Source organism: Mastigoproctus giganteus, chromosome 3, assembly GCF_048544385.1.
Source record: "Mastigoproctus giganteus isolate SK-2022 chromosome 3, ASM4854438v1, whole genome shotgun sequence".
Lineage (NCBI taxonomy): Eukaryota > Metazoa > Arthropoda > Arachnida > Uropygi > Thelyphonidae > Mastigoproctus > Mastigoproctus giganteus.
The window spans coordinates 44,640,357-44,712,445 of record NC_143577.1 but is presented as its reverse complement, the minus strand read 5'-3'; the positions used below and the strand labels follow the sequence as shown (position 1 = coordinate 44,712,445).

General features: G+C 38.0%; 1 protein-coding gene across 1 annotated transcript; it reads right to left on the bottom strand.

Annotated features, from left to right (window-relative positions):
- Positions 1-35,711: 35,711 nt before the first annotated feature.
- On the bottom strand, positions 35,712-70,293 carry LOC150087919 (barH-like 1 homeobox protein). The gene is made up of 3 exons (XM_090369964.1): positions 70,202-70,293; positions 69,478-69,593; positions 35,712-36,012 (listed from the first exon to the last, which is right to left on the bottom strand). The coding sequence occupies exons 2-3, from the start codon at positions 69,540-69,542 to the stop codon at positions 35,712-35,714; spliced, it is 366 nt and encodes a 121-aa protein (XP_090226090.1). The 5' UTR covers positions 69,543-69,593; positions 70,202-70,293.
- Between the last annotated feature and the right edge of the window lie 1,796 nt (positions 70,294-72,089).

Here is a 72,089-nt window from a genome sequence, read left to right as displayed (position 1 = left end):
TTTATTTAATTTTTAATTTCATTTTATTATTTTTATTTATTTATTAATTATTATTATTTATTTATTTAATTTTTGTTTTTATCATTGTTTTGTTCGGATTTTTTTTTTTTTTTTTTTTTTTTTTTTTTTGGCTGGTGCAGCATAAGCCATAGGCTTTCTTGCACCATACGGCCGTTACTAATACTAATACTAATACTAATATATATATATATATATATATATATACACACACACACAGACACACAGAGAATCGGATCTAACGGGGAGAAAATTGAGTAGGGGTGTCGCAAAATAAAATAAATTACTTAGTGGTGCCGTTATTAAAAAAGGTTGAAAACCACTGGATTAGACAGATATCTGCTGCAAACAGTCCTTAATGCTTCCGGTTTATATCGTGGTAACGGGTTCCATAAGTCATTGGCCAGCTCAGTCTCTGGATTCCGATTGAGCATTCGTAGAATAAGGCTGAATGAGTTATTTGCAGCAGATATTTGTCTAATATGTGACAACTACGCAATACAATCGAATGTGTATGGGCCAGTCTTCACTCTTTATGGAACGCTTTCAGTACCTCATACAGTCAATATCTCAGTGACTTGAAGGCCAAATGAGGTGCTATTCTTTATTAGGTCAGTGTAGTTAATAAACTGGCCAATCAGTATATAGTCAAATAAAATTTTAATGAATCAATATCCACTTTGGATATACAGATTGCGTGTGGTCGTCAACAAGTGTTCAAGTAGGCTTGGGCATTGAGACGTTGATCTATCGATATGAAGGACCTCACGTGTGCCATGAACACACTTCCATCACCAGCCTGGTGTGACGGATCCATTGATTCATGCTGCTGTCACCATGCTCTAGTCTTGCCATCAACAAGGATTCGTCAAACCAAGAGGCCTTTTTTCAATCCTAAAATGTTCAGTATCGGTGTTTCTGTGCCCACTGTACCCGTAGCTGCTTGTTTTTAGCTGACAAGAGTGAAATCCAGTGAGAAGATCTCACTGGATCTGCACCTATGACTGGGTCAGACGCACTGTGCATTCCGATATACTCCTCTGCACACCGCTGTTGTTTTTCGCTGCCATTTTACCCACTGTGGCCTTGCTGTTGGACTGCACGATTCTTTTCGCCTTCCTTCGGACTACAGTCATGAGGCCGGGGGCAGCGTGTTAATGTGAGAGGTAGATGGAAGACAGTTATGTGTGAGTGAACACAACAGCTTCTGAGTGACCTGAGATATTTTTGACCAACGATTATATTGCGGGACCTATATAATCAAATATTTATGTTGTGGGCCTAAAATTATAGGAGTGCCAAGGACCTGCAAATCCTTTAATCTGGTCCACTCTCTCACTGAGTGGTCGATTTCTTCGATGCCGCAGGGTGGAGGAACGTACCTAACAAACTGACCACTTAGTGTCAGTAATAATTTTTGAGATAATTTACCTACATGGGACTTCGTCCATCGCTTGTTTGTCCTCTGGATTTGAGTATTCGAAACAACAAACAAACATTTTTTTAAGAGAGTTAAAGATGGACATTAATTCACATTACCATCAGTAGGTTGCATTGTCTAAATATAATCTACTGCGGTCCAAACAAGCGAAGATTAACTTTCTTAGCTTTATCACCCTTACGAAATTAGCCTCCATTGGTTGTGATGAAGAGCAACAACAGAACAGCATTAACATCTGCAACTCCGACCAGTATTAAAACAGCCTGCCCTCTACCGGACATTTTTCCCTTAGCTGCTGTATACCAAAAAGCACAGAATTGCTGACGGCAGTAATACTGTGTATCGGTGCCACCGAGATCTTATTTGACGGCATCGTGTGTCATTATGCTAATCTTTGCGTTCTGTGTCAGTCACAAAGAAGAGTCCCCGAGGTACTGCAAGATTTTTTCTTTTATTGCTGCATGATATCAGAGTAAAATAAGCCTCCACCATTAACGGACTTCAAATACGTCCTTATATATTTACAACGTTGTTTTACTGGGACAACGGGGCTGTTCCGTATACACATACAAGGACTTTAGAGGTCAGGCGGTGTAAAAGCGTCCATTTAAAGCGAATCAAATAAAATATTACGCGCAGCGAAGAGCTTTACCGATGGCTCATAAAAATAAATTTCATTACGTCATGGACGAACCCGCACTGCTACGTTTCCGACTTGATTTGTTATATTTTCTTGAGAGCTTTACCATTGTTCTCCTGATCTCCAGGTCCGGGAAACGGCACGCGCGCGCTGGGAACGTGTCACGTGTACCCGTTTTGGGCCACTGCTTCCCGCTATTCATGACTGCAGTGCACTTTAAGAAGTAAATGTTAATTTTCAGCGTCGCTACGACTATAATCACCGCTATATCCGGCCTTCTCATTCGTTCTCCCATTAGCTTCCCTCCCCCAGAGTCGATCCCCTCCTTCGTCTCTTCGAAAGGGAAGTGCGGCCGGCCAAGCGTGAGCGCTGTCCACAATTCTTCGAATAAAGCGGAGCCCTCATGAATATTACGCACTGTTTGCTGCTAATTGATCGTGGCATACAGAACGTATCTGCCGACAGGGGGAGCGCTGGAAGAGAACAGAGAGAGAGAGAGAGAGAGAGAGAGAGAGAGAGACTGTGTCCGAGGGCTTGATAAAGTGGTAGCAGAGATGACGTTGCCAAGAGCGGTGAGAGAAAAGGGGAAGATGATTATTGTCGGTCCGTATTCACAAGTAACGTAGCGGAAGGATTTAAACCCATACATTTCAACGTCATCTGCTTGTAGGGTGGTTGGATGAGACTTCGGTTGCACGGAGTGATGGTTAAAAGCGAACCTTTTACTTGCTAAAAATCAGAAATCTCGCTAAGGAAGCAATGAGGCTACAAAACATTACGAGGTGCGGAGAATGACCCATAGTCTCATAAGTTACGGTTAATGCAAATTAAGAGGGCGTACGGGTTTTTGAGACTACGCGATGCCTTATTGAACTAGTGTTTCATCTTGTTTAATGAAGTACTAGTTCGTTTCTAATAGTGGAACTTCGATTATCTAATTAATTGATATCTACCAATCGTGCGTTAATTCGAATAAAAGAATCCGTATTAGGGTTACCCTAGAGAACAAACTCGCCCATCCATGTGTATATGTCTATAAATTGCGTGCGTTCTATGGTCGGTTTGCCTGTTTTTGCTGGATGAAAAAAAAAAAACAAAAAAACCCGAGATTCCGGGAGAAAAAACTTTAGAACTTTTCCACAAGGTGTGTGAGAGGACGGTGATTTAACGACTGTACTACATTAATTCGGATAACCAACATTTCAGATAATCGACGTCCTACCGGGTATTTTATGTTTACAATGAAAAAGGTTTATATAAACGTGTGTGTGTATTCTGAACGGTTACAGATAGTTGTTTGATTTTTTAAAAAAATGGCTATAGAGATTTCAGTGGTAAAAAAATAAATAAGAATAAGCAGACATATATCTTCTTCAGTTGATCGTCTCATACAAAATCTAGGATTCATCTGTCCACAGTACGTTTTTCCACTCTTCAGTTGTCCAATGTTGATGGCTCTTGTCCAATCCAACAGTTTCTTTTGATCTTCCGGTTTTAATAAGAGTTTCCCGACCGTGAAGTACTCCTTATTTAAGACAAAATTTTACAGCGAATGTAGACACGAGAGTTTCTCTGTTCCTGTTGAACTTAGCTTTGATTTCTGGTGCAGTAACAGTAAATCGTCGTTTACTGTTTGGAATTTACTGTTTACTGATTGTGTTTAGAAATCAGTGTTATGGTCTTATCTTGTGTTTACGCGCTGATGACCTGATCGTAGTTTATCCTTTAAACCGCCAGCCAGTCTCCTTGAATCGTCGAATGGTAATTTGTACTCCTTTAAATGAAACACCTAGTTTTTTGCCCATATTTCTCGTGGAACTTTCTTTACATATTAGCACTTCTTTTTTCGACACTCAGCTCCTTATTTCCTGTCATGTTTAACACGAAACACACAAAACTTACACCAAATACTCTTTCTGAATGACGGCTGTTCGATTTTAAAAGTTACAGCTCTTACTCCCCAATAATATATTATTGTAAAACACTCTAGAATCATCAACAATCTTCTATAATATTGAAATTATACTCACATTTTCTACAATATTCTAGAATCATCTACAGCGTTCAAGAATCTTCTTACAGCGTTCAGGAATCTTCTACAATGTTCTACCATATCCAGGAGTCTTCTACACTTTTCTGGAACATTCTCGAATATTCTTGAAATTAAATATTATTTAAGTTTTTTTTAATATAAGTTTTAACATTTTTATACATGATAGAAAATATTTTAATAAAATTGGTCCTATTTTAATAAACACTTCGAAAATTAAGAAAAATGAATCGTGATTCCAAACTTTTAGGCGAAGTGTACATGTTTGCTTATTCTAATTTACTTTTCATTTTATTATTATTGTTTTTCCCATTGAAACGGTCATTTTAAAAATTCAAACATCCACAGCTCCAATCAGAATCCGTCACATGTTTATATAAACGTTTTTCATTGTTTTCAAGTCCTTGAACCGACCATGAAGTGCAGCCCACATATTATGAAAAACCCTATACATCTGTATCAAATGGGATTTTAACAAAGATAAATAATAATCGCGTAATTCCTTAAGTCCACTTAACAGATAACCCAACCTCGTGATTTCGTAATAATTTTGAAAAGTAAGTCTGAACAGATTATCTGCAGTGCAGTTCTGCTTGCTATTACTTTTTATTAGAACTTGGTTGAATCAATATGAAGATATCATTTTATCCTGGAACAAATTATTCAGTTATAAGATAATTCTGTGGAAATTACAGTTTATTGGTATCGGCTAGCCCTTTACAATGACAATTCTACTGAGTCAGCGGGATGGAGAAGAATAAAAAAAAAAAAGTCACTCTTTTACAATTCCCCACCTGGTATTGAGTTCTTAAAATGTTGTTTCCATGGACACAATAATTGCGCGGGCTGTTATTGGCGACCAGATGTTGAAGTCTCACCACAGCAACGATGCACCTTTATTTTCATGCGATGTATTTCTGATCGTAAATCAGAGACATCGTAAGAACTTAATAAAAGAACAGAGTGCGCCACAACTGCATTACGAATCTACGACTCCATGCGGGAAATATATATAAAAAGGTCATCAGAAAGGACTGGATATATATTTTTTTGGGTAATAAGCTTCACTGTATATAAATCACAGCAAAAATCTTTATCTGAAAACATGTTCAATAATTAGGCTACTAAAAACACTTTAATAGCAGTGCAAAGGCCATACTCAAACATCTTTAATAGCGGATATTTCAATTTTCAGGTCCTCAAAGATTCGTAGGCAATGTCTATAAATTCATTCTTTTAGATGGCTTTATTAGAGGTAATCACTGACAGATGAGGTGAGCACAGTATGGTGATCAAAATGACCTTAGTTTAAACGCCCGATACAGAATTAAGTAAGTGGCGTATTCCATCTATTTGCAAGAAGGAAGGGGAATGGGAGATTTTTAACAAAATCTCAATCTCAACGTACTCCTTAATCCACGCATCTACACATTCATGTGTAGATGCGAATATACAAAATATACTCCATCAAAGAACAGAACTTATTGCTGTGCCTACAAAAAGAGTTTTTCCTGGTAAAATCGGAGTCCAGTGATAAAACATTCTGCCCGCTATTGGATGGACTGATGTTCTAGATAAAGTTAGAAATTAAATTAAAAGTAAAGTATTTGGTAGAACAGAATAAATCGTTGGGAATTCTCTTAGTCTCCTAGATGTCGCTGCTATCGAGTCTTCACTTTTGAGATAAGCAGAAAAGGCCAACAGTACTCTACCAAACTGTAGTAAGCTCACAAAGGTCAGCGCATGACCTCTTACAGGAATCACTATAAAAGGATGCCGCACTACTAAGAGGTGTGAAGCACCACAGAAAGAAGGGTCCCTTCACTTTCTGCACGGATATTAGGGAATTTGTGTTCATTACGCTTGATTTCTGGCGAGTACTCCAAATGGCGAGAGTGACCCGATAGCGCACTAATTCATTGTGACCCAAGTTACGCCATCACCGCGGACGCCACGAGGGAGTATGAAAAAAATGACCTGGCAAAGAGATGCGTGTTGCTGGGAACCCTCGGGTCTCGTGTTTATCGAGGGGATTTAGTGCGGCATGTAAAAGTGATGCTACAATTATCGCAATGTACGGGGTAGCTGAGCGTAAGGCCTCAATGGGACAATCGGATTAGACAGCCACGGGGTGGTCTGGGGAGGATACTAACCATGGATTAACCAAGCGCTTGTTGAAAGAGGTGTTCCCTTGACAACGACCAGCGTCCAACGCCATTACTAATCTCTCCATTATCTGTCAGCAGCCACTAGAGTACAGCATGACGTAATGGCGGGAAGTATTAACCGCCACGTGCAGCGAACGAGACCCCTAATTAGCCGTGACAGCCAAGGGGACTGCCGAACACTTGGCGACAGCTGCTCCGACACGTGCGCCTTACGCCCACTGTCATGCAGTGTAGCTGATGACAATAGGCGACCGACCAACTTGGCCATTGTAGTAGGTGCTTGAGGGTTACAATGACAGGATAAGCAACGGAAGTGTAACCTTTACGTTACACTGTGGATCTGGGTGTTGTTCACTCTCGGTGGAAACCACACACCATTCCCAATACATCGCAACACTCTCCACCAGGCATTCGTATATTAACTTAAACACAGACAGAAACCAAAACTAACTTTTTGTGTGGTAGTGTAGGCTACATAAACACTACAGTGGATTAACTGGGAGACCTCGTAAGGTTAGTGACAGAATGAGCCTTTAGAATCAGTTGTGATCATACATTTATGACCTCGATTTTTCAGGGTCTTTCAGAGATTTAAATCTTTTAGGACCAGTCAAGATCCAACAGAATTTTTATGCGTTGAAATCCTAGAAGTCCTAATTTATGGGACCTGAAAAGATAAACTTTCTAATGAAACTTCTTTTAGATCCCATAAATTTATTTTTCTCTTTTGAGAAATTTATATTTATTTTTCTCTATTGTTTCATAAAGTTTTGTTTTCTTTCATATCAATATTGGACATTGGAGATTTGGTTTTGTTGAAAAATTATATTTGATAGTTTTAAATGTTTCACTAAAATTTTCACAATACTAATCTAGGATTAAAACTAGAATTTCAAAATATGAATCAGTTATAAAAACATCGATGTTGTATTTTAATTTTAAGTTTATAATTAACTACTCTAGACTGAAAATAGAAATTGGAATAAGTTCTTTACTAGGTTTACTAATATTTTACATCATAGCAATCCGTTCATTTTGCAACCATTGCTGGAATAAGAATAATAATAAAAAAAAAATCCTTCACTGGAATAGTCTAAAATCGGGGATTGGGCACACTTCCCCTTCAAATTTTAGATAATATTCCTTCCTTTATATGTTCGGTAGAATGCTAAACCTGTGATGTCTAGAATCTCTATTTATATGTTTCTACGAGACCAATACTAGGCTAAAATTATTCAACATAAAACTTCGAAATTATAAAATAATTAATATTATTTTGGCTTATTCAAAAATGAAAGTAATGCAATACCAAAGCAACTCCTGCTGAAGGAAACGTTCGTTCTATTAATTTAGTTGTAGTATAAATGATAAAAATCATTAAAAGTGCATAGTATAAATGATAAAAATCATTTATGCTGTGCAGGTTAAACGCTTCTGTCCAACAGAAACATAAGGCTGGGCGATAAACCCATAGTTTCATAATTATTCACATACCTCTCGGCGCCATCTGTCGGTGGTTTAAATCACTTTGGACGATTTAAAACAAAAATCTTAGATTAAATATTTTCATACTGCTAGAGAATTATTTATCTTGAATGTCTTTAGCCCTGACAGCTTGACAAAGAGACTTAGTCATGTAATTTGTGAGAACGTTTGGACGAAATCACACAATCACTGCAGAAATTAAGCGCTCTTTTAGGAGTTCCTGGCAAAAAAATCGACCTTGGAAGAGGGGGAAAGTGTGAGAAGCACAAACAGATATTTTAATGTGTCACCGGAAGAGATGTTATCTTGAGGATGACAGGAAAAAGATGGACACCAAAGCACCGAAGCAGAAATAATGCTGCAGCGAAGAATCACACCGATGCCATCTACCCACAGTCGTCGCCAACCAACTCACCGAGCAAGTGCACGCTTGTTGTAAACGCCTGATTAGCGTTCGACCAAGGCACGGACTCCTGTAGAAACGCGAGAAAAGCGTTCCGCACTCTCGATTTCCAATCCCCCTTGGTCTGAGAGAGAGAGAGAGAGAGAGAGAGAGAGAGAGAGAGAGAGAGAGAGAGAGAGAGAGAGAGAGCATCCGCTCGGCTTGCGGCCCGAATCGTCTTCGGTGAGCGGAAACGTGTGAAGAGAGCGTACACAGAAATCGTCATTGGACTGTTAGTGCACTGATGGTGTCTGTGTTGCACGTCTCATTCGCTCTGTCTCTCGGGAGAGACAGCAAAGGGGTGATGTAAGTAGTTATGGATCTATATTCGCTGGAAGAGAGTTCTGTTTCTCCTTTGCTCCCACGGTTACTCATAAATAGCATCCACCAGGGGAATTCTGACCGTCCTCTTGCTTGGTCGGTGTGTTCGAAATGCTGGCATCTACTCAGTAAAACGTGGCTAGTAGCTACACACCTCTGGCATTCAATGCATCTGTGAAATTTTACACAAAAGATAATTGATTCGATGATTTATCACTGATTACCAATTAAATTCCTCCCTACCTGAACACTTATATATATATAATATATATATTATACTTTTATATATATTATATATGTAGTCTCCAGAGCTAAGTTCCGGTCAACCTTTCCCCATCTCTTCCATCATGCAGTATGATTGATGACTTTTTAGGTTATGATGGACATCATGGCGAGATCCAATCTTCCTTACATTTCGAGGGTACAGCTCTAAAACGATGTTCGCAGGCCGGACTCTTGTTAGTACACCGGCATTCAATGCATCTGTGAAATTTTACACAAAAGATAATTGATTCGATGATTTATCACTGATTACCAATTAAATTCCTCCCTACCTGAACACTTATATATATATAATATATATATTATACTTTTATATATATTATATATGTAGTCTCCAGAGCTAAGTTCCGGTCAACCTTTCCCCATCTCTTCCATCATGCAGTATGATTGATGACTTTTTAGGTTATGATGGACATCATGGCGAGATCCAATCTTCCTTACATTTCGAGGGTACAGCTCTAAAACGGTGTTCGCAGGCCGGACTCTTGTTAGTACACCGGACCGAACATATTGGTAACTCTTTAGGTGACTTCCGAATCAGCTAGTGTATAATCTTGCTACCTCTACTCTGCAAGATAGCGACCGGAAGGAGTCCGAGTAGTGTGTATGCGTGGGGGACATTGTAGAGGCCACGTTGTCAAGGATCTGGGTATATTCTTACCATGTGTACGCCATATCCAAAAATTTCATTACTTCATTCAGCATGTCCCTCCCACTTTTTCTTACTATTGAATACACCCTGAATTGTCAAACTAATAAACCAAGCTTATCTCCGAAAAGATCTAAACCTCTCAAACACTTCCTAGTTCATTTTACAAATATAAGTGGTCTCAATTCTAATCTCAACGATGTCCATTTCCACTTGCAGTCTTCCAAACCCATGTACTTTTTCTGACAGAATCTCAGTTATTGGTTGATTCAACTACTGCTCATCTCACTTGTCCAAATTATTTTCTTTATGATTCCTTTCGCCTCAAAGGTGGTACTTGTGCATAAGTCCGTTCCGATATTCCCTGTCAGAGACTTGGTAATTTGGAATCTCCTCTTTTCGATCTTCTCTGGCTTAAAATCTCTCTGCTTCATGCTATCAAATTCATCTGTTGTCTCTACGGTTCTCCCAACTCCACTAATCACTTGGAGCTCTTTGACTTCCTCTCTTTGCAACTTAACTTTCTCCGGCCCAACTTTCCTAACAATGAGGTAATTTTCCTTGGAAATGTTAATGTTCACAACTCCAGCTGGCTTCCGTTTTATAGTCACACCGACCTAGCTGGTCGAGATGCTGAGGCTTTTGCAATTACTAATGACCTTGCACAGATTGTTCATTTACCTACAAGAAAACCGGACAATCCTAACCATACAGCCAATACGCTTGATCTTTTTCTCACAAACAACCCTTCTAAGTATACGGTCGAAGTGAGTGGTCCTTTAGGCACCTCAGATCACAACTTGGTGATTGTCTCTTCTCCAATGTAGCCGTTATCTCATGGCTATTCCCAACCTCGTGTTGTTTGGCATTACAATAATGCAAAACGGGATGAAGTGCGAGATTTCTTTTCTTCTTTTCCTTGGTCGGATTACTGTTTCAAAACTTCTGATGTCAACGTTTGCTCAGATCTTGTCAGTGAAATTATTCTTTTAGGAATGGAATCCTTTATCCCACACTCCACTTTAAAATCTCGTCCTTTATCTAAACCTTGGTTTACCGATAAATGTGCTAAGGCTGTTCAAGAGAAGAATGTTGCATATCGTAATTGGCTTGTTTCCAATTCTTCAGTTTCATTTTCTGCCTACAGCAAAGCTCGCAACAATTGTAAAGCAGTTATTAACCAGTCCAAAATAGAGTTTGAACAGGCTAAGAGAAGAAAACTTGCTTCTTGCCCTAATGGCAGCCTAGCATTCTGGTCTCTTGCCAAAGCTATTGGCCTCAACTTTTGTCCATCTCTGCTCCCACTTCTGTCAAAATCAGATGGTTCTGTTCTCACTTTAGCTAAGGATAAAGCTGACCTACTAGCATCCCATTTTTCTTCCAACTCGTGTATTAATGATGTTGGTAAAACATCTCCCACCATTCCCAACACGCTCCATTCAATGCCTCCTGTGGTCTTCCGCCAAAAGGATGTCAGAAGGATTTTGACGAATTATGATGTTAAGAGAGCTCCAGTTCCTGATGGTATTTCTCCACTTGTGCTCAAATCCTGTGCTCTTGAATTTACTCCTATTCTTTGCCGCCTCTTTCACTTTCTTATTCCAAAAGTGTATTTCCTTCCGCTTGGAAATTTGCTCATATCCAACCAGTTCCTAAAAAGGGTTACAAATCCCTCACATCCTATTATTTTCCCATTGCAATTACTTCTACTCTTTCTAACGTAATCGAGTAATCATTTAACCGCCAACTCTTAAGCTACCTAAAAAACTCCCGTCTGATCAGCGATCGCCAGTATGGATTCCGTCAGCGTCGATCCACTGGTGGTATTCTGGCTTATGTTACTCATTTATGGACAAATTCAATGGAAAAGTTCGGTGAAACACAAGCAGTTGCTCTTGACATCTCAAAAGCTTTCGATCATGTTTGGCATAAAGGTCTTCTAAACAAGCTTCCATATTATGATTTGCCAACTGTTTTTGTAATTGGTTATCCAGTTTTCTCTCTGATTGCTAGCTGAGGGTGATGGTATAATGGCTCTCTGTCTTCTACCTTCTCCATTAATGCGGGTGTCCCCCAAGGTTCAGTTCTTTCCCCCACTCTTTTCCTCTTGTATATTAATGACCTTCTTCCATTGACTGGAAATCCTATCCATAGTTTTGCCGATGATAGCACATTGAATTCCACTTTCCATTTTGAAAAACCTTGCCCTGCCCAATCAGCTTCAACTTCTCGAATATCCGCTTCCAATTCCTTAAATGCCGATCTCCAGGCAATTCTCCAGTGGGGCAAAGACAACTTAATTGATCCTTCTAAAACCCAGTCTTCTCTTATATCTCGCAAAAAGATTCTTTTGCTCCTATGCTTATCTTTGGTGACACTCCGATTTCTAGGCAAAATGATATATCTCTGTTGGGGATTACCCTGACTTCTAATCTCTCTTTTAATTGGAAGAAAGGTAACGCCGAGAGCGTTACCTTTCTTCCAATTAGCTGTTCACTCTGTACACTCAGACTTCTAGATTCCATTCAGAAGAGGGCAGTTAATTAATGACTCATTAATTAACGAGCCATTAATTAGGTTAATTAATGCCTCATCTCTAACAGAGTCTCTCCACACGCTGTCTCATAGACGTACTGTTTCTGCTGCATGCCTTTTCTACAGATACTTCCATGGGCACTGTTCTTCTGAATTGGCTTCTATAATTCCCGCTCTCTCTCTCTCTTTCAAAACAGTCCGAACACGTGCCGCCACCAGTCAACATCAATTTACTGTCCAACTTCAAACTCAGAGAACCAACTTTTCATCTTCCTCGTTTATTCATTAAACTGCCGTTTTTTGGAACAACCTTCCTTCATACGCATTTCCTGAAAATTACAGTCTACAGAAGTTCAAGTCTAATGTCAACAAATATCTTCTTTCATCTTCTCAACCTCGAAACCAAGCACGGTACTAAGTACTATAGGTTCTAATACTCAACAAATATCTTCTTTCATCTTCTCAACCTCGAATCCAAGCACGGCACTAAGTACTATAGGTTCTAATACCTCTCGTGTTTGGGGTTTTCATAAAAAAAAAATAATAATAATAAGAAACTCCAACGTTAAAGTCCCAATTCGAAATTGGGCGAAAATAACGTATCTGTTACTCTGTCACTTGTGTCACCGTTAACGATATTTTTGAAAAGTATCTGCTACTAAATCACCGTTTACTTGTAGCAAACACCATTATCAGCGGTATCTCCTACGAGAATCGGAATATGAGTATGTGCAAGTAGCTACCAGTATTATCATTTATAATCAATGGTGGTGATTAATAATTGAAGATAGATTTTCCCCCCTTTATGGCTTCGATAATTGTAGGTAATTGTAGTATCTATAAACATTACTTCAAAGCAAGCTACATGCATTCTTATATAATTGATAACATAACGCGTAAAACCAGCATAAGGTGATTTTGTGACCAATAAAAGTAACTGATACTTTTAACGAGCACTCACAGTTGTCACAGATAAATAGAAATCACCATCACTTGCACAATTAATCTTATGATTATAACTAATAAAATTGAAAACAAGCTTTAGATTTCATTATTTTCAATTTATTTAAAGAAATGCAAACAATGTTATATGACAATATCATATAATGAAAGTAGCAGCAATACTTTTATATTTAAAACGAACTTACACTATTTACAGAGCACTATTTATTGAATAAATAAGTATTTTTTTCCTGTGTATTGTTCATTACATTTGTTTTATTTTATTTAAACTACAGCGTACATAAATTTGTACACTGTAGTTTTAATAAAATAAATCTGTAGATAAAAAAGCAATAGCAATGGAATTAACATAAGTATGAAAAAATACTAGTTTTCTTTTTTTTATAAACTTGATAAGTAATATTATTGGTGTGGCGCTAGTGGCGACTTGAGGACTGAAAGAATGTGTGTTAGTGGTCTTGTGCTACTTATTTCTTTAATTTTTAAGTCTATTTTATAGGTATCATTCTTTCTATTCAGTGCATATGGAAAGATAAAGTTGTCATCTTATCCCGTATTAACATGAGGTTCGTAATAATTTTAATTTTCTCTTATTTCTAAGTGATTTTCTCTTGTTAGGCCTAGCGTAGTGAAATTGCTACTTTAGCACAGCTTAATACAGTTGTTTTATTTTTATTTTTCTATTACAAGAAAATACGTACTGCAGAATACAAAACAAATTCACAATGTAAAATCTATAAAAACAGTATTAAAATGCTAACAGAACAGTTTGCTTATTGTTTTTATGACCTGATTTGTATAACGTACTTTTAAATACAAGTCGATAGTGCAATGCAAATACTGTGAAGGTTTCAATATGAAAGAACTGAAATGACTGATGTATCAATCCGCCAGAGAAGACTACTGTATTTAATTGTGATTTTTAATATCAGTATATAATTTTATTATATTTAATATATAATTTAAGATTACATGATAACAGAATAAAAATTCTTAGTTTTTTTATGACACAGTGCTATTCGTCCATAGGACGAATTTGCTCAGCGTAGCGAATCAATTTTTAGATATTTTTAAAAATTACTTTTCATTTGAACACATTATGATCTAATTTTAATAATAAAATATGTATCATAAAAATTATATTACAACTTTTTTTAAATTTTAGCAATAAAATAATATGACCTAAATTTTTTTATATATGTGGTCATTAAAAATTTCTGAAAATTTTTTTTGTGAAAATTTTCATAAATGTAAAGTGGGGGAGGCCATGAGCCTCGAGTGCTTAAGTGATGGTGCAGGTCTTCATTTGTATTAGCAATTCATAAATAATTTTCGATCACCATTTTTCTTCAAATATTTTCTGTTTCATTTGATTGTTTTCAGTAATGCATCCTTCCTTCTATAAAACAAGACCAAATTTTCCAAGGCAGTCGATTTTTTACGATCTCTGTAGTTCACAATCGTATTTCTTTTGGTTATTGCTAAGTAATTATTGTAAATTTTTATGCTGTTTAAAATAAGGAATATTTCTCGAAACTTTGTGCAGTTTAATAGGCTATTCGGTTAGTTGTAATTTGTAGGTTAACTTCGTCATCCACTCTAGCATTTGCTAGGCAGCGCCCATAATTTAAATTATTTTTTACAGTTTTTAAGTGGGAAGAACATCCACTTCACAGATGCAGCGATTTCGTCGGTGAAACATCAATTCAGTCTCGTTTCTCTGATTATCACGTCAGTCCATAAAGACACCGGAGACCCCTATAGGCATATTGGATCACCGATAGTACCGATCGCAGCGACAGAAACTAGACAAACTTACATCTTCGACACGTGAGTCACCTTACACATTCGCGTTGGAAAAGTGGTGACGCTGCTCTACTTAACCCCAGTGGAGAGCGGTCGGCGATGATCAAAGAAATGTGATATCGAACTACGGATCGAAAGCGGCCGCGTATACAGAAGTACTGATGGAAGCTGCAATTCGCTGTCCAGTAACGAAGTTGACGAATATCTGCAAATTTGTCCTTCAGAGAGTGTGTGTCAGTAATAATGTGTAGCGCATTAGGCCTACTCTGATGCTTTTTCCTGATCGCACATCACGTAATGGATAGCAATGACCATTACAGGCAGTCAACATCTGTCCGTTAAGGCTTTTTTTTTTTTTTTTTTTCGTTAATTGACCACCTCTCTTTAGAATTTACGATCTGTTTGTTGCTGTAATACCAAAAGGCGCATTTCTTTAGCGAGTACCTATACTTTTTACCGAGCGGTGTAGTTTATCGTTTGTGGGTTTTTGTGAGTTATTTCCAGAGGCGTGAAACCTCGGTGATACTACGTTTCCTACTCCGAAAAGGAAAAGAAGATTTAAAAATTCCTTTTACCAGAATGTGTGACTCAAATGATAAACATCAAAATAACTTGAATCCTGCACACCCAGCAACTGAATTCGTATTTCTGTTTCTTAAAGCTGTGAGTGAAAGGAGATTACTAAGAGTGCTACCCTGTCTATTGTCCCCAGTTGAAAGAACATGTCACGCGCCTTCAGCTAAGCCTGTCAAAGGGAACTTCTGTACAGGAGATGGAGTGTGGTGGTCCGAAATATCTTCTGTACACAGCAAATGCACTTTCGAGTGCCAGAACTGCTGATTATAAACATTCTGAATAAATGAATGAAAGGATTATAAAGTGTAATATTGCAGTGCATACATCTTGCTGTGATGTTTATTTTAGGTTTTTATAGTTGGCCTATTTCGGTGGGGGAGAAGGAAAAAATGCGATCGACTTTAAAGTAGAAATGTTTCGAATAGAAGTCGCTTATCTTTGAAATCTCTCTTGGTTTTTAAATAATTACTTAAATATCTTGGTATCTTTTGCTAAGGCCATCCATATATTACATTACATTACAACAAATATCTGGAATATTTTACTCTTCACACATCGCACCAAAATTTCGGCTTTCTTCTATAAAATTACATCACAAATTAAAGATCTCCTTCCCCATTATATCAGTCCTCCGTGTCATTGTGGTGGTTTCATCACTTCACTCATTTGTAAAGAGAGAGAGAGAGAGAGAGTTCGAATGCAAACCCAGACGTCTTCAAAATATCATGATAAAAATTTGAAAAAATAAATTGTATAAAAAAAATTGAAAAATATGTTTGCTAATTTTGGGATTAGAACCAGAGCTACAAATTTCTCTAGGAAAAATGAGAGATAACAAAAATATTCGTATAAGGAAGTAGTTCGAAATCAGGCATACAAGTTAAAGTAGAATGCAGAGATTACAATATTATTACAATTAAGAATGAATTTAAAACAGTCCTCTTAGCCCCTTTCACCGACTAAATTTATCAGCCCTTGTGGGAGGATTACCACCCCTACCATGGGGAGGTGGGTCTTCTACTATCTAAACAATCATCTCACTTTGAACATTACTTGCATTTTTCTCAAACAACACATAATTTAAACACAACACAATATACCTATTTACAAATTGTACACTGATTACGCCTAAAATACAAAAAATGACTATTTACATGTATAATTGTATACGCTATACAACTTAAAATCACTATGTACAATAAAATAACATATTTACACTGTATACATTATTACGAATCTTAAAAACTTTCTTTTCAAAATCAATAAATGCCATATACATTACGTAATATATGAATGGCGTTTCACAATGTTCCTATTGGTCTAATATACAACAAATATAACCCACCTCAGAAAATGGGACAGCATATTCAGCCAGAGTCATATCCTACGAATTCACTTCTAGCTTTATGAGTAAGATCCAAAACAGTCTGGATGGAGAGTACATATTTTGATATCTTAATAAATATTACAATAAACAGCGTAAACTATAGTCAGTTATTTATTATTTATTTTATTTTATTTTCGTTTCTTACTTATTTTTAATGATTAATGCTTCTCTGGTCAATATCCAGCAATAGATTGACCGCATAATTCCACCTTGATTAGCAACTTTTCTCCATGGTAGCAATATCTTTAAGAAATGTTGATCATTATGTCCAGCGTTATTTGGGGAAAAGTCTAAATGGGACTGGAAGAAGCATATTTTAGAGACATAGTGCAACCGAGATTTTGATAGGCTTGTAGTAAATTCTCAATCAAGATTTTATAGTTGTCTGCTGTGTTGTTTCCAAAAAATGTTCATAAATTGACATTATGTCCATATTTCTATTGAAAAATATTTTCTTTATTGTCCAATTTAATAAGCAGATTCATACTAATTACTAGACGCACAAATCAAGCATGAAGGGTCCTGATTCAGAGGGATTTCAACTCTAAAATTATTCATTTAAATGCATCTTATTTTTTTGCAGCATAAGATATCGTATTGCAACACAAGTCTGTCACGATTTTGTAAGGTGACATCAAGAAAAAACTTATTTTAATTGTAAATATAGTACTTCATACGAATAAGATTTCTGGTATTTACACAAAACAAAAAGCATAAATGAAACACAATAATTATAATTAATGACGTAATTTTCACATCCCTAACTGTACCTTTGAACCTGTACCTTTGCTCTGCTCTGTTCATATGCTCTTTTGCATATATTATCATGCGTAGTTTCATCCCTATAGTAGAGAAAACAATTCTTCTATTTTGTATCATTCCAAGTCACTACTGTTTACATGGAATTTCATAATTCCATGATTCTCATTATTCCGGATAGGTTGACTTCGAATAAAATTCCGACTACAACAAACTACTAAACAAATTTCCAAAGCACATGTAAGTTCTTTCCGATATCCTAAACTATTGGTGTATCGACCAATTAAAGGGATAGAAAATTGGAAAAAAATCTGTTCTTTCTGCTGAGATTGTTTCCGAAAAGCCAGAATAATTTTCGGTGCCTGTAGGAACCCGATGTTTCAAATTGCCCTGTAGATTGAATATTGAGAAAATATGAAAAATCATTTCTACGTTTGATATTAAGGACAGCTCTTGTGTCCTTAATATCAAACGTAGAAATGCAGAGAGAAAAAAAAAAACGTAGAAAAACGTATGAGATGCTGGGCAATTTATGACACTTGTTTTCAGAAAAAAAAAAAGGGTCTTATGTTCCAAAAGAGTTAAGTTCTAAAAAAATTAAAAATTTTGAAAAATTTGAGCGACCCTGCGGGACAGATATTTTCAGGCCTCAGTAGTTTCTGAAGAAAAAGAAAAAAAAAATGTAAAACTTCCTTTTGACTTTTTTTTTTTCTCACGCTATATTTACTTACATGTTCCTAGGGAGACGTTGGGCCTCCTGTGAATTTGTATTTAAACAAAAGAAACGGAATATTTTCTTTACGACGATAGCCAGACCCTTTACGAGATTCTCATCCCACAGGAAGATTTTATTGTCTCATTATTCCAGATAGGGTGACTTCGAATAAATAAATGCCGGAAACCAGTTGGATCCTTTTGTAGTAATTTGCATTCGCCTTCTTTCTCTCCGTTATTAGTGCGGGCTGTTAGCCTTATTTTAGTCGCAGGTAGGAGGTCACTGCGGACCGGACTTCAGAAACGCTGTTCCCGGTTCAGCTAGGAATCGTCAGTTCTGACCGACTAGCGTCCACCGGAAATTCTCACGAGATTTAATTTAGGTTTCCTTGGCACTCCAACAGGAAAACGAGTTCTGCTGTCTTTCTAGTTTTATTGCGAAAATACTTGGAGCACACTCGCACAAGTTCTCAGTAATGTTTGGCTATTTCATACAATAGAGGAAGCACCACTGGGAAGAGGATGGGGGAGTGTTAGTAAGGAATTCTCCTAGCATTAATGCTGTGCTGCATTTACGAGAATATCTCTACGAAATTTAAAGCTGAAAGGTTTCCAAAGGAGAAGCTTCCTGCCTCGTAAGTTTTGGTAGAATCACTGGATGTACAAAACCGAATAACTTAAAGAGTCCCTTATTTGTTTGTCTTTGAAGGAGAGGCACTATGATAGTGCCTTGACTCTTTGGGAATTAACAGTCAATACTGTTGACATATAGTCATTGCGGGAAGTGTATGCGATTATATATGGATTATGACTTCCAGGATCGCTTGAATTGTGTGCCCAAGTGCAACAGTAGTTTGCATCTCTTATAAATGATAGTTTTGAAAAAGAAAATTGATGGATTTATAATATAGTTTGCAATTGCAATCAGCATTAAAGTATTATTTAAATAAAAACACAAATTTGTGGCACTCTTGTTTGAATCCCAAAATTAATATTTTATTATTATTTATTATTATTTTTCCCCCCAAATTCTGTATGTAGCTTCCTCTTTTTTGATGACTTCTTAGAATTGGAAATAAGGGATTGTAATCTTTAATTGTAACTCAAGTTTATAGGTTTTATATGAAAGGAAAAATGGGGGGGGGGGATTAGTAATCTCAAGAAATAGTGTACTCTAACATATGATAGGCTCGTAATATTTAAGTTGCTGGAACGGGATTGTAGCAGTTAATCTATCAAACATTCCCAAGCCAGCCGTAACTGTGAGAATGTTATGTATGATGGGTTATTAGTTTTTATGGTTCTATCAAATACAAAAGGTCTGAAATCTTACCACAGACCTCCTACCTCTATGGTTGCATCAGGGAGTTTGTATTAAACTAATTAAATAAAATAAATAAAAATATTTGCAAATTGGTTGTTGTATAATAAACAACCTTGTCATTATCAGCCTTCCTGACGTCCATTCCGGGATTGTCCATGGAGTATACAATACATTTCAGAATACAGTTAAATCCCTTTATGGCGAACTTCTGGAGGGCCCAAGAATTACTAAATTGTACCGAAATTTCATTACAATGAATAAAATTACTTTAAAAGAACCTTTATTTTTACTTAACTATTAACGTTAAAACAATAATAACCAAATAAAATGGCAAAATACGTATTTTGCCATTTTATTTGTTTAAAATAGCAAATAGCAAAAATATTTGTTTAAAGATCATCGTTTTGAAAGATTGTGCTTATTTGTAATAAATATCGTATAGTATGTAAAATTTTAATAACCCATGCTTATAGAAATACACACAGTAAATGTAGTTTATCTTTACTGTGCATATTTTAATATACGATTTTTTGGTTTTTTGTTTGTAATATTTAATTTTTTTCATGTATTACTACGAAAATTCAACTTTTTTTAACAAACAAGTGAACTGTCTTCTTCCTTCTTTTTCTTTTCTTCTTCCTCCTCTTCTTTCGCGAATTCGCATAGATCGCATCGTTTCACATAATCCGTCTGATTTTCTTTTACGCCAGTATGGCCGTAGCAAATTGGATTGAAGCATAGCAATTCAAAAATGTAGAAAACTTAAAAGGGTTTGAAACTGAATTCTTTTGCCGCATCTTTTAAAACATCCATTTTTTTTCTTTAATAGAATCTTCCCATAGTCGTATTTATAATACGAGGATCGTTCATAATTTTTACTTATGCAACCAATACATTTTAGGAATAGGTGAACTTCAAAAATAATTCCTTAAACTGAATTTTTTCTCAAGCATTTTTAATTTAACAATGCTTTATAAGAGAAATCTGCCTTGTGTGTAAGAAGCCTAAGTCTGTGAGGTGTGTGCATATTCTTCGTGTGTATTCTTCGTTTGCTTTGTTGTTTACTGGATATAAAACAGTTTCTAGTAGGTCAAAACATGCAAATCTCGCCCGAGACCGACTAATTCAGCCATGTGTAAAATATTTCCCATGACAATTCCTCGTTATTGATGAGATTCGAACTCAGATCATTTCTTCTACCAGTATAGGAGGATAGTGGTACGTGCTACCTGCGAGGATCTTCATTTACGTGTGAATCCTAATCAGTCAAGACTCCTTGGCCGGACTGGGATTAACACTTCCTTCACAGGTTAAATACCTGTGAAGGAAGTGTCAGAATTTTAATTTTAAAATTGGTTGTCACAAAAAATCCGAGGTTCCAGGAGAAAAAAAAAACCACGTGGCCCTCGATTGAGACCGACTAACTCATCCACATAGTTAATTCCGATGAATATTTGCTATCTTTTAAAGATTTTCCTTCCGTATGTCCTGTTAACTTCTTCCGTTATTAATTATTGAGAATTTACTACAAGCCTACCAAAATCTCGGTTGCAATATGTCTCTAAAAATATGCTTCTTCCAGTCCCATTTAGACTTTTCCTAAATAACGCTGGACATAATGATGAACATGGGGACATTTTCTTAAAGATATTGCGCGATTCGATCAGTTCGTTTTGGTGAAAATGTTACAAAAAGTACTGTATTGCAAAATGTAAAGGTTTGTGATGTTTTTGGTACAGCTCTGAGAGTAACTTACCTAGAAGGACATTGATGTAACCAGCTCTATTCAGTTGACCCCCTTGGATCTTCTCTAGGCTAGGCTCATTCAGACGAGAAAAAGCCTTTATCCATTTCATCATGATTTATAGGAAACATGTGACATTTTAATATCCCTGACGACTAATGCGAATTATTCAAATACTGTATTTGAAGATATTTTGATGGCTACAGAAATTGCTTAGAGATGCAACGTCTCCAATATGACATACAGTATTTGTTTTTATAAGGTAATTGTATTGTGTCTGTAAATTGCATGTATTCTATGTTCGATTCGCCCATTTTCGGAATGAAAAACCTCTCCTAGTCTAGTTAACTCGGCCGTAGAACAAAATAATAATAATAAAATGCATAAAATTTTGTCTCCACAAAGTGGGAATCAACCAGATAATATTTACTTGATGACAATGAAGCTGACGCATCTTTTCCAATCCATTGTCCTAGAAACTAACTTTAAAATCATCATGTGGACTACTGGTGCGTGCATGCGCCATGAGTTTGCACGTTTATTTATTTATCGGAATTTACAGCGGGAGTTGCCAATATTCCCACAGTTGCAACAAGTATGTACGGTATACTGGTATACAAATCCTAAACAACACGCCTACCTTCTAACATGTTTTCATGTTTTCCGAGATACGTATGTAAACATAATGAACTAATCATTACATACCCAAAAGACGGTGCCGATTTCATGCCACGTGCAAATTAGAGTGACTAAGCACCATTTTGAAGAAGTAGTCACTAACATTACAACTATCCAGTAACTGTACCTTATAGGGTAAATGCGTGGGAGATGCCACGGCAGGAGAGAGGCTGAAGAAATTATTTTTCTGAGGACGTTAGGCAGTGCAGGATATTAGCTATTGTTTCTTTGTTTCAGTTAGACCTAGAAAAGTGTACTTTTGGTTATTTTTATTTAAGTTTTCAAAAAAGGGGTGCTTTACAGACCTCCGATTTCTCGTTAGGTAGTCAAGTTTTACTGTTAAAATTTGTATTATTTAATTTTTATTTGTTATAGATCGATTACTATCATGTTTTACCTAAATTATTCAGTATCAGCTTATTATTAGGTGTTTTCTAGTAAGTAAGGATGGTTTAATATATAAGAGATATTTTAGACCACTTGGTGGTATGCGGCGTCTCTCATACAGTTTTAGAAGAGATTTTCATATTAATTTCTTTTTTGAATGAAATGAATAATATTGAATTGAATCTTAAACCTGCTGCTTGTAAAACTTTCCTAATTTGAGGTGGCTATAATATGTCTGTAAATTGCATGTTTTCTGTGGTCGGTTTGCTGGACGAAAAACCAGATTTCTTTGGAGAGAAATCCATGATACCCTCCCCTGAGACCGACTAACACAGCCGTGTTGTGAAAAATGCCCATAAAAACCGCGTTATTGACGGGATTCGAACTCAGGTCTTATCCACCCTGTGTGGGGAGGACGGTGATTATACCAAGTGTGCTTTGTATTCCCAAAATATCTGTATTCCCGCACTGGCTTTCACCAGGACTACTAACCACATACTTACTCACCGGCCACGGTGCCATCAGACAGAAGCTATCAGATTTTTCACTGAGCGACACACCTTTCTGCCACTGTGGACAGACAGAAACGTGGGAGCAGCTGATGCACCACTGTTAATTACACGACGACGACTTACGCTGCCGTCTAATTACAGAGACCCAATATATATTACTAACTCAGGAGGACCGTGTACTGGAAGAGGAATACAACTACAAAGCTTTGACCAAATACGCCCAAGACTTCTTTGGCAGAAGAAGGACCTTCCCTGTGCCACAACCAAGGCAACCGCGAACACCGTAATCTCTGTCCTCACCAGACTCAGAGAGAAGCTCGATCACACGGATACCCGCCTATTAAGACTCATCTATCTGGAAGAAACCCCACCCCAGGAATGGCTAAAACATAGAAGAGACAAAACCTAAAGAGACTTTCTTTCCCGAACTTGAAATCCACGGACCGGACAACTGGAAAAGACACTGTCCATATGGACATTTAGATATGACAACTACCCAAGACGGAGCTGCTTTCTAGAAATTACTAAAACGCTGGCCTCACACAGTGGCACCGTAAGTGAAAATCTGCACCTGACAGACAACTAGCAAGCATTGAGCTCAGCTGGAATCCTAGCTAACCAAAATTACCCTCGATGAGACTCGATCCTGAGAATGACATATGCACTGAATGGACAGCCAGCCCTGGCGCTGGAACCTGCCTGGACATTTCTACCCATGATATAACAAATAGCAGAAATGCTACTGCAGAGCCATACTGGCGATCTGAGTCAGCTCCCTTGCTTGGCTCACTGTCTCTCCCTTCCCGACGGAAAGGGGAGCATGACAGTCCTCCTGTCTCCCCCCCTGCTCGCCACCCCTCTCCTTCCCTCTAGTGGGACATGGGCATGCCCCACTGACATCTGATTGGTGTCGCCTTCACTATCGACCCCATACTTCTGTCTTTCTCCCCCCCAGCCTTCAGTCTCCCCACCTCTATCTGCAAGCTAGCCTACGCCCACACGTCAAAATCTAACTTTATCCAAATCACTTTCGCCCACTTTTTCGGCCTTTCATACTTCAAGCGCTCTCCCTTCGCAATCGAACGAATTAAATTTTTTTTTTTTTTTTTTAGGTCCTTGCCACTGAAATCTTAGGAAACTAGGTGGCAGGACCTGCCAGAGTAAACTAACTACTGGGTACCTAGTCTACCTCCACGGGGCGAAGTGTGGGCAACGTCGGGCCTCAGCAGAGGTCTGGCGGCTAAATGACCAGAAGAACAACGGTACATGACATTACACACCCCAAGATCCATACACTTTTAAATCTCTGGCCTTTACGGTGTACTGTATCACCTGACAATGTAAACTACGCGGAGATGGGGGAAACCCCTGGTGCCGCTTGACCCTAAACACACTTCTTTACACTTTATACCAAGTGTGCTACCCACAAGGGAAGATCAAGAAGCAAATACATGGCTACGAAATCATAAAAATAGGAAAGTTACAAGATGTCATGAGGACCTTTTGGGAAAGCTTGGCAAAGGACTATCAGTAGTATGTTGCACAGTCTAGATTTAAGGCGACAGGAATCTATCCAGTTCGTCTTAGATATTACTGACCACTTTTTTTCAATCGTGGAATTATCGTACGAACACTATACATACACTGTGCTCCCACTTTATTAGGTACACTCCTGCTGTGCACACAAATGGTTTGTCCCACAACTTTTCAAGTCACATGACCACAGTTGTGGATATAACTGCAGCAGAACAACCTTTCTAGTATCAGTTAAGCGTACAAACCGTAGCAAGAATGGGGGGAAAAGAGTGATCTAACGGACTTCGAACGTGGCATAGTAGTAGGTGCAAGACGTGCTGGACAAAGCATCTCTGAAACGGCAGTACTCCTGAACTTTTCACGCACCACAGTTTCAAGGGTGTATCGAGAATGGTGCAACGAACAGAAAACATCCTCTCAACGGCATTCTTGTGGAAGAAAATCTATTTTAAATTTATTTGCTGATGAGAGAGGTCAGAGGAGGATGGCTAGAATTGTGCAAGCAAACAGACAGGCCACAATGTCGCACATCAGAATACAACCTTGGTGCGCAGAACAAAATATCGCAACGGACCACTAGTCGCACTTTGTCGCGGATGGACTACAACAGCCGACGGCCACATCGCGTACCTTTGTTATCAATGAAGAACAAGAGAGCACGCCTCTTGTGGGCACAGCAACACCTTGATTGACTTGAAAGACTATCGAGGATTGGAAAACAGTTGCTTGGTCTGACGAGTCGAATTTCCTGGTGCATCAGGTTGATGGAAGGCTGAGAATTTGGCGAAGTGCATCCGTTCATGTTAACAGTTTATCCTCAGTCAGATGGTTACTTCCAGCAGGATAATGCGCCGGTGCACAAAGCCCGAATCACTATGGAATTGTTCCAGGAACATGGCAATGACTTTTCTTGGCAGCAGTGGCCCGCTCAGTCCCTTGGATCTCAATCCTATTGAACATCTTTGGGATGAGCTGGAAAGGGCTGTTCGCTGCAGGCCTACACCTCCATCGAATCTGAAGAAACTGCGTGACACACTCATGTCTGCATGGTACTCCATTCCTGCACACGTTTTCAGCATCTTGTTCAATCCATGCCTAGACGAATTCAGGCTGTTTTGAAGGCTAAAGGAATCTCAACACGCTAATAGGTAGGCGTATCTAATAAAGTGGCAGCACAGTGTATATATCATCAGTTTTTTTCTAGTACTTTATCAAAGCCACTGTCCGATTCTAATCAAAATTCATTAATATCTAAGTGGTCATTATTCATTAACTATAATGAAATAGATAAGTTATTGATCTTACTATATTATTATAATTAATAATTACTGTTTTTCTTAATCTATATATATAAAACGCTTAGGTATGCTGTCCAAATTTTCCAACTGCTAATTGTTGCCAGCACTGGTTCACACGGTTCACCTCGCATGACCACCATACCGGGCATTCTGTATTAATTTTTTTACTAACGTTTTTCGACTGAAGAAAGGAAACCTATTCCTGAAAGCTATCGATGTATGTTTATTTTATCTGTCTTCAATTTTAATAAACCGTTCTAAGTTTTAAGAAGTGTAAAAATGACTGATCAGTGTGTAAAAACTTTGAGAAAATGTAGAAGAAATGCTAATGAAACGTTAGAGGAGAAATCTAATAGACTAAGAGACCGAAACGAGACTCTACGACTGCGAAGACGGACAGAAAACATTGAAGAAGAGAAGCAAGATTGGAAATGAGAAGACGCCGTAGGAATAATAAAATAGAAATATCGGATGCGAATAATCAACAAGCTGTAATTAATATGAAATAGCATGACATAGGAAATATGTGTTACAGCTGGGAGTATTGCAATGCAAGATATTGGGGACACGAGTTAAACTTATCGTATAAATACACTAAATGCTGTCATGATGGAAAGGTTTCACTTGATATCGGTGGCGTTCGTGTCAATGGGTGCAGAGATTAAACCACTGCCTGGAAATGGTCCATACTGTTTTAGAATACACGGCCAGATTTACCATTTGGTCTCACCGCTATATCCAAACGAGGCAAATAAGTCGGGATATGGACAACTTTTATATTTTCGATTCTGCTGAAGCAACAACAAAACAGCTTGAAAAACATTCAAATCAAGGGTGTATGGCCGAAGTAATGCAACAATTGGACGAGATGGTTAAGAGACGATATAATGCATCTACATCCAAAACAGAGGTTGCAACAATATTTGTTGTAGAAGACGGGGAACCACCTGCAAATAGAGACATATGCATATATCCCACAGATGACTGCTATAGAATTATATTGCCGCTAAACAAGAATGGTGAAGACCGAAGGATCTAGAATAGATCCTTCGGTATATAAACTGTTTACGCCATAATCAGAAAGATGGCGTATGTTACGCTGGTTACATCTAGTAGGTATTCATTTATTTAAAAAGTGCTGCAACTGTTCCGCATTTATCCTAAGGTAGCTGGCAGGAAAGCGAGCTTATTTTCTCCTTCTGTGAATCAACTAGTCACATGAACTAGGGTTGTCATTGTGCTGAGAATTTCTGAAAGGAACTACCTGTCCGAATATTTGCGCTGGACAGTTACTGGAATGTGGCTGGTCTTTCTCTATCTGTAGATGAACTCTATTATCCGTATGATCTATCTGTAGATAGATCTTCATCTATCTACAATTTTCATCTTCGGAGACACATCGTACAAATAATGATGTTCATCGAGACGCGTTTGATTAAACGTTTGATCGCATTGACCAAATACTTGATTTGGTCAATGCGATCAAGAATAACGAGTCTAAATCTGTCCTGTGTGGAACTCTTATCTTTGCAATTGATGAAAGATGATGATTCATTATCATCATCTTTCATTTTGTGAAACAGACATATGGACCATCACCTTCATCTTTCTTTAGAAAAATATGTGAACCTGTGCGGAAATCGCTCCAAAAGTAACAATTCCAACTTTTATTTTGGATAACAGTTGCCGCTAATGCTTTATAATCTATAAAAAAGAATATTTGCTTGTGGGAAATCACTTTACAAGCTTACAACGATTACGACCATTTAGTTAGACATGAAATTCCTCATGGGGTGTAAACAAGCGGCTAGAAAGGCACATAGTCACCTTTCTATAATATTTAGGATTTTCACTAGTAGGAAAAGGATGTCGTTGTCCCTCTGTGTAAGACAATGGCGAGACCGCATTTAGAACATTGCGTTCAGGTCTGCAGGCCATACTTGAAGAAAGACAGAGCTTTTAGAAGGGGTTCAAAGGACAACCAGATTGATGACCCGGGGGGGTGCTAATTGGTGTCCATATGAAAAATGGCTTAGAAGCTGCCGCTTGCAAAGTTTGGCAACTATACTAGGCCGCCGTAGCCTAGTGGTCAGGCGCGCGGGTGCAGAAGTACACGTGCCTTGAGTGACTGGGGTCCAAGTCCGTGACTGCTGAATACGGTGCTGTTTCTTGTATTCTCCCTATCTTGTGAACTCCTCTGACCGTTTGGTCGTCCCGGAGTATAAACAGAAAATTTATTTATTTATTTATTTACACATTTCAGGAGAGATCTGATAGAGGTATATAAGGCACTGAAGGGAATCAATCAGTAAATTGAAGGGTGAAGGTATATTTTCACTGGCAGAAAAGAGAAAATCCAGGGGACACAAATACCAAATTTTGGGGAATAACAGGTTGGTTCTGATAAAGCTTACTTTCAGGCAGCTTGTAGATCACTAGAATGAATTGCCTGTTACAGCGTCAAGGTTGGTAGTTTAGCAGTGTTCAAAGACGAATTGGATAGGCGCTTTTTTTGGAGATTTTTTTTTTGGCGGATACAGAAAAAGCCCTCTTTCTTGAATCATTTAACCATTGTAATATTAATATTAATATGGTGTTTTATCATGCGTGTGCTGCTAAACAGTGTTAAATTTGTGTCCTGTAGTGTGTCCTGGAGTATAAACACTAATTACTGAAAGGAAATATTTGTATTTAGAGCCACTGCTGATGTAGGTTTTGACCACCCTTGTAGTTGATTTAAGTAGTTGATAAGAGGTGTTTGGAAATCCATCGACAAAATTGTACTTTTAATTCCTACAACTATGCTTTTTACATAAATTAATCTTTAATTATTAATAAACATACTGTTATTTTTCCACAACGTCACCATCCTTTTTTATGCAATTCCGCCATCTCTGAATCAAATGCAGTATTCCAATCCTGTAAAAGCGAACACTGTGCTTGAGCTGGTCGTCGACCACAAAATCGGTTTCACGGAGTGCATCCTTCAGCCGGCCGAAGGGGTGATAGTCGGAAGGTGCAAGATTCGGGCTGTGAGAGGGGTGAGGAAGAACAGTGCACATTTGCAGTGACCTCCATCGTGCGCAGAGTGGTGTGGGGTTGTACGTTGTCATGGAGAAGAAGAACCTCATTAAGGTTATTGTCCGGTCGAACTCTACAGATGCAGGCTTTCAACTTTTTCAATGTTTCTACATATCGATCTGAGTTGATTGTGGTGCCACACTCCAAAAAGTCTACAATCAAGACCCCATCTTTGTCCCAAAACACTGTCACCACGACTTTAGACTTTGAGTACAGTTAGACCCAACATAAATATTTTTGAGACGAGTATGGATTTCGATAGGCGTCACTTCTTCCTTTGTAAAAAATTCAATCGCCAGTCTTTGCTTGATACGTATATCGTGTAACATCCACCATTTTGAACTATCCGTGTGCTGCACTCATGAGACCGATCACAGCGCCACTCAGTATAGCGAAGCTAGAGACCTCTTGTGACCACTCAGTGACACGCGAAATAATCTACGGCGCCACATTTGAAAACAAAAAATTATGAGGCATTACTTTCGTACCAGTCCTGGTATGTTTGTAAATTGCTTGTGTTCTCCGGTTGATTTGTCTGTTTCCTACAAGAAAAATCCGAGTTTTTGGGAGAGAGGAAAAAAAAAAAAAAGCCTGCGCTAAACCATGAAGAAGACCTAAAAAAAATTCCCTGCGTTATTGAGAGAGAGGAAAAAAAAAAAAAGCCTGCGCTAAACCATGAAGAAGACCTAAAAAAAATTCCCTGCGTTATTGAGAGGAATCGAACTCAGGTCTTTTCCACCGGTGTGCGGAGGATGGTGATTATACTAATATTGCTACTTTCGAGAGCTGGAAGAAGTTGGAGTTACTGGTAAGATCCTACGTTGGATTGCAGGCTGGCTAAGAAATAGGGCACAGGATTGTAATAAATGGTCATTCTTCAGGCTGGACTAATGTAACAAGTTTCTAATTTTCATAAACAAGTTTCTTTTTCTAATTTGCATAAATGATATTGGCAAGAGTATCCAAGGTAAGTTGTCAGAGTTTTCTGATGATCTGAAGATGGGAAAGGTGGTAACAATTCGAGCCAGGCCAATTTTTCAGAAGTACTTGGATTCATTGTATATGCGGTCCAAAAAATGACAACTAAAAGTTTGGTAATACCTCTAAATGTAGGGTATCTAATGTTGTGCATTTGGATATAGAAATCCTGGCTTGGTGGGAGAGGAGCTAAAAGTGGTTCAAGATGAAAAAGACTTAAGTGTTATAATTCAGTCTGACAAAATTTTCCATGCAGTGTATGCAGGCGGCAGGAGGGCACATGGTATCTGTACATGATTTACAGGCTTTGATAGTAGGGAGAAGAACACAATTATCCCTTTATACAAAACAATGGTTGCACCGCATTTGGAATATTGTATTCAGGCGTGGAGACCGCAATTAAAAAAATTGAAATAACTTCTAGAGGGTTCAAAGAAGCGCTACCAGATTAGTAATGAGCGCAGATCGATGCGTATGAGGTGTGGACTGCAAAGTTTGATAATTAGACATACTATATAAGGGGAGATCTGATATAGGTGTATCAGGCATTGAAGGGGATTGAGTAAACTGAATGAGAAAAATCTGTTTTTCCTCGTAGGTGAGACACGAACCAGGGTTCATTGATTGTTGTAAGGTTTTAGGCTCATCAGCAACTTAAGCCATATTGCGCTGTATAGAATATATCTGTAAATTGCGTGTGTTCTGTGGTCGATTTGTTGTTTGCTGGGCGAAATACTCGAGTTTCTGGGAGAGAAAGCCACACTACCCTCGTTTGAGACCAACCAACTCAGCCACATACGAACCGGGGGACACAAACATGAATCTCAAAGAATAATATGATTGTATCTGATGAAGCTCAACTAATGGGCAATGGGTTGTCGAATACTGTGATAAGTTGCGCCTCTTAATGTGACGTTGACGTTCAACAAGTCATTATCTAACCTAAACAACCAGGATTGTGCTGCGGACAATGAAATCCTTCGTTGGGCATACGTACTAGAATGGCTGAATCTCTGACTTCTAAACATTGTTAAACGTCATGCAATCGTTTTTAGTGCCGTTTCAAATATGGTGTCATCGAGAGAATCAAAATGCAGTTTCTGGAGAATGTCTGTTATTTATTAGGGCGCGTAAGCTATCCCTTACCATGGCCATACTCCAGGTCAAAGGTCATGTTTTCCACTACCTTTCTTGCACTAGCGCCACACGCGCCGATAATAAACAATGCTACAAAACAAGCCACTTAGAGTCCAATCTGCAGATCGCACGTTCCAGTAGTCCACCCCAGCGTTCTTGTTCATGTAGCAGGGGCGGTAATCGGCTGCGCTTCTCTGCACTCGCTGTCTTAATTCCGCCGTTAGTGCAGTGAAGTGGGCACGGCAAGGCGAAGTGCTAACGGTTGCTACACGCATTAATAATTTTCACGCGCTCGTATGTGCGTGTGTGTGTGTGTGTGTGTGTGTGTGTGTGGCCTCCTATACAGCTTCCCGCCCGGAGGTGCATGGCCGCGAACACCACACTAATGGAGTTCCCTATCAATCGATAAAACAGAACGCATCTGCGCGCCTAATTCCGCCCGAGTCGATCGACTCCTTCGGTTTGCTCAATAGAAGGACGGACCGACCGGCCGGCCAATATTTCCTCTATTAGAAGGTACTTTCTTCCCCATTAGGGATAATTAATTTGATATCCGTGTTTAAAATGATCTCATCGACTACCATTACCTCCCAAGCGCGTTTGGAACGTGCTTTGCACACGGCCCAGTAAGGCCGTAGATTGGTGGCGTTGTTGTGGCACGCATGCAGTCACTTAAAGTGGTTTACACCGAGAGATCTGCAGCCCTGTGATTTGGAGAGGCAGCTCGTTCGCTCTCTCTCTCTCTCTAATGCACTAATCAAAGATGAATCGAGCCGGGGAGACACCGAAAAGAAATTCTCGCTAGCCTTGTTAGCGAGGGGAAGAATAGTTCGCAGTGAGTGCGAACCCTGATGAGAAAGCATTAAAATAAAACCTATTCGCCGAGTACATCCTCCAGATCCCTTGACGATGTTGACAACGTTAAAACCGACGGGCGGGATTTTTGTAACGGACCGAAAGAAACAGATTGATCAGGTTCCATAACCCCTCATCCTCACTTGTTTACACTTTGTCGTAGTGGTTCGCTCCTTCCCCCTCCACCCCTACACCGTACGCGCAGACACACACACACGTAGCTCGAGGACACAAAGTTGCCCTCGCTTTTCATTTCCAACAGTCTGTAACGTACTGAAACACAAATAGAAGCTGTAAGAGTGAAGAAGGCTAAAGAAAATGTGAGAAGAATGATTGATGAACGCGTTTCTTGAGAGGCCTTAATTTTCTTAGTTCTGTATTTACTTAGAACGATTGCTTTTCTTTAAAATACTGGAAGACTTTTTTTTTTGTGTGTGTCTTTTAAGGGCGTAGTAGAAAATTTAACACGTCTTGAGTGTTTTGTCAAGAAAAAGAAATGCGTTCTTTGGTTAATTCTTGCGTTATGTACACTCACTGTCCAAAGTATTAAGCGACACTAATCCAAAAGATGTACTTGTATTGTAAAAAAAACTTAAAATGACTATGATTTCTTCGTTACGTCCATAAATCATAAAGAAGCGAAGCCCCAACTCCGAATGCATCAAACCGAATGCAAAGCAAACGCGATAGGACAACAAAGAAGAGTTTTCCCATAAAATTAATGTCTTTCTCATGCACAATTAGAAAGAACTTAATTTTATTTTCGTGGAAAACGAAATTAATTTTTTTTTTTTTTTTTTTTTCCATGTATCCAGTGGTGGTCACTTTGCCCAACTCAGGCAAACTGACCACCACCGGCTACACGCAAGTTACAGACATCATGCAGTGACATCTGATAGCCATAGTTGCTTTGGCGCAAGAGTAATTAATGACTGGAATGTTGTTGAGTATTTTTGGCCGGACAAAGAGACTCACCATCAGCGAGACAATCACATTTTTTTTCCCCATCAGACTAATCCCCTTTTTTTTAAACAACTTGGATGAGTTACTCTGAGATTTTCGTTTCCTTTAATGATTACGGGAGTTTGTTCCTTTTGAAATATCAACTTATGCATCTCGACATAATGGTGGAGAATTTAAATATTCAAACCTTTCTTTTTTGAATAAGAAAAGACAGCAACTCACGTTCTTTAATGTCCTCCCTTAATGTACGCAGATGCTAAAATCCTTCAAGCTACTGCACTGCTTTGACAAAAATAGAAAGGAAAAAAAAAAAAAAAAAAAAAAAAGAGGGAAGCCACTCGAATACTCAACAAAGCACACTTTTTCCAAGAGAATAACAACAAAAAATTCTTAATCGAATCTCTGACAGCTGCGATCTTAACTTTTACTAAATGCATTCCATCTGAGTTCTATTCTCCTCTTTAATATGGATTTTGCCTCTCAGAGCACCAAACCGTTTTTCACCCACTTCATCTTTCCTTTATAGTTAACTTTACATGTTTAGATATAGCTACGAAATTTTTTCCGACTCCTTGAGCATGAAATCTGTTGCCATGACAACTCTTCCCCCGTTGTATCTTGGTGTTAGCCCCATCTCTGCGGAGAGTGGACACGGCATTGTACGGTGGCTTTTTAAAACCGTGCCATTTACATAATTACTCCTTCTATCGAGACAAGAAGACGTCAAAAGCACGATTAGATTTGTAAATGTACCTACTGAGAAACGCGCATTGTGTTGGCCTTTGTAATAGTACGCATATTCTTTCAAAAGACTACTTATAAATGAGGACGGTTTTAAATTTTATTATTATGCCCGGTGCCCTTTATTATTCGGCTATTGATACTACCGCCATCTACCGCCAGTAGCATCGTTATTGTTGGATTCAGTTAATTTTTGTTTTGGCTCTTTGGTAACGATGAAAAGTTAAAAAAAAAAAATAATGATAAAATAAATCAATAAGAAACAGTGGCGAGTTATTTGATTTGCTTTAACTGGTTTATGGCTAACATGTAGATATTCCCAAAAAAGAAGCAAAGAGCTTTGAACAGATTTCAGAAGTAACTGTAGTATTTTTCTAATGTACGAGTATTTCTCCATCTGTATCGTCCATCTCCCCCTAGTCTATTTGTTATTTGATTTCAGTTTCTAACTAGTAATGCAGGAGACATAATCATTAACTCCCTGCTATACTCTGCATAGCTGATTCACTCTATTATAGAGCTGTCGTAAAGAGGAAGCTTGAAGTTCTTATTGGTTCCACTGAGAGTTGGAATTTTCAGAAGAGTATTACAGATTTAGTGAACAGACTACGGATGGACAGAATGGTGATTACAACTCCGGGTACACTATCCATATGCTACAACTTTAATTACGGTATGCTCGGCAAAGAATTAACATTTTGGAAAACATTTTTGGTTAGTTTAACAACCATAATGTTTCAAATTTAATTTTAAAACAACAAACTCATCAAACAAAATGTAGTTCCTGTGCGTTCTGGCCAGATTAGGATCCTGATTTCCACTAATAAAGAGTATTAGAGCCGCCAACGTTAGTTCATTAATCCCTATTTGGGTTCAACTTGGGAGCCATCCTTGCAATTTTTGTTTTGGAGCTGAGAATTGTTAATTATTCTAATATAAGAGATATTTCGATGAAAAGTGGGTCACACGTTTGGTGCAAATATTCTATGAGATGAAAAACCCGTTTCAAAAAAAAAATTACGATCCCTTCCTGAGATCTACTAATTCGGCTACAGCCTTTAAAAGGGATAAACGGAATGGAGCAGAAATGATTTTTACAATTTCGGATTCTGTATCCATGTATAAGGATTCAGTACCCGGAATTGTAACCTATAAACCTCCCGGGAAAGATATAATTTCAGCATGTCACAGGAATCGAATCTACGTATTTTATTCGGTGTATACCTAATTACTGCCGATTTCTTCCCCTTTTCATATGAACAACCTTCATGTTTGACATTCAGACTGACCACTGATCCAGTTTACCTGTACTTCTGTAAGTCTCTTCTGTATCATATGTTGTACCAGCATTATTGCTCCATATCAAAGCATTTTTTGTATAATTTTTTTATTGTTTATATGGAATTGCCCCCTTACAAATATAAAGACTTCACAGGAAACCATGTTAACAACAAATCATTTATTATACAGTAATTTTACAGTTGTGCGCAACTCCAAATCTGAATTTAGACTGGAGAGGCAGCAAAAAAAGAGTTATTTTGTGTTCTCAACTTCTCTGGTCTTCAACTTTCTTTCTTCTATAAGTGTGGCCTTCAAGTGTAAATCTTCTTTCGGAAAAATAAAATAAAATAAAATACACTTATAAAAGTTTGACAAAGAAACTTCTTAAAATAAGGAGGATAAACTTGCACTCTTGTACACATATCGATTGTTCAGCGTCGTTAGAAAACTAATTACCATGATTATGCCAGTTTTAGTTATTTAATTGAACTGTTAAAGACTGACAACTTCCTATTGGTCAAAACAAGTTTAGAATCGTTGTTAGGAACTGTGGTATCGGACATGATCGTCCACCTCATGAAAATATTTTCGCTGACCGTTTCTCCTGTCTGCCATTAGATGTCGCTGGTATTGTTTTGTTAGTGTATGAAGTTAAACAATATCTTTCATTAGTTCTTGGCATCCCGAAATACCTTTTGGAATTTAAAAAAGGTCATTTTTTTTCTTGTTGAAATAAAGTGCTAGTCATTAAAACCCTTGACTTCCAGCGACCACGTAAACAGCCACTAGGTGTCGCCACCTGCATTATTTCCATGTAATTAAGGGTATCATTCACATTACACACACATATATACAAAATTTGGTCACGTCACCAAAGTTCAGTCTGCATGGCACTGTGACCTCGTAACATTTCGGAAAAATCCTTCGAAACAGAAGTCATAAATTAGAAATGGGTCACATTTATGCTCGAGGTTGAACACTGCCAAAGAAATCCGGCGAAGACAGCACCCCGCCATGTTGGGCGACGGAAGAATTAAAAAGAGAATTGGGAAACATGGGCCTTTGCATGGCCCCTGTCGCCGCATTCTGACGATAGTAAAGATCAAGTCCCGTGACGGAGCCCAACGACGCATGTGCCGACACACTGGCATAATGACTGAGCCAGTACGGGGAAGACTGAATCATACGTTGCACCGCCGCGTAATTCCCTGCTTCGGCGAGAAGTTCTAGTCCAACCGCAGTCTGCCTCTTCCACTTCGTCCTGGAACACAAAAGATTGTCACGGATTAGTGCCGTCAAAGTGGGCGACAGCAGTCAAATACTACCATGTTACTAACGTACACCGTTGCTTAAGCATATAAATAAAACAGTAACCACTAATCAAAGATAATACTGAATGCACATAAACAACATATTGCTACTGTTATCGTGGTCAAGTTGTAGCAGATTCATTTGAACCAACTCTGGTATAAATAAAATAAAAGCACAAATATACCAGAAAAGATACTAGTCACAAATAAAAGCACGATGTGCTTTTATTTGTGACTAGTATCCGATGATGTTCATTCGATACTAGTCTCAAATAAATAGCTTCCAGTCGTATTTCGGATAGAAAGATTTGAGTCGTTCTTCAGGATTGTAAAGATCTCTGTGTGGAATTCAATTACTACTGGATTATCTACTACTATAGATTATTAGAGGATTATCTATCCTAAGACGTAGATGAGCTGAACCTAAAGTTTAACTTATCCTAAATTAGGGTGACCAAATGCTGATAGCCACAGCCGGGACAAAAATGAGTTTGAAGTCGGAACAATTTACAAAAGGACCGGAATTAATAAATAAAAAAAAAGGTTCAGTTTACATTAAAAAAACTTGGGTCAATGAGAACTTTCCCATGTTTATACACAGCAAATATTAACTCTTTAAGTTACTTCATTCATTCATTCTGAATAGTGTGATCAAGACAGATTTTGAAACCACTTTTTACCGGGACATTTGGTCATTTTTTTCCTAAAGTATTAATAGTTATAGATATTAGATTACCTTTGATATTTGGCTGATTATTGTCAATGATCAAAGATAATCAGTGATAATCGATAGCTTATTAATACTTCCGGAGTACTCCGATTTAGTACTTTAAGTGAACCACAAAAACATATTCAAACTTTTATTTCATTTAAAGTATAAGTCCATATTATTGCCATCTGCAAGAAAGAGTTAAATCAGTATAGTACACAGTTATTTTTATTTATTTTTTTAACCAGTTCAGGAGAATGCCAGAGTGATACATCTACTTTTTTTGCATAAAGCATAATGGAAGCGTATTTTCAATAAATTTATTAATTTAAAAGCACTGCAAGAGTTGGAATGGGAGGAATTTTTATGGGTCTTTTTCACAACGTGGCTGGGTTGGTCGGTCTCAGGCGAGGGTAGCAGGGTTTTTTCCTCCCGGAAACTCGAGTCTTTCGTCCAGCAAAATAGAAAATCAACCTCAGAACACAAGCAATTTACAGACAATATACACGGAGAAACATGGCCTTAGTTGCCGATATTCCTAAAACCCAATAATAACAACAACGCAACCTTCATACTTTGGAGTTTTACATTCTTTATACATTTTATCCAGTTAAATAAGGACATTTCGATAATGGCAAGACAAAGTGACGTATGGATATTTGTGCAACCAAAATTTGGTCGTAGCATTTGTGCTTTATAAGGAAAAGGATCACACCCAGAACCAGATTTTGCTGCTAGAAACAGAATGTATATGATACTTTGCTTAATGTATGGCCGGTATTGATTGACTGGTTGACGTACTTTCTCCGAATTAAGACCACCAAAACCTGAACCTCCGAGGTTTATGAGCTGGCTGTCCACAGTGCATTGAGCAAGAGCTATCGTTTTCCTTTCTTCAAGGCTCCTATGGAATATCTATCTATCTATACATTAAAAAAATTTTCCTCCTAGTGATATTTATTCGAGCCAATGGGTAAAGAGGTTGAGGCAATTACGTCACTACAAATGCAATTAATTATTGACAACTGCCTTCATAACGTTCGTCAACCTCGTGCACGTGATTCACTGTCTAACATTTGATGTTCCATTGTAACGTTTTTTGTATACAATATTAATGAATATTATATATTTGTAAATACCGTAGTTTAGTATTTTGTAAATATTTTAAATGTTTGTATAGTTTGTAAATATTCCAGTTAAATATTTTAGTCCTGCTCTTTCGGATGCAACAATATTCCTCTATATTATGGAACCCGAAGCAAAAGGCCTTTTCCTAAGTAACCTATGTAAACGCAAGTAAATAATTACATAATGATATTGGCTGAAGTCCAGGATAGTATATAACGGCAGGTACTTCGATGAAAGCGAGGAAGACGGCAATAATTAACAGGTGAAGGCAACTACCTCTTCTGATTGTTTTGTGTCGTCGAGGAGGGGGGCTTAGCTTAGGAGAGTGTTTATCCCTCTATTCCGCTGTTAAAAATGGGAAAACGAGTTCTCGATTTCAAAACAGCGGTAAATGTGGGGGAAAACGCCCTCGGCATATCAACCTAGGAAGACAGTGGGCGGGGAAAGTAGTGGCATCTGCCAATCACTGCTTTGTTACTGTCCGTTTGTCGAAATATGGGAGGAGTCACAACTTTTCAATCACTGCTTTCCCTGTTTTGCTTGCCGCCATGTTGGAAGATGTACACCGTTCTAGAGTTTTACCGTGATATTTATTTGACCTTGAGAATGCCGCGCACTACAAATGCACAGGTTAATAATTACATAGGTCATTTCCTGATTAGATATCGACCAGTGCGTTTCGACAGGTGTGTCTTTTACGTAGAAAAGATTTGACTTACTCCGTATATCTCTACATTTTACGTAGAAAAGCGTACGCTGGGGTGGGCGAGCAGGGCGCGAAGCCCCCTAGTTTTTATTATTTATGTTTTTCAAGTACATTCACAAAAGCAGCTCTAGATTAGAGTCACAAATATGGATATTTTCTCATGATGTCTGGCCAGAACAGATACCTCCGTTGCTGCTAGAAAGAAGAAGAAACGAGTTCGAAACTTATATCGGCATAGTTATTTCGAGATGTATGTTTCGATCTCTTATAGTCATAATAATTATAATGCAGACTGGTAGGTCGATAACCCGTCAATCTAGTCTTTCTAGAGAAAGAAAAGTTAGCGATAGTTGTGAAGGAATCTTTCAAGGCTATTTTAATTCCTTGAATTGCATTAAGCTAGATCAGATAAGAACTAAGCACAGTATGAAGACAAGCAGTAACGACCTAAATATTTTTCTAACGTGAGACTAAAATTTGCTGTCGCGGGTCTTTGTCAGAGAGAAAAGAGAAGTACGAGTTCATAATGCACGCTATTTTTAAGATGAATCACATGATTATAATACATTGGAGGAAACAGGATTTTAAGGAGGTAAGATTTGAGGAGGCGCCTTACTTACATATACTTTACGTTCAACAATGTGCAACGTACGTGCGTACCGACGAACAGTTCAAAGATAATTGGTGCATCGTTGCTTAGGGATTAAGCTTAAAATGTGAATGCGGATGTAACAGAGAATTATGAAAATATAGGGGTGCTAACGATTCTTTGAATGAGTGACAAAGGCAACTAAAGCTAAGAGTCGAGTTGTGTCAGCTAATTTCTGTAATTGTTTTACGATTGGTTACAGTCTAGTCAGGCATACATTTCTTTGTAAAAAGATGGCAAGGGCAACTTGGATATAATTATTCTCAGTTGAAGTTCATTTTGACATCAACGGAGAGCCAACAAAAATAGAATTCGTACAATACCACCGTACAACCTTATAACACAGAACTCCAAACCGACTTTCTGTGCTTTACTTATTTCTTCACGCTTAAATTCCAGCTACTCTTCTTGTAGCTCGAAACTAATTTAAAGTTTATCGGCAATTCCAAGAAAATCACATTGTCTTCGTAATGGGCTCTTTTTATTATTGACCTTGCTTCAACCTGTTTTCCATCAGAAGGCGAGCTACGCTGTCAAAATGTTTCACTGGCGAAGTTCCGTCCAGTTTAAGTTTGTAACCGAGGACTGTTTTCCCTCTAATGGCTTCCGATATGAATCGGAAGCCATTGGAGGAAAAATTGCAGCGGTTATAATCACTGCCCTCCTCACATCGGATGGAAAGGGCCCGGGTTTGAATGCCCTCAATGACCCAAGAACTTTTATGGGCTTTTGTCACTTCGTGGCTGAGTTACTCGGTCTCAGGCGAGGATTGCAAGGTTTCTCCTCCGGTTTTTCGCCCAACAAAACGGGCAAACCGAACAGAGAACACGTAGTGTATGGACACAATACACATAGACGGATGTGTGGTTGTTCTGAGGTAACCCATTACAAGTTTTTTTTTTTTTTTTTTTTTTTGCTGGCATATATGAAATATAAGATGAATCAACTGAATTTTCCAAATCCTGATCTTGGAAAGCAAAGCTGAAAGTGAAGAGCTTACACTTCCTGGGATGCTGAATCTCGTGTTGCAATTCGAAATTTCTTAATCCGATAATATCGTAGGTTGTAATCGGATAATATCGTCATTACAACCGTATATTGCTAAGAGCGCATATGTCGCCTTGGCAGTTAGAGCAGTGGTTGCGCTCTTTGTTTATCCACACGGAAAAAATCAAAACTGAATTCCTGTAGAGATGGGATGAATTTTTTTGGCTTTTGTTTTTACAACGTAGCCGAATTAATCAGCCTAAATTAGAATAAAAACAGTTTACTGGCACAATACACTAACTCCTCATAGCTTTAGTTGCTTTGGCGAAAAAAAAAAAAAAAAAAAAAAAAGAATAGTGTTTAAATCAGTATCAGCGAAATCCACACGTGATGTCTTTATGCAATTTCCATCTAGCCACGATATAGTGAATATAGTGTTTGACATTATCAAACACTATGTCCACAATATCAAACTCATACCAGAACAATGTCACTAAATTACTCAAGTTTTCAACCTTATGTTATTGACCTTTACTTTGAGACCACATTTACGGTCTTTTGTTTATGGTGTACAACGTCAGCTGCATTTCCCTAATTGAGACTTTAGACGAGTTTAACGTTACCTTCGCGTCTTAATTCCATTAAGATATAGCTACAATTAATGAACACTGTTACTCCGCGATATGTACCTGTATGAAGAGCATCACGTTCCTGGATCTATACCGTATCCAGGAACGTGATGGTCACGTGCAAACTCGGTGGTCAGGATGTCCAAGCAAGTAAGAAAAGGAAGAAATGAGTTACATGCTCTAAACAAATCTTGGTGTTTAGTAAGCATGAATATAAGATGTGTTCGAATAAAAAGTGGAGGATCTAGATATTTCCAATGTGAATAAAGTGAGGTGGTTGTAGTGTCATCGCATCATACGTATTTTTAAGAAGAACACAGAACGATTGCAATTAGTCTCTAACGGGGTTCCTAGACACATACTATAACAAACACATACTGGACAAAATATTTGTTTAAATAAACTCATTTATATCGATCCTTCGGCTTTTCTGTTCTTTGTAACGGTGGAGTAGCAATAACAACAATTACTAATGAAGTGGAAAAAACGTACTCCAATTTAAAAGATCTTATGGAAACACAACTAGATTACTTTTATAACATTATTATTTTAAAAGTTAAACTTCTAAGCAAGTTTTATTTCCAATTTCATTTAGTCCTGAACAGACGTTCACCGTCTTCAGGGAAGGTTTCACATTTATGGTGGTTCTCTTAACTCTAAAACTTCTAGGGATAAGAACTGGTGGAGGTCTAAAATTCTATTTTTTTGTAAGTTTCTGTCATCACTGTGATTATATACTTCTTATCACTACACAGTTTTCTGTACTCGAAGTTCAGTGTATTCCACAGTTTTAAGATGTTTGTGGAAACATTCCTTGCAGGAAACTCAGTTTTGGCGGGTACAGATTGGAGAACATGATGTTGCCCGTTTTTGATAGCTCTTCTCGGTTGAGCTTAGTGTACAAACGGTATATTTGATGCTTTCATTCGACTGGAAAAGAATTGAACAAGGTGGCAATGTTTCTTTCTGCTAGATTCTGTTTTCATGGGATAGGTATGATGTTGAGTGTTGCAACGAGGACTGACTTTGGGATGATAAAGGGATTCTTGGTTACTCTATTAATCCATCTAAGGTTTGTTATTTTTTTTTTTATTTTTTTTTAAGAGCATTAGCAACTAAGGCCATATTGCTCCTAGAATATGCGGTGGTCATTCCCTGACCTTTCCGCATCCTCCGTATTTGCTGGTGACGGGCTCGAACCCCGGTCTAATCAAGAAGCGTGTGCTACGCACTGCTGCTCCTTCCCACCTGGCTACGGAGGCGCCTATTCCATCTAAGGACCATTTCAAGAACTTTCCTAATGTACGACATTAGTAAAGTACGACAGTGTAGCGGGTGACCATATAGCAGATGCATACAAAAAAATGGTGTAAGGTATCTTTGTACATACTGGACCACCAGTTTTGTGTATGCTATACCCAGAAGCTCTTTTCGAATGTTCCGTAATGCAGCAAAGGCTTTTGCTTTTTTTGGCAAATGGAAATAAACAAGTATTTAGATCCCACGTAGGTTGAAAGTACAGTACAGTACTTAGTTCCTTCTTTTAATAAACCTTAAGCTAGCTTCAATGAGAAGCACTGAGAGATCCTTCCTTTGGTCCTGACCTGTCTCCTTATTACTTTCAAATCGTCCAATCAGATGATGATAAGAAGCAGATAGTCGATGAATTCATTAACTCACGACTGTGCATCTTTAGATCTTTAAAGAATTAGCCAGCTATAGAGACCACACTAATAATTCCACACGTGTTGGGGATCGCTCGGTAAAGCAATCTGTTTACACGTGCGCTACAAATCGCTAGTATCAGATTCGTGCAAACTTTAAAATAAATTCTGCATCTCTCGGTGTACGGATTTGGTCAATATCAAACTATTGCACCGAACCTTAGTGAACAACAAAGTTCCCAAAAGGCTTTCTGTTTTCATGATTCGATGGTTGCCAGTTAAAATGGTGTTGTAAACACTTACACTATGTTCCACTTCAACACTGTCGTTCAAATCCTGACAGTTCACCGCTTTCGCTTAACAAATTACTTTTGTTATTGTAGCTCGCATTAGCCCAGTGTAGAATTTTAACTGTCGGACAAAACTGGTCTTTCAAGTTCACACAACGTTCAATACCTGCCACTAATTCTCCTTAACACCACTAGAAGTGCGAGAAATATTTTAAAATAGTCCTTGAAGTTGACGAGAGGTTGTATCTCGCTCAATCACGATGGGATTAAGTCAGAGGTTCCCAAACCTTCTCGGTTCCTTAGTGTCCCAGTAATTTTTTCACGGCACCCCTAGGCCAAAAGAATTACCTAACACAGTGGTTTTCGACCTTATTATATATACCTATATAATAATTTTATTCTTTTTTATAGAGGTACTAAATAAAGACCAATTATAGATCACCACAAAATTAAAAAGATACGGTACAATGGATACCGTACACCTTTTTATAATGAAATAAATGTATAAATTAAAAAATAATAATAATAACTTTAAGTAACTTAAATCGAAATTACACGGCACCCCAAGAATGTTGTTGCGGCACCCGTTGTTGAACACCACTGGATTAAGTTTTATTAAATCCCATAGCAACTTACTGACAGTGCGAGTATCTCCATAAACACGGTCAGAGTGAACAGTTTCTTCTTTAACGAACTTTTATTTTTTCAATAGCGTACATGTAAGAACATGTTTTTAATACAATCCACAAAGAAACAACAAAGCATGGAATGGCGATCAACATGTTTTCCTAGACAAAACATTTCTTCTTTAAAAATTCAAAACCAAAGTGATTAATGACTTTTTTCGATAGCAAGTGAATCCATTCACAAGGAATTTGTTCCACCATTAAGACAATGAATGAAAAGTACTATGCAGAAATTTTGGGTTGCTTGGTTAAAATAATTCACAGAGTAAGGCCTCAGTTTCAAGAAAAAGGAAGTTGGGTCTTTTTGCATAACAACGCTACGCCGCATATTGCTTTGAACACACCCTTATTCTCTGATTTATCCCTCCCCGGGACTACTGCTTGTTTCCTAAATCCAATCCATGCCGAAAAGACGACGATTTGATTGTGCAGAGGGCATTAGAAGAAAGGTGACAAAGGAATTGGTGGCAGTCAATTTAAATGAGTTTAAAAATGTTTTAAACCAATTTAAACTGACCGCCACCGATTCTTGCCAAAATTCTTGTAGACGAAATCAAAGTCACGGGAGCCATATCCGAATACTGTGGTAGGAGGGAGTTCGTGGTTTTTTGCGATTGTTTTCGCGGGAGCATCATCTATATCAGGAGTGGCCTACTTAATTTGTGATGTGATCTACTTTTTTCCTTCAAAATGTGCCGCGATCTACCATCTCAAAAATTACATTGCACAAGGTGCACAAATCGAGGGATGACTGTATATTTAAAATTCGTCGTGATCGACCGAAATTAAATCCGCTATCGACTCGTTGGCCAACCCTGATCTATATGACACCTTGCGGTGTCAGGCAAGGTGATTGGCACCATCAGCAGGCAGCGCAACCATCCCAGCTCTACACAATATTTAACACTTTCAGGTTTCCTGGTTCTTGTTCGAAAATTTTGGATAAAGAGAACCTGAGTAGTCCCATTCATTTAACAGTCGTTTGGACTCCGGTTCTTATTGATCAAGTCCAGGTTTCATCTAGTGCAGAGTGCGTTTCAGAGTAACATCTATAGTGCGGCGCACCTGCAGCACGCACTTATTCATTACCTTCTGTAGAAACACTTAGCGTATTTCCTGTGTATGTGAACTATTTTATGAATATCCCTCTAATTATGTATCACGTTGATGTATATAGTAAGTACCAAAAGTTAGGGCACGTTAGTCAGACTGAACAGTTTCTTCTTTTACGAACTGCTATTTCTTTAATAGCGTGCATGTAAGAACATAGCAACCGATTTCGCCTTATTTTTTTCTTTCACAAACATTGATAAATTCTGTTTCGGTTTTTTTTCTTTGGACTGTTTTATTGTGTTTTAAGTTTTTTTTTTTTTTTTTTATGAAAACCCCAAACACGAAAGGTATCAAAACCTATAGTACTTAGTACCGTGCATGGGTTGAAGGAGAAGTATGGGGGGAGGGGTGTGCCGGAAACTTTGCTCTAGAGACTAAACATTTGATTTGCAAAGGCAATCCACTGAGAAGCAGACTTATGTGGGAGGAACTGTAAATGATTTGTTTTTTGCTTTCCTCTATACACGATTCATTTATTGAATTGTTCTATCTTTCTCACACTTTAGTAACTGCAAGTTTAGAAAATAGTTCTTGTAATAACATTTTTTTTTTTTCTGAAAATAACGCTTCTGATCAGATCCCTGCGATCTTTACCTTTTCAAAATGAATTGCTGGTGGAAGGAACGTAATGCATAACTATTTAAACGCAAGGGCTATCGCCTGCTCGCCCCTTTTGCACATAATACAAGCGGGGAAATCAAAGATAGGAACACAAGGAGTTATTATTATTTGGCCATTCACTTTGTCAGTTATATCCTCGAGACATACCCCCGCCGTGTCAAAGTTCCCAGAATCAAGTGTCGCAGACTTCATACAACTGTATTGAACAGATGGCACCATCAGGCTAGGGAGGTCACGCCTACGAAATTAGGCTAAACCTTTTCAATGGCATACCACTAGACATGAGAGGGGTTGAAAGCGACTACAGTAAATGAGATTTTTTTTTTTTTTTTTTTTTTGTTCTGCGCAGCTAAGAAGCACTCAATGGCAACTATACAAAGTTCAATTGTAATTTTGTTGGACGGATTCAAATATATGAAACTAAGATGGCTTTGTCTATTTATTTATTTGTATTTTTCTCAGGAAATTATTAAATCTTACGTATACTCTACGTTTCTGCAGTTTACTCCAAAATATTACTTATGATTACTTAATTACTTAAAAGATTACCTAATGATCTCTTTCTACAGAGTGTTTCAAAAGTATGTGGAAAAAAATTGAGACAATGTATTGTCCAAAATAGAACAGAATTTTATAAACAAGTGTGGCTATATTTCGGAGTTATTGCGTGTGAAAGTAATTTGCAAGTTTGAATTCGTGTTCGTAACTCGGGATGAAAGGACTGGAGCTGTGAATGTGTCAAAACAGTAGTAAATAAAATACAGTACTGAAATTGTTGCTTTGGTCAAAGAATGCGATCTTAAATTTTCCCTCATGCTCTAGATCTTGGTTTTGCAAGTTTGTTAGTGTTTACTGATGAAGTGGTTTTGCTTAGGATATATCATCAACTCGCCCAACTTGCACGAGTGGATGGCAGAAAACCTGCATGATGTAATGGTAAGATGCTCATCAAAATCAATTTTCTGTTAATATCTGGTGCGGTAATGTTGAATTGATCAGTTAATTGGGCTGCAAGTTCTTCTACGGCGAATGACCGGTCAAGCTTACTGAAACTTTTTTTTTTTTTTTTTAGAAAATATTTTTCCAGGATTGCTAGACGATGTACCTCTTCGGACAATACGTGGCATGTGGTTCATATATAATGTGCAATTATTGCAAAATCAATAGGTATACAAACATAACGTTTCTTAAAAATAAAAAACGCTATGTTTGTATACCTTTTTGAAAGTTTAATGTAATAATTGCAAAATAAATCTTTCCGGACACATTATAATATGTGTGCCCTAGAATAGGTCCCAGATTATTTATTTATTATTATTATTATTTTTTTTGTTTTAACTTTATAAACAGCAAATGAGCAGTTATATATTGGATGAGTTTTGTTTGAGTCCTTAAGTCTTGACGAAAATAAATAGTCAGAACAGGAACAAGCAAATAAATTTTTAAGGTGAACTTCGAAAATTGAGAGTAAGCTGGTAATTTCACCTTTTGTTATCATCATCGTTATCGTAGTTCCGGATTTCTCAGCCCACACAACATACGAATCGGCCCGTGAACACAAGTTTCAAGTCGTCTTCTTTCATAGAAATAAAATATGATAAAGATCGCATTTGAGCTGGCGCGCTATAACCAGACCACAATATCATCTCCAAGCAAACTCCAAAACAACAACCGACTTGTCATTGCCTTTTAAGCATCATTCAGTGTACATAAAAAAAAAAAAAAAAAAAAGTCTTATGGGAATGCCAACTCCTGAGAACAGGGTGATGGAGAGAACTGAACTGGAAGTTACTCGCACTGTTCTGGCACACTAGCCCTCGTCTAAGCTATGACTGCCAAAAACATTCAACGATAGTGTCATTGGCCGAATGGTTTCTTAATAAAGCAAGCGACTTATTTCCTCTGTCATGATCAAGAGAAAAATCCTATATCCCTTACTTTGCAAGGGATATACGATTCACCACTGATAAGTACAGGGTGTACGTGATTGATGATCCTGGGGATCACTCTAGGTTATGATGTAAATAAATGTTTTAAAGGAAAATGAAGGGAGAATTAAAAAGTTTCAAATGTCACCACCAAGGAGCAAAAGGGACACCGATGGTGACTTTAGAACAAATATGTAAATAAATGAATTTTCCTAGTATTTGAAGGCTGATTTTTAGTTAAAACACTCGTCTGCGAATTTAAAAAAAAATTTAATGGTTACTCATTTCAGTGTACGATAGTTTATAGAATTTTTTTACGCTGAATACAAAACAGCACAGCCTGTTCTATCACAGGGTTTTTCTATATAATAAAAAAAAAAAAAATGAAAAGGAATTTTCCAATACTTGGTTATACGAAAAGATTTTTGAAACGTAAGGCCACAGATCTTTTTGGGGAGAAGACATTTTTCCCATGTTGTGAAGAACATATTTGAAGCCAATTAAATTCGTAGTTGAAATAGAAGCCAATCCGAACAACAACTACGAAGTTGAAAAATTAATTTAATGGATTTTTTAGATATTTTTTATTTCCCTCTCGCAACGTTGGGTTATGACCTGTCTAGCTTAGCTAAGGATAACAGAAAATAGTGCGGATTAGGAGATGAACAATAGAAAATAATAACACTGAAATAGTACGGCCAAGAAAACATTAATGAAAATGATGGCTTAGGGCAGGGGTGGCGAATCCATGGCACACGTGCCCAAAGTGGCACGAGTACAATTTTTTTGGGCCTACAGAATTCAGAGCGTCCCAAAAATTTTTCAAATTTCATGCAGTGATTTGTTTGAAGTTAAGGTGGAGTGACGAGACGTACTGACGAAATGTGGAACGAAATTAAAAAAAAAAATTCGCATATTTCACACATTTATTCAGAACAGTTATTAGTAAAGTCATGTGAGATATATTATCCACATTCAGTATTCAGTGTAGCCTCTTTCATTGTCAATTACGGTTTTGTATGTGGTGTGGAGATTATTCTTAATTAATTCCCATAAATTCTCATAAATATTTTAATTGCTATTTGCCCTTTACAGATTGTTTGTTTAGAATGTCAGCTCAACCAGCAAAGAAACAAAACGTTCAAATGAAGAGGGGAGTAGCAGAGAATTTAAAGAATCTTGGAGTGAAAGATTTGGTATGATTAAGAAGGATAATAAAGCATTATGCATTTTGTGTTCTGAAATGCGAGGGTAGTTTTTTAAAATATTTAGCCAATTTTGGCACACGATTTAGCCAATCTTTTGTTTTGGGCACGCGAGGGTAGTTTTTTAAAAGATTTAGCCAATTTTGGCACGTACCCTTAAAAACGTTCGCCACCCCTGGCTTAGAGTATACTGGTAACCAAAAACAGCGAATAAAATGTTATCAATAATTTCATGACGAATAACCTCAAATAAGCAATGCCATAGTACATGACCTGTATGTATTGGTTCTCAAAAAGTTAAGGAACAACCACAAAATCCCGACTACATCTTGAAATACAAATAAAAATACTGTAGAAAACAACTGCTGTTTTATGAACAAGTAGTTCCCGTCTGGTCGCCGTAAACAACCTCTTACAGATTAAAAAAAAAAAAAAGTATTTTTTTTAAACTTCTGTATTTCCCGTTTCTTGCTATCGATTTCAAGATACATTATGAAAATATACTTGTTTATACACCGGCACGACCATCAGGTCAGAGGAGTTTACAATAAATCGTGAATGAAATCGTTAATCATATTTAGTAGTCTCTCTCTCTCTCTCAAAGAGAGAGAGAGAGAATTAAACGCCAAAGCAACTAAGGCTATGAGGCTTAGATATATTTATTGTGAATTGCGTGTATTCTGTGGTCGATTTTCTTGTAGTCCGATTCGCTCGTAGTCTGGCATCATGTAAACAACAACGACCAACTCCGCCACTGGTCCTCTGCGGCAGACCTTGGAGTGTGCCCACCTTTGCAAATGGGTCACATAGTGCTCTCCTTCTGATGGATCAGGCGATTTTCAGGTCCTCTCGGACGTTGTAGGCCAGTCTCTCTCTGTCGGGTGCACTTGTGTTCTCGATCCAAACGCGACAAACACCATTTCATAATACCTCATCGTGGCTATCTTGTGTGGCAGTGGCTCGCATGGGCAGTCGAACTGCAGGCTGTCCCGCGATCCATCCTGTCCCTTCACTGTACTGTATTCATCATATAGTTTAATTGACTGAGTGCGGAATTTTTTTTTTTTTTTTCGTTTTATGTTAATCTATTCAAGCTATTCTTTTCTCCAAGTGTATAAAGGCCAAGTTCATTACTTAATAGTAATATAGTACTATTAAATTTCTGCGTGTGAACATAAGTGCATAATCTACATTAATATTTCTTTTATCTATCGCGCATTGAGTGCAATTTATATGAGGGTTTTCGGACAGCATACGGCGAATAGCAAGTCGCTCCCTCGCCAAACTTCATCAAAATCAACTGCGATTGATAACAGAAATCGGGGGATGCGATTCCTTTCAGTACTTTTTGAACACTCGTACAAGGAAAATTTCATTAAAATTACTAGTAGACCTGTCAGCAAAAGTGAAATTGTTAAGATATTTGCAGTAGCAAATCACACAAAACTGTTTTACACGGTATTAACATGATTTTGTTGCAAGATATTTTACTATCTTTCGCATCAATCAATTGTTTACTATCTTCATAAAGATAGTAAACAATCAATAAAGATAGTAAAATCTTGATGCGAAAGATAGAAAGATAGTCAATGAACGACTTTCGCATCAATGACCAAGAGGTCTAGTTAATAACCCACTACCACAATTCGACTTGACTCCCTAATTCAATGCCCAAAAGAATTAACTTCAAATTTTATTTTTAAATTTCGGCTATCAAATATGAAAATACTTTAAAAATAGTATACGGAAGGCTATTATTAATCAACTTACATGAAATTTATATAAGGAAAAGTTATAAGGAATCTCTAAAGCTATTACTGGAATTAATATTTCGAATTTCTTGAATTTAGGGGAAATAGAAGAAATGGAACTGTTTGTTTGTTTGTTTGTTTGTTTGTCTATTTGTGTGTGTGTGTTAAGTGACAAAGCAACTAAGGTTATGAGGCATTGGTATATTGTGTGTATTCCTTGGTTGGTTTGCTGTTTTCTGGGCGAAAAACCCGATTTTCCTGAAGGGAAACCATGCAACCTTCGCTGAGATCAACTCAGCAGCGTTGTGTAAAGCCCATAACACTTCCTCGCGTCATTGACAGGATTCGAACTTAGGCCTTTACCACCCGGTGTTGGAGACTGACATCAGAAAATTCAGAGTCACGAGTTCGAATGAAAACTAAAATATCCAACAAACGTATCATTGCAACCACTGATACGTTTAAAGAACCAATCAAAGCAAATCAACAAGGAAATCGTTAAAATTCGGTACAGATATTTGGACCTATTTAAATGAGTATATAAGGCAAATCGGAAAGTAGGGTCTCCAGAGTTTTAATTTACAAAGTAGATGTAGCATAGAAATGTAAGTTGAACATCTAAAGATTGCTGTGTGATAAATTAGATGAATTGGATTTTATTCACTTTGTTTCAGATTAGAACAGAGGTTACTTTTATGCCTTGCGCCCACTTAAACCTTATCGCACATTTCACGCTCCCCCATCTTCCAGAACAAGTGCAAATAAATTTTAGAAGCCCTGGATTAGAAATAGCCAATCGCATAGGCACATGCACAAAGAAGTGCAAGGAGTCATCCGTGTCTTTTTAGACCAAAGGCAAAATACCAATAGAAACCCACAAAGAAATTATAGTTTTGTGGAGTCCTAATCTTAACCCAGTGGTTTTCAACCAGGGTGCCGCAACAACATTTTGGGGTGCCGTGTAATTTCGGTTTAAGTTACTTAAAGTCATTATTATTATTATTTTATTTTATATTTTTTAAATTTATACAGTTTTTTCATTAGAAAATGGTGTACCGTATCTTTTTAATTTTGTGGTAATCTATAATTGATCTTTATTTAGTATTAAAATTATATAATAATTTTATTTAGAATAAAATTATTATATAGGTATATATTAAAAGGTCGAAAACACTGTGTTAGGTATTTCTTTTGGCCTATGGGGTGCCGTGAAAAAATTACTGGGACACTAAGGGCACCGTGAACCGAGAAAGTTTGGGAACCTCTGTCTTAACCTGTTGCCCACGACCGCTTAAAGGGCTGTACGTGAATTGATCAAATATTTTGTTGCTTAAATATTAGAAAACCAGTTTCATTTATTTTTACTTCAGACTTCTTTCCACATCTCAATATCTGTCCGAACATAGTTCTATTTGAATTTTAGTTCCAAATGTTATCTCGATCACTGGATGGAAACAGTTTTAAGTTTTGCATCGTTCTTAGAGTATTAACCAAATGTATTTCTTCTTTATATTCCATGAAGATAAACTGCTTCTACTTATAAATTAGGCATTTCTAAATGTTTTCAGTTTAAATCGTGTCACCGCTCCATGTCCAAATTCGGAGTGCAGAGACAGCATTCTATCGTGAATACGGCCACGGATGGCTGAATGTTGTATATTCAGACTGTAGATATATTTTATTGGACTGTGGCGTGTTTTAGTAGCATAAATTTGAATAACTACAAGACGAGTTACTTGTGAGAGTTTATCATTTTCTATGTACTTTTTATTTTCCAAGTTATAATGTCAAACATTTGAAATATTTGGTTGATTTGATTCATTTAAAAACATTTTTTTTGCGAACCGTTTTTTTTTTTTTTTTTTTCTGTCCCCATTCCAGAAAACAGTTTTTTGAGTTAAAATATAGTTTTCTAAAAATAAACACAAAACACGAGGTGGGAACTAGGTTTTAATTAGTGTAATGTTACAAATATTTGTTATTTTAAATTAATATGCTAACTCGATGCAGCTTATATTTAATTATGAAATATCAGATAACAAAATATTTTTATTGAAATATTTAACTCTTTTGTTGACATAAAATAAAATAGTTTACCATACCCCCGAAAGTCTCTTATTTTTCAACGTTTGTTGATGAGTTATAGTTAATTTTACTTACACTGTTACTGGCTAAAAAATTAGAAACCTTTGCTCAATGTGTGTGTGTGTGTGTGTGTGTGTGTGTGTGTGTGTGTGTGTGTGTGTGTGTGTGTGTGTGTGTGTGTGTGTGTGTGTGTAGTAGGGCCACTTTTTGCCCGAATTTCAGCCCTTACACGTCGTGACATGGATTCCACTAGGTTTCTGAAGGAGACTAGCTGCAGATTTTTGGCCACTCTTCCATCAGGATATTTGTCAGCTGCTGTTTGGTCTGTAGAGAACTGTAAAGCCGAACTGCCTTTTTCAACATATCCCAGATGTTGGAAATCAGATACTGAATTGAGATCTGGAGAACTAGGCCGGCCAGGGTAGATTTTGGAAATCTTGGGAGTGTTTCACAACGCAACTATCCACACTTTTTGCATGGTGGATAATTTTATTGTCGTCTCGAAAGAATCCATCGCAGTCTGGATAAAAATGAAGCATTACAGGGTGAAGTTTGTCTGATACAACAGAAAGGTATTCATTGGAGATAACATGATCTTCTGAGTGTGAGCGGACCCAGTCCGTTCCAACAAGACATATGACCTCCAATTTTCCACCGTTACACAGTCCAATCTTGCCGTTGGCGGCTCAACTCCAGTCGAATCTTTCCATTGTTCACTGAAAGGAGAGGCTTTTGTAAAGGCTCACTACAACCAGATCTCAGATTCTTCAACTTCCGCCGTATAATTCGGTTGAAAATGGGTCTTCTTTGCCTAAATTGAATTTTCTTGCTTTTAGAGCTGCATTCACCTTTCGTCTTCCACCCATTGTATACTTTTAAGATGGTTGCTTTCGACACGCCAATGATTTCCTTTTTTTTCTCAATCGTGTCTCCTGCTTTTCCGACAACACCTTTCTGAAAATCGGAAAGATCACCTGTCTTCCTAATGACTGGATCGACTAAAAAGCACCGGAAAAGCGTAAAGTATTTTATCTGATACCACAAAACTTGCGATCATGCCATGTGACAACTTACAACTTACATTTGGATACAGTGCATTTAATTATCTGTTGGCACCACTTTCAAAAGTCTGTAACATTTTGGCCAGTGAGTGTAGTAAAGTGCGAACATGAACAGATCCGAATCGCATCAGATATAAAAATTGGATAATACGCAACGTTTTTTCTACTTGGTCACTAGAAAAGGTGTGTTGTTCTGATAAATCGTGTTTCTTTTTGTGCTATATCGAATGGGAGGAAATGCGTGTCATCCAGCAAAACAAACAGACCCACCATAGAGTATACGCAGCTTACAGATAAATACGTGAATGCCTCACATCCTTGGTTACTTTTGTGCAAAAATAAACAACAAAATAACAACAGATATTGCGTTTGGTGAAAGTGTTTACATACATTGGACTTCAGACAATACAGGCTAGTGGCATCGGCGTCATCTCTGGAATAAGTTTAGTTGGGAGATTTTAGGTCTTTTGATACAGTGCATTCACTCCGTCAATGTGGACTATCTGAACATTGTTCCCGATCAATCGAATTTAATAAGAAAAAAGAAATACGAACAGAGCGTTTTAGTTTAAATTATACCAGACTCTTCGATAATGTACCAGTATTTAAGGGGAACACGAACAGAAAAAGGTTGACCACCGAGCGAAATTTATACTTGTTTTTAACTCTTACGAGTCCTAACTTTTTCATAACTTAAATACCATATACACAACATTGTCATTAAAAATCCGTAATAAACTTTATATTGTCAGCATCCGTATAATTAAATAAACTTTTAACCCTTAAGGCCATCAATCTTGGCAGGGTCTGGTCTGCTGGGATCAGCATTATACTAGAGCTAATTTGAACGATCGCTAGAGAGCCAAAGATGAAAAAGAACCTGACATTTGTCTTTGGTATGCCGAAAGTTTACAGAATATATTCATTGTAGGACCGAAATTTAAAAACATTGTGACACTAGCTAGAATTATTCATCTAAAACGAGATCAGTCCAGAATGTACGACGAGACCGTTCCAGACTCGTGTACAGTTGCAAGTATAGAAAACTTAATGGAGCAGAAGGATGGAAGGTACGGGAAAAGTGTACCATCTGCCATCTCAACCAAGCTTAGAAAACTGATTTTAGCATTAGACTTTTATCAATGAAATTATCTCAATGTATAGCTTTTAATTTAACTAAATGTACCGAAATGTTTTAATTTATCGGATGTTCGAATGTCGTTTTGGCTCTTTTATTAGCGTTAACGTTGCAGTACCAGTTCTCTGTTGCTAATGTGGGTAGGAATGAATGCATTGCTACACGACTGTGGCTAGGATTTGATACGATTTCTGCGGAATAATTTGAAATTGTAATACCGCATCACTCCAATATTTCTCGTCCGTGTGGTATTCTAAAAGATATTTTCCAATATCGTGCGACAAACAGCAGTGAATTCATTACCATTCGCTCGACAGTGTGTACCCCCGAAACAATTCCAAGAGTGTGTCTAATTTTATGTGCATGTGTAAAGCGTATTCTGGTGTAACGGCTTTCCACGTTAATCTAGGGAACTCCCGGTGGCGCCATGATTGCTGCGGCCCTTCCAAGTAATAAATATAAAAATCAGAAACTGTGTAGTGAGGCAGCGGAAGCCATAGCGTTCATTCTAAGACCAATCCTGCGTCTCCATAGCTGCTGCTTCCTGTCTCGAAGTCACTCGAAGGGGGGAAAATGCAGCATTTCGTCGACTGTTAGGTCAGCCGGAATGTCAGAGACTGGCTACCGCCCGTCGTGGATTCCTGCGCCCATGAATGTTTCATCAGGACAGGATGCGTCGCAACGGGGCGGAAAGAACCCGCCACAGACTTGCTTTCGTATTCATATGCACGCTAACGAAGCTTGAAATAATGAAAGAAGCGACTAACAGCTAATAGCAACCTGGTTAATAATTCATGGTAGCATTTGAAGGGGGCGGTAGCTGGAGGGGACGAATTCCACTTCGATGCCGTTCATCCCGAACTTCTTGCTTCCGCCAAGGCACGGTGGACTAATTGAGAGATCCATGCCGATCCCCAAATTTTTCAGACAGGGGACCACAGGTTTCACAACTGGGGAATGTACAGAAGTCGAGCCATAAACACAATTAAGGGAGCTCTCCTGGTTGTGGTGACGCTTTGAGTGAGTCTCCAACCTCCCTCCCTCCTACCCGGTAGGGAGTGCTGTTACTGGTTGCTAGAATGGATAAAGAGTCGTGAGATGTCTCAGTTTCGAAGTAAGTGAACGAACTTCGCCCTGTGGTGTTCTTCGACAGGTAAAGGTGATATGTTGTTGGTTTATCGTGCAATTACTTCGTACCAGAAGCGGGGGGGGGAATGAATTGGAACCTGAAGAAATATTCCATAATTAAATGACGAGAAAGTTTCTAAATTAGGATGATACTTAAGGCAGTTACTGTTTGATATGTGTCGGTTAAGCCTAATTTGCCTTCTATGCGATGAAGCCACTGCTGGAAATGTAAGCTTCTATGTATGTTAAAAGTGATCAAATGAAGAAGCAAAATGAATTTAAAAAATAAAAGGCTCATGAAGTTAAAGGGCAAGATCATTAATATATATTATATATGTTAAATAATTGCTGGCCCTTCTCTTCGATGGTGAACTACACTTCGTCTCACCCCATCCTTCGGTTTGTTTGGTTAGAGTGATCCTACCTGGAGTTTAAGCTTCCATCAGCACACTGAGGCTCTCAGGGTCATTGGGTTGCTGAAATCTGCTCACAACGATAATGTAGTAGCCGGAGGCAGTAGTAACCTAATGCTCAATAGTGTATATGTTATCTGGTTAATGTAGATTATCCTAAGTAATGAATTAACAAGTATGCAAAGTGTGATTTTTGACTAATTCCAACTTAAATTTATAGGAAGGGATCAGTGCTCGAATGTCTCTTGTTATTTATTTTCCGAAATAATATTAATGAGGGAATATAGGGAATGTTGTCAGTCAGAGTTTGCTGACGACTTAATGGTTGTAAAGTGGTTAACGAACAGAACCAGGCTATGCTTTGTACCGACTGCAAGTATGGTCGGAAAAGTGGCAGCTAAAGTTCAATGCTAACAAAAGCAAAGTATTTCACTTGGGGAACGGAAACCAAGGAGTAGTAGTTTTTATATTAGATAGAGAGAATTAACTCTTTTGCACCTACGCACATAAATGGGATCTGTGAAGTACACCCGTGCATATACGTTTTACAGGTCGCTTTATGGTCATAAATAGTGTCCATTTATGACCACTGCCCTACCATTAATATCCGGACAACCTTCCATGGATGGAGGAAACAGGTCCCATGCATGCAACACGTCACAGAACATACTATAAATATGCACACTGGGCTTCGAACAGACAATTGGAAAAGTGTGCATGCAAGATTACACGTTCCACAGAATTAGCAGACTTCCAACGTGGAATGATAGTAGGATGCCACATAAGCAAGCGTTCTGTACGAGACATCGCAGTCACTCTGGGGATCCCTAGGTCAACGGTAGTGACGTCATATGCAAATGGAAGAGGAATGGGATTGAATCTGCTAAAAAACGGCCTGGTAAACCCCGAAAACTAACAGAACGAGACAAGGGAATACTGCGAAGAACTGTGCGCGCAAATCGTAATTTGCCATTGTCTCAAGTCACACAAACCCTCTGTGAGAGTATTGGGACTAATGTCAGCACTAATACAATACAAAGGACACTTCATGATATGGGTTACAATGGTCGTGCAGCTGTTCACAAGCCATTGATCACCTCAACAAATGATAGACGCCGATTAACATGGTGTAAGGAGCTCGAATCCTGGACTGTAGAACAGTGGAAAACAGCCCTATGGACAGACGAGTCGAGGTTCGCACTTTACCAGACTGATGGCCGTTCTTGGGTGGGGCGAATGCCAGGGGAACAGTTCCTTATTGATTGTATCCTCCCAACAATGAAGTTTGGTGGAGGCAGTGTCATGGTATGAGGCTCCTTTCATGGTTTGGCTTGGGCCCATTAGTCGTTATCGACAAAACCATGAATGCTCTGCAGTACCAGGACAGACTGGACAATTATGCACTTGCAACATTATGGCAATACTTCTGGAAAGGCCCATACCTGTATCAGAAAGACAACGCGCCATGCCATACTGCTCGGGTCGTAACAGAATGGTTTGAGGACATGGGTGTGGAAAATTTGGATTGGCCAGCCGAGAGTTTGATCTGAACTCTATCGAGCATCTTTTGGATGTATTGGATCGTCGGGTACGCGCACGTTGAGATCGCCCAAAGAACAAGGCAGAACTGGTGGCTGCGTTAAAGGCCGAGTGGAGGAGCATATCACCTTACACTTATAAAAAGCTTGTTGAGAGTATGCCGCGAAGATTGAAGACCGTCATAAAAGCAAAAGATTTCAGCACAAAATATTAAATGACACAATAAAAGCTCTCTTTTTGTCTAAAGGCAGGTGTCCGGATATTAATGGTAGGGCAGTGTAAATTGGCTATTAATATATGCCATATCTTATCTGAGTTTCAAAGTTATTATAGACAGCTTATAATACACTACTTGACAAAATTAACAGAACAAAATGTTTTTCATTATATTTTGTTTTAGACAGTGATGGCAAATATTTGATGTACCAGGCATCCTGGCATGCAAATTCAATAGAAATCGAACTACTATCTTATAGAGCCGCACATCATGCAAATTATTCATGCTTATAAAAACACGGGTTGTGACCACAACACTTCATTCCCGTGTTTTGGCTTGCTCAGTGAGATAGCCACATTTCCGGTACTCCGGATGACAAGTCGTCCAATGGCGGGACGTTGGACGACTTGAAGCCGGGCAGTCCCAGGCGGAGTGGTACTGTAGTAGTAGTAGCAATAGGAATGGCAAACGTTGCAAAAAGTAAGCTTATATAGCAACCAGCCAAAAAAAAAAAGAAAAAAGAAAAGAAAAAAACACCGGTCACTCATCCGTACTCTCCAAGAATTTGTCTAGTCCTTCATTGAATTTGTTCAACCCATGTATTTCCACAACAACAGATGAAAGTCGGTTCCAGCAATCAACCAACCGCTGGCTGAAGGCAAACTTCCGCACAACTATCCTGCAGCCATCCTTCCTCAACTTAAATTTATGCCCCTCATGTGCATAGTCTCAGCAAGTGGAAGAATGCCATTAACATTCAGCTTACTCAATCCATTTAAGGCTTTAAACACCTCAATCAGATCTTCCCGCTGGTGCCTAGTCTTGAGACACTGCAATTTGCACCCTTCACCAGTCTGGTTGCCCTTCTCTGCAACCGTTCCAGCAGCTCTACATTCTTCCTAAAGTGAGGCCTCCAGACCTGCACACAGTACTCAAAATGCGGCTTAACCATGGCTTTGTACAAAGGGATAATCACCTTATTTCTGCTAGCAAAGTTTCTGTATATAAAACACAAAACCCCATAAACTGTCCTGTCAGCATGTCTGCACTGCTCAGAGAATTTCATGTCTGACTGCACAATTACCCCCAGATCTTTTTCATCCTCCACTACATTGAGTATAGTACCACACAGTTGGTAAGTTACTCTGGGGTTACTGCTACCCATATGCAGTACCTTGCATTTGTCAATATGAAACTTCAACTGTCAGTGAAATAAAAAGAAAAAAGAAACCACTTTGCTTATTGGAGGCTTGAAGTGGTGAAACCCATGTTTAGTCTCTAGAGCAAAGTTTCCGGCACCCCCCATCCCCCATACTTCTCCTTCAACCCATGCATGGTACTAAGTACTATAGGTTTTGATACCTTTCGTGTTTGGGGTTTTCATAAAAAAAAAAAAAAAAATTTCTCAGCCCATCGACCCAATTTTCCTAGATCTTGTTGCAGTAGCTCACCCTGATGACTATCGTTAATCACTCTGCCAACCTTTGTATCATCTGCAAACTAGGACATTAAGCTTGATATATCTTCGTCAATATCATCAATAAATATTGAAAACAACAATGAACCCAGCACTGAGGAAATCTACTAGCAAATCCAAGTACATGTATATGATGTCAAAATTATTTTTTTATATCCAGTTCCTTGGTCACTGCATCACAGTAACCTATCAGATTGGTTAGACAAGAGCACCCCTTAACAGATCCATGCTGTGATTTCAGTATAATTGCATGCTGTCCAGATGGTCCCACATTACTTCTTTAATCAGTGATTCCATTATTTTCCCAGGAAGAGACGTTAAGCTAATACGTCGCCTTTTGATCCCCTTTATGAATTGGCGATACATTCGCACATCTCCAATCCATAGGTACCTCCTCTGAATCCAAGGATGCTCTCATAATGATGGCTAAGGGTTTGCTTACCTCCTTTACTGCCTCCATTAATTTAATTGGATAGATTCCATCCACCCCAGGTGCCTCTTTTATGTTTATCTTCAACAATTTCTCCTCCACTTTCCTATCAGTTATCACGAAGTCATTTAGTTCCTCGTTAGAATTTGATAAACTTTGGGCATCCACTTCCCTAAAGAATTGCTCATGTGTGAATGTAAATACAGAATACCTACTCAGTTTGTCTGTAACTGAGCAGGGTCATCAACGGTTAACCCATAGATATCTAGTGGCCCAATGTGATTCAATCCCTTCCTCTACTGTTAATATAAGCACAGAAGTCTTTGCTGTTTTTCTTTGCATTCTTTTTCAGAGATTTCGCATAATCTGCCTTACTTGCCTAACCTCCTTTGTGATTTGATTACAGACGAATTTATATCTACCGTAAGCTTCTGTATCACCTAATAATTTATATGCATCTCATGCACTTTTCTTCCCTGCCACGTGTGTCAAAAGTCGTTCATCTGACATACGGTGACCTCTACAAATTCGCAGTCGATAATAAATATAGGCAGAACGTACTCGGTCGATTTCCTTCCCAGGACCACGCCACACGACATTAGAACCTGCTCCATAGGACTGCCATCACTGCCATGGATCCATCACTCCAGTGTTCAAACCTTTCTGGAGTCATAATGCTGTTTTTTTCCTTCCCCCATCTTGGTTTATTATGTTGTGTATTTTATTTTATGTAAACTCCTGGCTTGTAGCCGTGAAGGAATTGTATACAGGAATGTGTCTTCTGTATATAATAAAGAGTTCTTCTTCTTCTTCTTCTTCTTCATCCATTTAGATCTAAGCCTTGAAAAGTATTTCTTCGTTGGTATGAAAAGCCTAGTAGTTTCTTTGATTATTTACCATTTAGAATTTGCTGTTGGTAACATCATCAGTTGGTCCCTCTGTAGAGAATTTGAAAACTGTCTGAGACCACTGTAGTCACCGTTAAGAAAGCAACAGCCTTCCCCTTTACTCTTGACAGTAGTTATGTCTTTAATTAAATTCCACATTGATGTGGAATTTAATTAAAGGTGGCACGTTGGCTTAATGTGTCACGCAGTGTCCTCTCAGCGCTGGAAAACATTTAAAGAGACAGAAACCATTACAAGAAGAGCTGGCCAAGGTCGCTTGAGGGTTACGTCAACCAGAACAAGGCCTTATCTGGTTCTAACAACAAGACGGAACCCTACGATGTCCTCTCATCAACTGTCTCTTGAGACTGCTGCGGCCACAGGTCAAAACATTTCCAGTCGGACTGTGTTAGGCTCAATTCAAGTGGGCTCTTCATCACAAGGAAGTAGTGGTTTGTATCCTATTAACCTCAAACCACCGCAGAGCTCGTCGAAACTGGTGCCATGAACATGTGACTTGGAGCCCTAACAAATAGGGCACAATTCTGTTCCCTTCTAATGAGTCCCGTTTTAGCCTCAAACAGATTCTAGACGTTATTTCATCTGGAGACAATAAGGAAAGCAGTACCATCCTGGCCATGTTTCTCTTGTGCCGTAAAGCCCACACTCAAACAAACAAGCAGTACCATCCCTTCAACATAAGAGATAGGGGCACTTAAGGTGGGGGCAGTGTTCTCGCGTGGGACGGAATACTGATTAACGGCCGCACCTCTTCTTCATGTTTTTGAAAAAGGTACTGTAACTGCCCAGAGGTACCGAGAACAGATCCTCGAACTCTATGTGCGACGTTTTGGGGATGCAGTTGGCCCAGATTTTCTTTTCATGCGCAACAACGCCACTGCACATAGAGCTCAAGTAGGTGGAGGAATATCTTTAAACTGAAGATATCCAACGGCTGCTGTGGCCAGCACTATCTTCAGACTTAAATCCGATCGAACATGCGTTGTCGCATTGTACGCCGACAGCCAACTCCTCAGTCACTTGGTGAGCTAAAGTCCGAGCTGGTGGAAGAATCGGATTTGTTGTTACAGAATCTTATAGACACCCTTATATCGAGCATGGTTCACCGCTATCAGGCCTGTTTAGCTGTTGGAGGGAATCATACGCCGTAGTGATGTCATCTGACCATATTTTCGAGCATCTCTTATTGACTTCTGTAAGTTGACCTTTTTGGTAATTCTTATACAACGCCTATAAATGTCCCTTATACTTGTCTGTAGTTTCTCGCTGTCTCCTCATTTCATCCTCATTCTGTGGTACACCACCATACCAAATTTTGCCCTGCTTTATCACAAGCTGCATGAGTTACACCACGTTTTCTATGTGTTCTGTTAATTTGTCGAGCAGTGTAGATGGCAGTCAGAGTATAGCTTTGATAATCCGAAAAGAAACTACCACCTGTTTGCGCCAGTTGTCTGATTTGGGCTTACAAAAGCTGATATTTAATAAATTCTCTGGATTTCTCATCTAAAAGTTGAAGTTGAAAGTATAGAATTTTATTACATCAAAAAAATGGCACGTAGCTTTTTTTCGCGATAATTCTCACTCTTTTCAAATTTTTTTTTCGAATTTATATATATATACATATATATATATTTTTTTTTTCGAAGAATAAAAATAATTCCATAAAAATTCTCACTTCAAAGATCCCTTTGCTATCGGAAACTCACTACCCGCAGCCCACGCGCGTTCGGAAAACTCACCACTGCGAACCCACCTCTATTCTAAGAACCTACCGATAACAAACAAAACACATAACAAACTCAGAAACACATGCGCCAAAAACTCATGGCGAAAGGGGTAAAGGACGGTTAGGATGAGAAAGATGCGGATTATGATACAGTAAGACATGAGGTTCCGTTTAAGTAGGTAGGACACATGGTGTTCTTTCTATGATTTATCGGAATTTTGCAACTACAGAGAAGTAAGGTATTATCCTTCTCTATAAGACGATGGTGTGACCACATTTGGAGTATTGTTACCATGTCTAGAGGCCGCATCTAAAGAAAGATGCAGAACTTCTAGAAAGGGTGCAAAGAAGAGCGCTAAGCATAATATACCTATGAAGAACGGCTTGGATGTGGTCTGCAGAGCTTAGCAACTAGACACCTCAGAGGGATTCGATTGAAGTGTATAAGGCTCTGAGGTGAGTTAGACAAAAACAAAAGGGTCCAACTATAAAATCTTAGGAAGTAACAGTAGATTTGATCTTATGAAGTTTACCTTCGGGCAGCGTGCAAGGTTGGCCGAGGTGGAGAGTTTGGCCTGACCATTTAACTCTAAGGAGATAAGGATAATATGAGAGATTTTTTTTGCGGATTCAGAATCAGTTTGCTTCCTTTTATCATTATGCCATTTTAATACTGATAATAATTACACAAAACAAAAATAAATAAATAAAAATCATAAACAAAGTTAGTTCCTATACTAATCACCAGGTGATATTCACAGTCGGGGAAAAATTATCAGGTAGGAAAGAAAATTTGTGATAGTACTAACATTCAGTGATCCAAAGGGTTTAGACTTGACTTAGTCTTCTGCCGATGACATATGTCATTCTCCTTGTTCGCTCATCTGAACCTCTGGAACTTCTGATTAAAGGATTTTTTTGAGGGAGCGTGTCTATCGTAAGATATGTACACGCCAGCAGATTTGATGGCAAGCAGCACTTCAGTAATTACACTCAACCGTGGGTCACGGGCTTCTTACTAGACCAAGAACTTGTTATAGAACAGTTCAACCTATAACTTGTGTAGCACGCCATCTGGTGATGCGTTTCGGAAATGTTTGCATAATTTTTTCTGGTGTGACATGAAAAAATCCCACTCCACATATTTTGCTTCTATTGTGAATGCTTTGTTCTGTGGTAAGAGGAGGGGAGTCTCAAAGAACTACCCAGATCAGCCTTGTCTGATGTAAGTTTAATATTCTTTCTATACAGCATTACACGTTTTGACAAATTCTTCTAATCCCAAGATGTTTTCCCGGTAATGTAAACATCCCCATCCCCATTTTGGCTTTCGATTTATTTTGAAAATTAGCCCACGATTTGTCTAATTGATCTCAAACCGCAATATTTAAATATCCCCAATATTTAAATATCTTGGATATTATATATCCAGAATAATAATTAATGATAGTTAACTGTTATACAACAATTAATTAACTATTGCAGTAAATATTTAACTATTATAACTATTAATTAGCTATTAAATATTTAATAGTGAATTGTTACTGATTAATAATAAGTAATAGTTAATTCCATAAGTCACAATACAGGCAGATCACTGTACCAGTTAAAAGTGGATATTAAAGGCGTGCACACTCAGTGGCGGGTGGATGGAACAGAATGGGAGAGGAAAATGATTGTCACAGCGGGCATGTCCATTCGTCAAAAAGCAGAAAGATTGGGATACCCAAAATCAACTGTTCAGAACACTGCACGCCAAGAGAGGAACATTTGAGGAGAATAATGTGAGGAGAACCTGCCGTTTCCAGGTTAGAGCCCACATCTGAATCCAGTGGAACACTTGTGAGATGTTTCTGATCAACAGTCGAAAGCCAGAACAAGACTTCCTAAGTTCAAGCGGAAAACCAACTGCTGCCTTATGGAAAAAGTAGAGTAAGATTCCAGTCTGTCTCCCCATACCATAAACCCGTAGAGAGTGTCCCCCAGAGTGATTCAACATCGAAGCCCATGGTAATCGTACTTGATAGTGAACAGTTATGTTTTTTCTAACCAGATTTTTTTTTCATTGAATATCCCAAAGCATGTTGGAGATGTAGTGATATAACTGAGGTAGTATTGAGTGATTTACTGAGCGGCTTCCAAGTTGATTTAATGCATAATAGATATAATCACTGTCTTTCCCATGCCGAGTGGGAAAAGCTCCAATTCGAATCCCGTCAATGACGCGAGGAACTTTTATGGGCTATTTGGTCTCAGGTAGGGATTGCATGGCTTTATCTCCCAGAAGCTCGGGTTTTTAGTCTAGCAAACAGGCAAATCGACCATAGAATACACACAAAGACTGGCGAAATGATGCAAGGAAGCAAAGCTTATATATAGCACCAACAATAAAAAAAATTTTAAAAAAAGAGAAGAAAAAAAAATTCATTGCCTATTCTTCTAATAAATTGTCCGAATCTTCTTTAGATTTATTCACACTTCATATTTATTCAACCACATCAACGAAACGGAAGCTTATTCCAAAATTTGTTCGAGCAAAAAGATCATTGATCAACCGAATGGATTATTCACCATAACGCCTTGAGTGACCGGGGTTCAAGCCCGTGACTGCTGAATACAGTGCTGTTTCTTGTAATCTGTCTATCTTGTGAACTCTTCTGACCGTTTAGTCGTCCCGGAGTATAAACAGAAAATTTATTTTTTATTATTATTATAACAATTAACAATGTGCATATAGTGGCACATAACAATGTGCCAGCTCACAATGTTCTTTCTGTAAACTGAACAACTTTCATTCTCCTTGTTACAAGATTTGGGTCCGCGGGACTTCATTTTCTATCGTAAATCAAAAAAGTGAAATGAAAAATATTTTCCAGCACTGAAGACATTAGAAACAACGTGAGTGTGTTTTCAAGGATATTTCAAAAGGGTATTTTAGCTTCTCAACGGTAATTGCTTTGATAGGTATAAACTCACTGATGTATACCAATAATGGTATGTTTATTGTAAACTTAGTCTCATTAGCGTATCTTTGCCTCTTATAATTCACCCGTTCTCGTTTGTAAGTCTTCAGAAATGGTCTTTAGAGTGAGATACCATAGCCTTGTGAATGCCCTCTACACCCTATTACCCTTTCCGTACTCGAGCGCACTGGTATTAGCCAGATATCTCAGCATGCAAGAATACGCAATGAACAAAAACATCCCACTGTTTGCAGTCATATTTATATTAAATATCGCTGGTGGGCATCAATTATACACATCCTGGTTGCCAAAAATCAACACAAACAACATGCGGAGTGGTGATTGCGGGTAATGAGCCAAAGCAATATACTGTGGTTTGAAGAACAAGGTAAAGTTTCCAACAGTACTGTCAGGAATTATTTTCACAGCGTGGGACAATAATTGAGATAATAATGAAATCTGTAACCTCTTCCGCTGCTATTAAATGAACATTTTCCTTTAATTATAATTGCATACTCAACAGAATTTAACATCAATCTCCGCCAGAACACAGTACATTATAACTGACAGGGGTTCAGTTCGTTATGAAGTGGAAGCGGGAACGTAGTCTTTTTCTTAGTGTTACAAATAACGTGAAATTGATTCTAATTACGGTTTTCACCAATAAATATTGGATACGATTGCAAAACAAAGTCATACTTAAACATGAAATCTGAAAGATATCAGCCATTAGTGGTTTTCTTCTTAAGTGGCGTTGACAAACCAGAGATTTGACTGACGAAGCTAAGGAAACTAACCTTTATAAGTATGCATCCAAAGAGTGGTCAGCATTATACTTCCCAAATAGATCTTTGTTTTGTCAGTCTTGCCGAAAAGAACCATTATTAAAATTCTGTTCAAAAAAAGGAGTGCTAGAAATTTACTGAAGTATTAATTTATAATTCCAAGGTACTGTTTAAGTGTCTATTTTTAATTATGAAATTTCCAACGTGTTTTAATAGCTAACATGTCTAATACCATCGAAAGATATTTCATATTTGACTTTGAAATGAAGATTTGGATAGGTTGCTTTGTTTAAAGTAATCACCAATTAACTAAAGCAATGAGTGTCATCAGGTATATGTAAATTGTATATATTCTTTTTACACGTACATGGTTGTTTGAAGGATTCTGGATGCATTCTTCACAATCGCCATACTGCCAATTTGAGTGTTGTGCGGGTTGAAATAACTACTTGAGACCGGCAAATTACATTACAGCCCAAATTTAAGAAGTCTTAATTCTTCCAGTTACCGACGGGATTTGAACCTAGACCTCTCGAAACGAGTGACAAGTTCCACTGTCTTTCCATGGAGGACGTATAGGAGGAAAAGGCAGAATTCCAAGAGAAAACCTTACCTCCACCCGAGATCATCTAACTCATCCTCGAAACGAAATACCTCTGGCCTTCGGCGTGATTCATACTCGAGTCTTTTCAAACTGATGAAAGTGTACGTTGCGGCTATTTTGTAGCGCCTCCGTAGCCAGGTGGGCAGGAGCAGCAGTGCGTAGCACACGCTTCTTGATTAGACCGGGGTTCGAGCCCGTGACCACCAAATACGGAGGATGCGAAAAGGTCAGGGAATGACCACCGCATATCCCAGGAGCAATATGGCATTAGTTGCTAATGCTCCTAAAAACCAAATAACAAACAAACAAACAGCGGCTATTTTGCCAAAGAGGTTAAGAATAAGACAATACTAGAATATGGCAGGATCTTGCAGGTCCCCAAGAATGGGAAATAGGGCCCCCTTAGAATTCATCATTATTATAATTACGTACAAATAAATTCCCGTTTTGAAGCTATACGTTTTCAGTCGCACAAATACGTATAATATAATGTTTATTTTTACTTATCGGGAATATTCCCGCCTTCCTGTATTTCATATGAATGTGTGAGGATTCTTATTTCTTTAAGTCGGATTTTAAAACTTAAATAATCTGAGTCTGTTAGGGTTTCGGACCAAAGAACGATTTCAAATCCTTTCTGGGGAAGCGTATTCATTTTTAGTCTTCCATGAATGTAAGGCAGACGAAGTGCAAGTACCAAAAGTATTTCTAAAATTGGGAATAGAAATTAGACGTCAAAAGTTAAAAGTTATCTTTTCCTGTTCCCTTCTCGCCTGAGAGAGAGAATAATTACCCCTGGAAAAGGGGAAAAAAATTTCTGCCGTGCAGCATCCTGCCCGACAACGCCATCCATCGACCGCTGTAGTTGCCAGTCAAAAGCCAAAGCCTGGCCGTAAGTGTACGGCGTTCCGCTTCTCTTTGACGACGACATTTCCAAATGGCCCTAAATGGAGGTAAAATGATTCAAGACTTGTGTCTCGTTGAAATTAATTGCGAGCTTTCAGCAAATCAACAGTGGCCAAATAGTGGACTTCCAGGAATTGCCTTTGCCAAATGGGCTTTTTATGCAACCGAATAACAACAGTTCGACCGGGGCAGCCACGGCCTGCACGCTCCACTGGCTCGTGGCCGTGTGCTCTTTGTGGACGCCAGACTTTGTGGAGTAGAAACTCTCTCTCTCTCTCTCTCTCTCTCTCTCTCTCTCTCTCTCTCTCTCTCTCTCTCTCTCTCTCTGTGTGTGTGTGTGTGATGAGTCCTCTGGCCGCTCTCTGCTTGTGGTTCTCCGGAAAAGCATTACTTGATCGGAGCATTAAGATTCCGGGCGGAAAAATATCGTTACTGGCCAGTAAGTTTGCCGGCTCGCCACCGTTGATGGTGCCGCCATTCACAGGAGTGCAACGGTTGTTCCGAAACCCGAGAATTTCCGGCTAAAGATGACTGTGAATACGACGGACGTCTGAGGCTTCCACGCTGCAGAAATCTGTTCTAAGCGAGCATCGCACTGTGATAAACATTCGGAAGATGATGTGGGTTTCCTAGCGTAAGGTTGTCTTCCTCTCATATGATCGGGATGTGGAGTGAAACGGAGGTCACTCTGCTGGTAGCGAAAGGGATAAATGCTGCAATTTTATTCGCAGAACTATTTGAGATGGACTCGGTTTCTCTGAATGAGGAATGATTTTTGTGTTTGTCTCATCTCTCTCTCTCTCTCTCTCTCTCTCTCTCTCTCTCTCTGATGAGAGAGAGAGAAAGAAATAGGAAGGAATAATAGCGAGATACAGTGAATGAGAAAGAAAACGGAGAGAGAGGAAAAAGAGTGGCGAAGGATAGAAAAATGGAGTGTGAAACAGAGAGAGGAGAGAAAGAGAAGAGAATAAGCAATAGAAGAGAAAGGGAAAACAGAAGAGAAAGAGAAAATAAAAAAGAAAGAAGAGGGAATAGAGGAAAAAGAGAAATGGAGAAGGGAAGAAAGAGAAAATAGAAGAGAGTGATAGAAAAATATGAAGAATGAGAGATAAAGTGAATGATAAAGAAAGATAGAGAAGCAGAGCAACAGGAAGAAAGATAAGGAAGGAGAAGAGCTAGTGAGCATGAGGCAGACAAAACAAAGGAGAAAGTGTGAGGATAATAAATAGAGAAAAGAAAGACAGCGAAGTAGAAAGAAAAGGAGGAAGGGAAAATGTAGCGAAAAAGAAGAAAAAAAGAAAATAAGGAGATGAAGAGAAAGAAAAAAAGAAGAAATGAGTACGAGAGAGAGGAGAGAGAAAGGAAGGAGCCAGATGAAGAGAAAGAGAAAAAGAGAAATAAAGAGCGGTATAGATATGGAAAGGAGAGAGAGGAGGAAGAGAAAAGCGGGAACACAGAAAAAAGATTCGGAAGGAAAGAGAAAGGGAAGAGTGTCAGAGAGAGAGGCGCGAAAAGAGGAGAAAGACTGTTAATAAAATTACACTGTAATTTATACATCCATTATTAACTTGTCAGGAGAAATACCACGAGGTATGTTATTTAAATTAAAAACAATGCCATCATTATTTAAATTGAAAAAAATCCCATCAGAATGGCATTTTTGGCTACCTTTTCATATAGAATTGCTTCGTGGTAACTTATGCTATCTGATTCACAACACTTTCATCTACTACCTTTCTGAGTGATTCTGAATATATCTCGACTTCGTTACCGACGCCGTTAACTTTCATACCAAAGTGAACGCAAAATATTTATCCCTTACTTGGGATCTCGTTTAATGTTTTTAAGAATTAATTTTAACACACACTACCAAACTGTATACTTATTTTAGCTTCACTACCACACTAGATACTAAAGTTAATTGCTCTATTAATGATAAAGTTTTTTTTTTTTTTTTTTTTTTTTACCTTCTGTTTTGGTACCATGTCTTGACTTGTGTATCTGTGAGGTTAAGTTTAGCAGCCAGTTCCATCCTGTCCTGTACACTGAGGTATTTTTGTCTCTCAAAGCTCTTCTCTAACGTCTGAAATTTCATTAAAAAAATGTTGCCTTTATAAGTAACCCTCTGTACAACAACAAAAATAAAAATTATCACCTAAAATAGAGAAAAGGCAGCCTCTTCGAATATCAACCAATTAATTCTTTATCACTCGTAATTCTAACTGAGGCTAAAAAATTTAACAATAAACCACTACTAGTTCACACTGTTATAAAGTATCATATATTATATGATCTGCCCTTCCTGTTCTCAACTGCCATCGAGTTTATATTCCCACAAAGTTCACGTTTTTTTTAAATTTAATAATAAATCAAAATTATAAACGCTTTTTTTATTTATAAGGAAATATTCACGCAAAAGAACTGGATGACTCATGTCGGAAAAAACTTTAGTACATGAAAAAAAAAAAAAAAAAAAAAAAAAACAGAAAAAAGATGGATAGAAGGTCTTAATGCTAGCGGAAGAGCACTAGACGAAATCTGATCTTGACGCTACATGATTGACTAAGAACAAGACTATAAGCATGTTCTGTTCAGTGTGTCACTATAAGCATATTTCGAGTACTGTAGATTAATTAACCCCTTAATTAATGAGATCAATAAAATATCCTACGGTAACAAGTTCGTACTAACCTGAAGTTGATGGTCTGTAAAAGCTGTCCTTGCTTTTCTCGGTTTCTTCGACTTTAAACCTGGAGACTCTCTGCCCTGTTTATCTTCTACGGACGCTATGTAGACAAGACAGAAGAAACGGATAAGAATTTCATAGTATAGTTAGTTTTTACCTTCTACTTTCATGTATTCGTGTCTATCAGTTTTTGACAGACAATATTTAGTAAGTAATGATAACCTAACAAAGTTGACTTTTGACCTTGTTTCTGAAAATTATGTATTCTGAATATACACACTTAACATTGATAATTGCTTCTATAATGAGATTACTAGTATTATGTGAAACACAAGAGGCATTCTTGTCGAAAAAGGGCGAATGATGGCTGGAGTACCTTCTCTACATTATTTGCGTTCTTAAGATCAGTTTGTCAGTATTCCGATGGACTTTTTGTCCAGAAAAGCCGCGAGGGAGGAGGAGAAGTTGGACTCTGTTCTTTCCGAACACTATCTATAAAATATAGGCATAAACAGGTATTGTCATAGATTTGTGCGGACTTGTTGAATACAGTAGTTTGCTTACCCTGTTGTTAAGACTGTTAGTTTTGTGTAATGAACAGTTAAGTCTCTTTGTTAATTGACAGAAATACCGTTGTGTGTAAAGCGTTAATTAAAATTATTTATGCTTTGGATTAGGGTTGGAGCATTTTAAAAATCTTTCTTTTTAAACTGAAGTATTCAGTCACTTTTTTGGGATATTTAACTAGCGATTAAAGTTCCATTGCTGTTAAAATGTCAAAGAATTTATTACGTATTTCATCGAACAGTACAGAGAAAATTCCCGATTCTGGAAAGTTAAGTGAGTGGCTATAAAAATTTAAAGAACAACGAGTATCAAAAGGAGTATGTGTAGTAGATTATCCATGCCACTTCTTTATAACACCAACCACATTGATGTGATGCGGTGGTTGTTATTATACATATAGAGAAAATTTACTATTTTTTGCTTTATATAAGTGGAATTATGCCTTTATTATATTTATGTGACTAGTTTTGTTTTTTTAGAGTTAAATTGTAATTGTCGGTTCCTTTGAGAGAAATTAAGGGGAAATATATAAAACTGAAAAAACTTTGGAAAAAAAATAAAAAAATAATAAAATAAAAAATTTTAAAAATTCGGATAATCGAAATTTCGGATAAGTGGAATATTCCTGTAACCTAAATTTTTTTCGTAATAATAATCACGATAACTGCGTTGGCCATGTATTCCATCATCCTACATGTTTATAGCTTTTCCACCTAATTTTATTTTAAATTAACACCAGATTGGCTGAAAATGTGGCCATTTGTATATTTTTTTAAATAAAAAATGACAAAACTTTGTTCTTAATTAATGCAAAACTTCTTTGGACTAAAGTATACGACTAACTTAAAAGTGAATTGATTTTAATAAACGCTACATTTTACAATAATTTTTAAGGTCAATAAACTTATAAAAATAAAAGCCGCACTGGTTCTCTATTCACAAACTCATCAAGCTGTGGCACAGGCGAAATCTATTGTCAGGAAACAGCCTACTTAGAACATTAAGTTTGTGACATAAATTGGCCCGCTATATTCTCTCGTGTCGCGCAGCTGAGCACCGAGGAAGCATTTTGAAGTGATGATTTATGGGATGAATGCCAAATATCCCTAGCCATCACTTTGCACTTTGTTTTTCTGAACCGTTTCCGATAGTCGCCCGTTCACGTAGAAGAGTTGTGCCACAGCCGTTAATTGCCCTCATTTATCAATAAGAGACTGGCTGAAAATGACTTGTTTGGCTTTGTTTGCCCATTGGAACAGGCTACGTTGCCAGCGAAGCGTGCTGGAGACACATAAATTTAGAATTTAAACATTCGCCTCTTTAAAT

Coding starts and splice junctions, on each gene's coding strand:
- LOC150087919 (XM_090369964.1), bottom strand. CDS start 69,542: ATGGAACTGGCTGCTAAACTTAACCTCACAGATACACAAGTCAAGACA. Junction 36,013..69,477: donor ACATGGTACCAAAACAGAAG/GTAAAAAAAAAA, acceptor TTTGTGTTCCAG/GACGAAGTGGAAGAGGCAGA.